The 63,126-nt window shown below is 44.3% G+C and overlaps 2 protein-coding genes across 4 annotated transcripts; one reads left to right on the top strand and one right to left on the bottom strand.

Annotated features, from left to right (window-relative positions):
* The first annotated feature begins 13,229 nt into the window (after positions 1-13,229).
* MTIF3 (mitochondrial translational initiation factor 3) lies at positions 13,230-19,003 on the top strand. Of its 3 annotated transcripts, none has more exons than XM_028726387.2 (4): positions 13,230-13,482; positions 16,049-16,564; positions 17,291-17,445; positions 18,419-19,003. In XM_028726387.2, exons 2-4 carry the CDS (start codon positions 16,084-16,086, stop codon positions 18,626-18,628), a joined length of 846 nt encoding a protein of 281 aa, XP_028582220.2. In that variant the 5' UTR covers positions 13,230-13,482; positions 16,049-16,083; the 3' UTR covers positions 18,629-19,003. The 3 variants fall into 3 exon arrangements, with proteins under 3 accessions (XP_028582220.2, XP_077783231.1, XP_077783230.1); XM_077927105.1 differs by lacking the exon at positions 13,230-13,482 and adding an exon at positions 13,523-13,732; XM_077927104.1 differs by lacking the exon at positions 13,230-13,482 and adding an exon at positions 13,848-14,393.
* Positions 18,624-28,509, bottom strand: GTF3A (general transcription factor IIIA). The gene is made up of 9 exons (XM_028726386.2): positions 28,265-28,509; positions 26,547-26,647; positions 24,463-24,559; positions 23,869-23,957; positions 23,296-23,369; positions 22,138-22,221; positions 20,693-20,922; positions 20,541-20,600; positions 18,624-18,927 (listed from the first exon to the last, which is right to left on the bottom strand). The coding sequence occupies exons 1-9, from the start codon at positions 28,457-28,459 to the stop codon at positions 18,769-18,771; spliced, it is 1,089 nt and encodes a 362-aa protein (XP_028582219.2). The 5' UTR covers positions 28,460-28,509; the 3' UTR covers positions 18,624-18,768.
* Positions 28,510-63,126: the final 34,617 nt, after the last annotated feature.

The following is a 63,126-nucleotide window of genomic DNA, read 5'->3' as shown; positions in this document are numbered from 1 at the left end:
AATGGGTGACCATTGTCGTCGTGCCCTGCTCTGCGAGCTTCTGAGGATATCTGGCTAGCCCCAGCTAAGAGAAAGAACGCCATTTTGTGTAATCCTCCATGGCAGAAATTTTGTTTTATGTCTTTCCCCTCACAACAATCATTCTGTGACTGGTGCCCACAGCAGTTCCTCAAAATTCCAAAAGATTGGCGAGACCTGCTTCCAATATAAGTGTATTCCCTTTGCCCCTTCCCAGACTTAAGAATTTGGAAATTCATCATTTAGATCAGGTATGGGGAATTTTTTGACCCTCCAAATGTTGCTGAACTATAATTTCCATTGGCTAGGAATGGTGGAAGTTGTAGTTCAGCAATATCTGGAGGGCCAAAAATTTCCCCTACCTGATTTAGCAAGTGAGCCAAACCCAGAAATTAGTGTGGAAAACAAAATATCCAAGGCTCACTGGCCAACCAGAGTTGGAGAAAAGCCTGCTTACAGACCCAAATATGAAAAATGGGACATCTGCCTTTCCCTTTTATACTTACTATAATAATAATCTGCAGCAGCAGCAGTTACTGGAGTATGTGAGCCCAGCCAGCGCTCCTCTGATCAGTTCAGCCAGTGTTAAAGTTAATGAAAGCCAATTAGTATGTGAAAGCTCTATCAAACATTTCAGAGCATTTTATTAGTACTATTAGTCAGAGGCTTTCTGTGTCAGGGGATTTGGCTTTTTTTCTTAATTAAACCTTTATGAGAGAATATCAAATTTGATGATCCATGTGGTAATTTATTATAAAATAAAGAGACTGCGGTCCGAGCTGAGCTCTAGGTGCCTAAGTGAGTCCTATGACACAGGGGCCGCAGCCTCTTACACCAGGCCTGAATTTAGCCCCACAGGTTGGCAACGGTTTTAATTTATTCATTAATCTGGGGAAAGCCTGCATGTTTTTTCTGTGGCGTACAAGTACAGCTCTTGTGCTGTCTAAAAAGCAAAGAAATGCTGAAACAGGGCAACAATACCCTTACTTCAATAATTTTACGATGTGGTTTCTGCTGGGTATTTGTTTCTTTTTATTAAAAAGAGGACAAGATGGAGAAGAGTGAGAGCCTCCTCTCAGGAAGCAGCAGGAACCCAGCACCTCTGGAAGGTGGGAGCCCCACCTGTTCAGCCCCACTGGTTGCTCCTGCCAATGGACCATCTAGTCCTGCATCCTTGTTCTCACAGTGACCAACCAGATGCTGAAGACTGACCCTCTGTAAGGGGTTAACAAGGAGGGTGCAAATAGGCGTCATAAATCCTTGTGCAATATGCAGTACATGTGTCCTAACCCTAATTCAGCCACCCAAACTGAGTCTGAATCTGTCAACCCACTGCACTCTCCTGAAATGCCTGTCCATTGAAACCGATGGGAGCGACAGTAAAAGTTATTTGATATTTAGAAGCTGCTAAACTCAAAAAATATTCAGCTCCCAGAAATCCTGGCTTGAAATCCAGAGTGAGATTTATAACAGAGCATGCTCTTGTGTGTCCCTGCCTATGTACTTTTATTAAAAGAATTGTTATTTTATAAAGTATATAAAACAAGACAATTATATAATATAACAGATTAAAATTAAAAGATGAAAAAATATTCCTGCAATTGCAGTTGTGTGGATGACCTTCAGAGTCCCTTCCATCTCTTCAGTTCTATGATTCTATGAAAACCATAACATGGGCAAATAGAGAATCAGCACAGTTACATATAGGCTAAGTAACAAACTCCAAGTCATGAAAGACAAAAGCTAGAATAAAAGTTGTCTATTCCCCAAAGACCAGAAGCCTTTCTTATAGGTATACTAGGGACAGGTGCGCCAAAGAAGATGCCCAAACTATTTATGTATGTGACAACAGCATCTAGAATAGTACATGCACAGAAATGGAAAGAAGAGAAGGTTCCAACGAAGGAGAATGAGTGGCTTTTGAAAGTCATGGACTATGGCAGAAATGGCAAAGCTGACAGTGAAATTAAGAGATCAAAATGACAAACTTTTAATAGAAGAATGGAGGCCTTTTGTGCTCCAGAATGGAGGCATTTGATTACAGTCAAATGAAATTGTGGGCAGGATTCGAGATAAAAGCCGCAGACGAAAAATGACAAAGTAATTGTAATAGAGAAACTTTTTTAAACGGATAAAAATATAACGCAGTAGAAAATGTTTGAGTAAAAACACTGTAGAAATGAGGTTGGGAAGTCAACTTACGAACCAATGTATTTGATTTGAAGGTTATTGTGAAAATGAAAAAAAATAATATTTTAAAATCTACCTACCTACCTATGAAGGGAAAGGGCTCGTTGCTTTAGCACTGAATGCCTGTTTCGCCTGTGGAAGGTGACAGATACAACCCCAGATTCTCTAGTTAGAACAATCTCTGGAAAGAGCTTTTGTTTGAGATGCTGGTGAGATGCAACCCATCAGGAAAGGCTACACTGGGAACACGAACCAATGCTTTGACTCAGCATAAAGTGGCTCTATGGTGGCTCAGAAGGTGTGTTTTGTAAGCTTTGGCTGGCCATGGCTTCCCAGGACATTTGGCTGGCCCACAGGAACACGAACACATGCGTGTTCCATGCTGCTCCCAACATGGAAGTCTCTTTTAGGGCAAGAAATCCATGACTTGAGCTCTTGTCACTGCACAGGTAGGTGCTTCTCATAACCCCCATCCAATCTGCTGAAAATACCTGGCTGTGGTGGACCTCTTGAAGGATACGAGGTTTTCACATTGTCTGGCAATGAATAATACATTGGGAAGCAAAGGCAGCCATTAGCTCTCTTCTAATCAGTATCATGTAGCATTTTACCAATTAACCACTTCTATCAGACACTTACCATATGAAGTGGCTCTGGGCAGAACTCCCACCAGGATGGACTGGGCCATCTGCATTTAGAAAATTGCCCATACATTTATTAAAGTGAAATTCACCCACTAATTAGTCCTGTCAGTCTTTCCTCCAAGGGTCCTCATTAGCACATTGAGCTAATTACTGCCACCAGAGGCATAAGTGTGTGGAATTGGAAAAGTGTGTGTATTGGGGGGGGGGGGGCGGGACTTTCAGAAAGCTGAACTCAATATAAATGTTACAATTTCTTTCCTATCAATTGTAACCCAACAAATGGAGAAAACCCAAAATCCAATGGTGAAACTGAGTCAAGTTCTAGCCTCCCACATTGCTGAAGTTAGAAAAAGAATAAAACTTCAGCAGTGTGGGAGGGCAGAACTTGACTTTGTCACTTGAAGCAATTAAGTCTACATGATTGTTATAACTGATATTTCTTTCTCCTTTTTTAATAGAAAAAGAATAAAATATCAGTTACAGCCATCATGTAGACTTAATTGCTTCAAGTGACAAAAAGCTGGAGAGCAGTGTGCTGCTTGAATAACATGAAAAGTTCAAAAATCTGATTGGGTGTGCTCCCGAGCCCTCGGGTAAGTCTAAAGTAGACCTTTGGGGCCAGCTATTATGTATGCCTTTATTTTATTTTATTTTTACTAGAGGCTGCTTTCATATAAATATGATCAAGGCAGTTCACAGTTTAAAATAATGGCTTACAGTTTAATAGATAAGGAATAAAAGGAAGAGGGGGAAATAAACATATTGAAAAACCAACTCAAGATTGTCTCACCCCGTATATAAACAATGGATCACTGCACTCTGCCAGGGATTGGGTCCCTTAAAGACAGGGTCTCATCAGGAAGTCTGTTCCATACATGTAGGAATAGGGCTTTTAGTGTGGCAGAACCTGCCCCTTGGACTGCCTCCCATTACAAATCAGACAGGCATGGTTTCTATTATCTTTTCAGCACCTGTTGAAGGCCTTTCTTTCCCAACAAGCCTTTTAAGTGGAGGTTTTTATCCCAGTCAGCAGCTGTCTCAGACTTTTATGTATGAAATTGTTTTTTAAAACTTTTTTATATATTTTATTGAATTTTTTTTCAAATATAAAGAAGTAAAATGATACAAAAAAGGGGAGGAAGAGAACAAAACACACAACTGTGTAAAGGGGGGGGGGGGACGTTATATGAACATATACAAAAAAACAACAACCCCTAACCCATACATTCTTTAATTGCTTTTATATATGAAATTGTTTAATATACGTTTCCAGTGTTGATCGTGTATTTTGTTGTTGTTTGTTGAATGCCTCATAGGAAGTGATTCATGAATGGAATGGAGCAATAAACATATAAATAAAACACTTTCAGACTGTCAGGCCCAACATCAGCACATGCCATCCATCATAGTGGTTGAGTCAGAGAACTGCCAATTTAATACGCCCCCCCCCCCTAAAATGTAGTCACATTCTTTGGGGCACTGTGGGAAATAAAGAAGGCTGCCCTCAGTAGGAGACTAGGTAAACCTACAAGGTAGCAGAGGAGCTCTCCAGAGGCTACTGTTGGTTTTTCAAACCTACAGCCTGTTTGGAGTACCATACTGTTTAATGATAAAGTTACAGAATATCCCGGTAGAATAGCCACCATGAGAAATGGTTGCAGAAAGGGGGGGGGGGGCAAATGGAAGTTAGTCCTCACCAGGTCCACTGACAGAACCTGACTTTCCTACCTCTCCTTCAGGTACAACCCCATAAAAACCAGGGCCTTTTTCAGCTGGAACTCAAGTTCCAGCCCCTCTCAGGTGGGCGCCATTGCCATTCTTAAGAGAACAAGGGAGGCAGTCATGGTGAATTATTTTCCTAGAAAAACAGCACTGCGTAAAACTGTATATGCTTCTCTCTCCTAAGTGCCAACTCTGCAGCAGAACCACACTGCCCAAGCTCATACCTTTCAAAAGATTTCAGCACACCAGTACAGGCTGTGGTTGTGTCAGTCCCTGCCTTCATCCTCCCAAAATTTCCTGTCCATTTTCATGACTCCACCTATTCTCCTTGGCTGCCCCTTATGCTTGGATTCCCTGTTGGCTGCTACTGCTCTGCCTTCATTCAAATCTCACCTCAGAGCAAGCAATAAGGCAGCAGGCAAACTAACAACACTTCATATTTCTTGGGACTTGTTTTTATCCCAGGCTTTTAAATCTGAATCTCTCAATCAGTTTAGCTGGAAACCGTTTTTACCTCAGCATGTTACATTGGCTAGGGTGAAAAATGCCCCATGTACAGAGATTCTGTTGGAAATTTGGGGAATATTTTGGGCGCTTTTTGTGTAGTGGGGGACCTCTAGATCAGTGTTGGGTCTCCAGCTGTTTTCAGACTATAATTACCATCATCCCTGACCGCTGGTCTTGCTAGTTGTAGTCCAAAAAACAGCTGGAGACCCGCGTTTCGGAAACCCTGCTCTAGATTGTAGGTGCCTGAAATTTGGGGACACTGTTTACTACCATGCCAGTGAAAATATCCTTGAAAGACTATGTTCTGGGTTGGAATGGGGGGCAAGGGCCACATTGCCTTCTGGGCCACCTTCAGGGAGCTGCCAACCAGCAGAAGGTGGGGCCAGGAGCAAAAGTAGGTGGTCAAATGTTTACTTTTGTACATGTTTACTTCTCGATTCTCCAGCCAAGCAAGCAAAAGGGCCAAGGGCCCATTCCAGCCAGGAAAAAGCAGGGCTTGTAAGAGGTACAGCCTGGGCAGAGGGTGGGGAAGGGGTGGGACATGGAGGAGTCCCAAGTGTCAGGTAGAAAGGCTCAGGGGGCTGCATTTGGTTCTCTATGGGAGAATATTTATGGGACTGCCTCTCCTGGTATGCCCCGCAGAGGACCTTAAGGTCCATGCGTAACCATAGTTTAGAGGCCCTAGGCCCTAAGGAAGTTAGACTATCCTCCACCAGGGCCAGGGCCTTTTCAGTGATGGCTCCGACCTGGTGGAATACCCTGTCCCATGAGACTAGGGCACTTCAGGATTTAACCTCCTTCTGTTGGGCCTGTAAGACAGAGCTATTCCGCCTGGCCTTTAATTTGAATTCAGCCTGATCTTTTATTTCCCTTCTCTTCCCTCTCCCTCCCCTTTTATGAAGATCACCCACTCTGAGACCCCACAGCTAATTCTCCCCTGGCCTCCTCGCTGGCCCAAGTAGGACCAATTCAGCCAGATAGCCCAGGGAATTATCTGATTGATTTTTGATTCTTGAATTTTATTGTTATTCATGTTTTTATACCGTATTTTATGCTGCTTTTATAATTGTTCTAAAGTGTTTTAAATTTGTTGTTAGCTGCCCTGAGCCCAGTTTTTGAACCAGGAAGGGCAGGGTATAAATAAATTATTATTATTATTATTATTATCATCATCATCATCATCATTATTATTATTACCACTGTTCTCAATTTGCTCCTCATGTGTTAGTTCTACAATGAAAAGTGCAATTTGGATGGGTTTTAATCCCACTGACTGGGATTAAAGTTTCTTTGCGTCACTGACCAAGTCTCAGGTCTGCGTCATGTGCAGCTTTCAGAGTAACATGTTTAAAGGAAGGGGGCATAAAGACAAGCGTCCCATGTGAGATGCCCCAACACCTAGGCCCAATTCTGTGTGTTCCCCCTGCTTTCTTTCTTCTGTGACAGCTTGATTATAACTGGGCATGCTCGTTGCGAGCCGAATACCCGTTTCTGACACAGCCACATTATACCGCATATTTCATTTGTGTAACCACTCTCATGCTCGTAATTACTTGATGCCTTCAGAGCCGCAACAGTAGCACCGTTAAATGTAGGACAGAAATTAGAAAATGCCGTTCTGTCTCTCTAACAGACTCTTCCCCGAGTTTTATGGCTGGTACGGAAAAGGTCTGTTGTTTGGGGGCAGCCACACTGGGATATGCACTTCAGGAAAGGCTATGGCCGTGATCATTATATGCAAATTTGCCACAGCATTTATCCCACTCTTCATTAACATAATATCATCTGGTACCTAAGGCAGCTATTACCTGATCCTGGACATTTCTCATAATAGATGTGTGAGAGCAAGGAGGGAGGGGGCGAGAGGAGTTTGTTAGAAAATGTAACAGGCATTCCCCCTTCCCCTTTCTAAATAAATGAGCCAAATACACCCGGGTGTATCCTGATCCAATGTGATAAGAGTGTTGGATGGACTAGGGAGACCTGGGCTTGAATCACCAGCAAGCCATGAAGCTCACTGGATGACTCTGGGCCAGTTAACTCTCTCGCAGCCTAGCCTACCTCATAGGGGTGTTGTGAAGATAAAATGGAATTGTTGTTGTTTAGTCGTGTCCGACTCTTCGTGACCCCATGGAGCAGAGCACGCCAGGCACTCCTGTCTTTCACTGCCTCCCAGAGTTTGGTCAAACTCATGTTCGTAGCTTCGAGAACACTGTCCAACCATCTCGTCCTCTGTCGTCCCCCTCCCCTTGGGCCCTCAATATTTCCCAACATCAGGGTCTTTTCCAGGGAGTCTTCTCTTCTCATGAGGTGCCTCAGCTTCACGATCTGTCCTTCCAGTGAGCACTCAGGGCTGATTTCCTTAAGAATGGAGAGGTTTGATCTCTTTGCAGTCCATGGGACTCTCAAGAGTCTCCTCCAGCACCATAATTCAAAAGCATCAATTCTTCGGCGATCAGCCTTCTTTATGGTCCAGCTCTCACTTCCATACATCACTACCTCCCTCTTATACATCACCTTGAACCCTTGGAGGGCATGTGAGACACAAACCCATGTAATTTGTAGTCAACAGGTTTACACCAGGGAGTAAGATCATGTTGATATGTACAGAGGCAGAATTAGCTCCAGGTGGGTCTCAGGAAAGGTACCTTACTGTAAGTGCATCGGTTCTCTTTGCCTGGAGGAGGAGACCACATTCCCCAGCACCAACTTTGACCCTGTTGGATGCCCCATGCAGTGTGAAAATGGCTGAGCTGTTAGGCTTTCACCAGTTAGGACATGCCTTACAGATGTCCTGCAAGAGTAAGTCTTCTCTCCCTAACCGGTCAGAGTTCTTTCAGAGTGTCAACAAACATGTAGATAGAAGTGATTTGCCTATAGAGTGTATACTTGCTGTCAAAAGGCTTTTGACAAAATACCTCACTAAAGGCTCCTGAGTAAGCTTCTCAGTCATGGAATAAGATGAGAGGTCCCCTTATGGATCAGTAACTCGTGGGAATAAATGGAAAGTTCTCCTAATGCAGGGGTGTCGAAAGTAGCTCCAAGGATCTGCTCTAACTGATCCTACAAGGTTCAGTACTGGAACATGCACTTTTAAAATTGTTCCTAAATGGTTTAGAGTGAGCAGTAATGTAGTCAAGTTTGATGATACCATACTTAATTTCACATATGCGCTTATGGGGTCTGAACTGGCAGTGACAGACAAAACCTTAGAGTAGATGACGACCCAGAGTGATGTGAAAAAGGCAAATTTCATGCTAGGCATCATGAGGAAAGGGGTTGAAAACAAATCTGTCAATATCAGAATGCTATTATACACACCTATGGGGCAGCCACACCTGGAATACTTGGTTTGGTTATGGTCACCTCGTCTCAAAAAGGTTATTGTGGGGTTGGAAAAGGTTCTGAAAGTGGATACCAAAATGATGAATGGGATGGAGCAACTTCCCCATGAGGAAAAGTTGCAGCATTTGGGACTTTTCAGTTCAGCGAAAGGGTGAGCAAGAGGAGACTTTGTAGAAGTGTATAAAATTATGTAATACGTGGAGAAAGTGGACACAGATATTTTTTCCCTCCCTCTCTCATAAACCCTAACACTTGTGGACATCCAGTGAAGCTCAATATTGTGAGTTTTAAACGAATAATGATAACAGTTTATTATTTATACCTCACCCATCTGGCTGGGTTTCCCCAGCCGCCCTGGGCGGCTCCCAACAGAATATTAAAAACACGATAAAACAACAAACGTTAAAAACTTCCCTACACAGGACTGCCTTCAAAGTTCAAAAACTGAACTTTTCAACACAGCGTATAATTCAACTATGGAACTGACTGAGGAAACCATGGAAGTAGTGATGGCAACCAACTTGGATGACCTTAAAAGAGGATGAGACAAATTTATAGAGAATAATGCTATCCATGGCGACTAGTCACGATGGCTATTTTCTTCATCCATTGTCGGAGGCAGTGTGTCTCTGAAGGCCAGTTGGAAGGAGCCACAGATAAGGAGAGGGCTGCTGCAGCACTCAGGTCCTGCTTGCAGATTTGGATGCTGGTCTAGATGGGTCACTGGCTTGAGCTAGCAGGCTCTTATTCGGTCCTAATTCCCCACTGGTTCCTGTTCTTAGGCAAACATCAGCAGGGGGAGGATGCTTTTAATTGAGATCAAGCTAGGGAAGGAAGGGTTAAACCTCATGGTGCACTGCGGCCTCCATGGCACGCTCCCTAATTACGCATCTCGGGTTGTCTGAGGTGGAGGGTGCTGTTGTTAAAGTGGCAAGGGAAAGGCATTCTAGGCATGGCTTTCCTTAAATAATATTTCTTCATATAAAGATGGGGAGTGGGGTGGTGGTAAAATGGGATGCCCAATGCAGGAGGAGTGGGGTGGTACGTCAGCAGCAAGAATTGTTACTCTAACCTGCAAAAGGTTTTTCTTATGTTTTATTTTAGGTATTTACTATTACATTTATATCCCACCGTTCCTCCAAGGAGCTCCAGGGTTTCCTCCTCCTCCTTTTGTCCTCATGAAAACCATGCTATAATCAGAGCGTGTGTGAGAGGCCCAAAATCACCTGGTGAGCTTCATGGCTGGGTAGGGACCCGAACCCTTGTTTCCCGGGTCCTAGTCCAGCCCTCTAACCACTATACAACACTGGCTCTAATGCAACTAAATCAAAGGATTTTACTTTAATAACTCCTTTTAAAACAATGTGCTAAACTGTACTTTCTAGAACAGCCTACCCAGAATTTTTACATTTTGGAAAGACAAAAAGGAGCCAGTCGAGGAATATTCGGGTGGCACGTTTTGTAGCACCACAACCTCTCAGCTACATTGTGCTTTGTTTCTATGCTAAGTAGCTCTGCACAAAATAAACCACCATATAGATTAGGGTTACCAGATGTCCCCGGTTTCCGGGGACAGTCCCCGGATTTGCAAATCTGCCCCCGGACAAATTCCGTCCCCAGATTTGCAAATCTGTCCCTGGGAAACGTGGCAGCGGCAGCCTCAGCAACCTGGAGCCAGCCTGGTAGCGCAGTTGGCTCTGGCTGGTTTCAGGAGCTGCTCACTGCCGCCGCCACTGCCAAAGGGGAACCGGGGACATCTGGCGGTACAGATCTCCTGCCCCCTTCCCCCTTTGTTCTGACAGATCGGGGGAGGCTCAGGAGTCTCGGCTGGGCAGGTGTTGCCCAGTTTTTTTAAAAACAAAAACTCTGCACATTTATGTTTCACAGGGTGCGAAAGAAGGGCTTTGCACCTTGCCTGGCAGAGAAGCCATGCTCCTTGCACCCCCTCCTGGGCAACGGCCACCCGCCTGTGACTCCAGAGCCTCCCCCAATCTGTCAAAACAAAGGGGGAAGGGGGCAGGAGATCGGGGAAGGCTCGGGAGTCACGGACAGGCGGCGCGCCGTTGCCCAGTTTTTTAAAAACTCTGCACATTTATGTTTCACAGGGTTTGCACCTTTATACAATATGCATGTGTGCTTGGGCCCAGGGTCTTTTGCTTCACCATCCCCACCACTACTGACTCCCTGTTGCTGCTCAGCTTCAAAAAAAAAAGTCTCTCCAGATTCACTGAAAAAAATCTGGTAACCATAATATAGATGATTTCACTGAGCTCCCTCTCCATGGAAGGGAAAAGAGAGTGGGATATGTATGTGGAGAGACCCCCCTACACAAAGACCAGGCTGTTAAAATGCGGCCCATAGAACAGCCTGCCGCCGGCAGCTCCCTCTTCTGCCAATAATGTGTCCATCTTCTTAACATCTACAAATTAATTTTGACTTAGCCAAGCAGGGGACCTACTTTCAACCCTCAATTTCAAAATCATGGAAGCTTTATAAAGTCGTTTTCCACCTGCATCTCTTTCTGAGCATTCCAGCCCCTTTATCCTGCATAAAGGATGCTGGTCGGCGGGTGGGGAGTTGGGGGGAGCCAGCATATAAAAACTTTGTTAAGCTGTCACTATCAATAGAGATTCAGGGGAGGAAAATGATTGACAAAGAAGAAACAAATTGCATCTTCAAATAAGTTTCCTTCAAACTCCTTGTTAAAAGCTATAACCTCTGATGTTAACTAAATTTAACCCGTTCTGACCCTCGGAATGCCCCCTTAACCCTGTCTTTCTCCTGCTTCCTGTGGAATGCTGAAGAAAACTGGTCCAGTCGCTCGGAAAGCGTTCGCTGCTCCACACAAAGGATCAGTCTAGTTGTTAGTCTGTCAGGAGGTAGAGAATAGACGGAGAGGTCAGCACCTGTGCTGAGAAGCAGGTGACAGTGAACTGCGCAGACCATTCTAGGGGCAAGCTGTAATAGTGTCTACCCTTCCGAGAAAAAGAGAGAGAAGAAAATCCACACTGTAGTTTAGGGTATTCAAGGCAGTGAAGTTCGCGTTGGCTTTGTGAATGCGGACTTTAAACAAATTAATCTATTGCTGTTCAACTGACTGTAAAATTAGTAGATTTACTGTTGCAAAAAAGGAGAGCATTCACTTCCACTCTAATAAGGTCACGGATGTGTCCCAGGCTGGCAACAAAGCAGCCTTCAGAATCTTTGCAGCTGAACCCATCAGCTTGCAAAAGCTACAGAACAATGTCTTAGATGTACAGCGGAAAGGCCCGCGCCATACAGTTGCCATGTTTAACTAGACATTTAATACACTTGTTACACTGGCAATGGGTTTTTTTTTTTTTTTTTTTTTGATGTGGTGTTTTCTCTCTCTCATTTTTCACTCAGTTGCTACCTAAAAACACACAGAGCTTGTTTTTAGAATTGCCGTTCAATGAAACTTCCTTTAAAAGCTTGTCTTGGGCAACATTATGGTGGAATGTGCTTCTTCAGAATAGTTTTTCAAAAGTTCCAAAAAGATGTATTCTCTGCCCCCCCCCCAACTTTAATTCATCTTGCTGCACACGTTTTCATTATTTGCATAAACCACCAGATCAGATACAATAAACAGTTAATTTGTTCAGCTCCCACCCCCCTTGCCCCAATTGTCCGGATTAATTTGCACATTAACTTTTAAAAGCGCAAAACTTGAAACAGACAGCTGTAGGCATTGTGACTTCCTGCATGTATGTGCAAAATTTTTGTTGGTATAACAAGAGAACTGTCCTTTAATTTGTGGTGTAGATTTATGCACCAATTTGAAGAGACTCTGAATGTGTACTTCAAAGTAACTCTTCAGTTATTTTGACCTACCCATAAGCAGTAAGCACCAAGAGAAGGTTTTTATAATTCGGTAACTGGTGTGTGCACCATAACCCTGCCAAAACTCCTACGAGTCTCTCAGAGTCTCTCCAGAACCTCAGGAGCCTTTCCCAATTCAACCTGAAGATACCCAGAATTGAACTTGCTTGAAAAAGCTTTTTTTAGAAAAAAGAAAACATAACAGACAAATCCAAGGGCAAAGGTAACCTGGTGTTTAAAAGCTAACGTGTTCTTCAATCCAATCTTAGCTGAATGTTTATTAAATCAATTGGTACATCATGGATATCTACACTAATCTAACAGGCTGTGCCTGCTTAAAACATATACTTAATTATTTGAGAGCTAGCGTGGTGCAGCACTCAAGAGTGCTGCCCTAGGAACTGCACTAACAGGGTTAAAAATCTCCTCAGCTGTGAAGCTCATTGTGTGCCTTTGGGCGAGTCACCCTGTTGTTGCATAGAATAAGGAGGGAGAACTATGTACGCCACCTTGAGCTCCTTTCAGGAAAGGTGAGAAATAAACATAGCAATAAATGTACTGTCACTGACAATAGATGTAAGAATGCAAGCCCTGCAAACCCTTATTCATTAGTTATTTATTTACTTAATTTCTGTGCCGCCCTTCACAGCACAGAAAGGTTTATATGAGTCATCTTGTGGGCAAAACATCTGCACCTACCTCATGATTCCCAAAATCAGATGTAGTTGAGTTAGATAGCTAGATGGCACCCTCTGCGTACACACGATGCTATAACAACAGGATTGGGGGAACCTTTGGCCTGCCACGTGCTTTTGCTGGACTGCAACTCCCATCAGCCCTAGCTACCAGGGCCAGTGATCTGGGGTGATGGAAGTTGTAGTCCAGGCAAACTGGAAAAGCGCCAGTCCGTCCTTAAACTGAGAAACCTCGCCTCCAATGTAACATTGCAAAAGGAGCACTCGCGAGTGGCGCGCTCTGCCCCAGCCGCGCGCTAGGACGCAGCGCCCGGATCGAGGCACCTGCTTGGAGCTAGACCCTTCAGCCTTCTCTTTCCTTCTCTTGCTCAGCCAGCCAGGCACTCTCGGAAGAGCGGCTGGGCCTTTCCCCGCCCCGCTTCCTCCGCAAGCCCTTCCTCTTCCCCTCCGACGGGTTGTTTGGCTTCCTGTCCCCCGTTCCTGGGCGCTGGAGCTGCTGACGGCCCCCGGGGGACTCACAGGTAAGCCGAGGGGCTCTCCCTGCAGGAGGCTTTTGAACCCGCGGCCGGAGTGAACGATCACCCCTCGCTTGCTGCTCCGGAGAAGGGCTGCGTCTGCCTGCCAGAGCCTCGAGGCGCGGCTTCGGATCGAGCCCCCGCTTCAAATGGGGACGCGCGAGAACAGGGCGCTTCTGGAGAGAGCGCAGTGCCAGAAGTCGAAACCACATCTGGGATGACGGGCAGGTCTCCCAAGTTCCAGCAGCCTTGCGTGGTACAGCGGGTTGTATGTGTATACTGCATATAAAGCCTTTTGCTGTACCCCATTAAGTTCCACCCCAAATCTCTGGTGAAATGCACACTTTTTCAAGCACCTGATACATGAGGATTTGCAGAGGGCCTAATGCGCTGATAGAAAGCAGGAGTGTTGACATTCACCAGTTGCTGCGATCTATTATGCTCATTTGAATGAGTCTCTCTTTAATGTCCCAATGGATGTTGTTGGATTCCAACCATGGGACTTGCAGTCCAGCCACGTTCTGAGGCCCACAGCAAGTTCGCCACCACCCCGCTAAAGCAAAGTTACAGAGCAAACATCACACTGCAATGCATTTTAATAAGAATTGTATGATGCACTGTTTCATGAAGTCCTTTCTTGTGTTTCCCTAAACAGCCCGCTTCACTGGATGACTCCAGAGCAGAAACTGTAAATTGCTTCTTTTCATCCTCTCCAGTGTTTTCCACTTTATAAATCTCCTGCTTTCTTTCTTTCCCACTCTCCATTGCCAGGCAATACCATGGCAGATTACTACATTTGATAGAAACAAGCACGCATAATATTGGGCAACAAAGCACCACACATAGGCAGCATGAAAAACTTTGATTTATGACCACAACCATCCTCCCTTCAGTGGAAAATATCTGACAAAATGCAGGTGTGCGGACAGTTGGAAATGTGCAAATTTGCAAAAATGTGAAAATGATAAAAATACTGGTTTGTATCCAATGTAGGGCCTTCTCAGAGAAGACTCATTAAAATGAATGGGCATGACTTAATGGGTCCATTTGTTTCAGTAGGCCTACTCTGATTTGGGCCCACTCGTTTGCCAGGCAAATGTTTCATGCATGGATATTCCGAAAGGGGTGTGTGCATTTGTAGCCCTTGCGTCTCTACAGAGCAAAATTTCCTCCCAACACATGCTCTGGCATTGTCAAAAGGGGTGCAAGATTCTTACACACGCATGCATACATATGCACACATATATGTGTATCAAATCCGCCGTTCATGCTTTTGCAAAAAAAATGCACATTATTTGTCCAAAACCTTAAGCAAATATGTTAATGCAACCTAATTACAGAGCAATCCTAGGCATGTCTGTTCAGAAGGAAACCCCACTGAGTTCAATCAGGCTTACTCTGAGGTGAGGAGGAATGGGATTGCACCCCTAGGCTGCAAAACGCTTGCCAGGAAGTGTGTCCCAATTGAACTCAATGGGATGCACCTCCAATACATGCAAAGGGTTATATATTCATTAAGGCAGGGGTCAGCAAACTTTTTAAGCAGGGGGCCGGTTCACTGTCCCTCAGACCTTGTGGCGGGCCAGACTGCAGGTGTGCGCACACTCTCGCTACTCCAGGATCCAACTGATAATAAAGTGTTGTATTAAGGTATCATTCTGCTGCCTCCCACAGAAGTTCCAAGGGGGTGTGCAATTTAAAAATAAATCCTGTCATACATTAATTAGAATGCAATGCAGTAAATCTGAAAACAGGCAGGAATTTTTAAAAATAACATACTGTAATGAAGCAGCAGCAAAGGCCTGGGTATGTCGGTATTTCTGGGCACCTTAAAACTTGTATACAATATTTTATGTATGCTACAACAGCAGCAAGAATACTCATCGCAAAGTATTGGAAGACAGAAGATCTACCCACCATGGAAGAATGGCAGATGAAGGTTATAGATTATATGGGACTGGCAGAAATGACCGGCAGAATCCGAGACCAGGGAAAAGAGACGGCGGAAGAAGATTGGAAGAAATTTAAGGACTATCTTAAGAAACATTGTAAAATTACTGAATGTTAGAACGATGTTGATTCAGAAACTAAGTGGTTTCTAGCTGTAATGACTATGTAATTAAGAAAAGAAAGGGTAAAAATTAAATAGAAATTAGGGGAAGGATTTGCTGAATTTAATTAATTAGAGATTGGAATACAGAAAGGGGAGGTATGAGGAGGTCGGGAAAGTAAGTTTTATGAATATAAGAGATTGAAGTTATACTTGTATGTGTTTTGCATGTATTTTTGCTTTTTCTGTTTTGTTTTGTTTTTTTGCTTTTTCTATTTTCTATAAATCTTTAAAAACTTTAATAAATATCTTTAAAAAAACTTGTATACAATATAATTTTACAGGTGTTTACATAGGAAAGGATATCTTGATAATTTAAGCAAGCAACTTCAGTGCAATTAAAAAAATATTCTTTTATTTATTTCACAAGACATATATACCCCTTAGCTGTAATAAAACCTCAAAGGTTATGAAACTCTATTTATTTCACAAGGTTTTCTCATTTTTAAATATTGTTTTTAGGTTTCTGGGCATCCCCCCACCCCCATGTATCCAGAATGGCTGCCTTGTGCCTAAAGAAACTATTGGATGAGGCCAGAAGGAAGGAAGTGAATCACATCACCAAGTATTTCGCCAGTATCTTGGTGCAACCAGTAAAAAGGACTACAGCCTCGGAAACTTGGATAATGAGAGATTCTCACAAAGGACTTCTGCCTGTCCCTACACAAGCATTCTGTACTCATGAAGATGCCAAGGGGAACTTAAAAGCAAAGCAAAAAAACCCCAGTTTCAAAAATACGATTGAAAGCGTTGGGAGGAAAATCCCCCATCGGATTATTCAGCTGATTGATGAGAATGGCGAAAACCAGGGAAACATCCACAGGGCAGATGTGATTCGAATCATGGATGAAAGGGCAGTGAAGCTTGTTCTTCTGCAAGAGAAGGCAGACCCTCCAGTGTACAGACTAATGTCCGGGCAGCAGATCCTCGAAGAGCGGCTCAGACTTAGAGATAAGCAGAAAGCTAGCGCTAAAAATGGTATGTATAGCACTTATTCAGTCCATAATTCTAAAAAGATTTTTTAAAGATGGATTAGGCTCTGGTCCATTGTTTTTTCTCTGCATATATTTTTTAAGAGCCAGTTTCTATATGCATATTTATTAGCCTAGATTTCATACAGGGATAGCACCATTTTTCAATTGGAGATTGCAGGCTCTCGTATATTACTGCTTTAGTTCACAACTGCAGAAAGTGGAGGGGAGAGAATAAGTAGATGTTCCCAGAACCACCACTAGCTTTGGGGATTTTAATGCCCTACAAAGTTCTTTATCATAACTACAGCACTGTTGGCAGAAGGCACACTTCTTAAGACTATAAAAAAGAGCTCTCCTTCATTGCCACTTGAGCATAGATCCAAATCGCTACATCACACAAAGTCATGCTCTAAAAAGAATAAAAGCATATGCTTTGCCAGTTTATTAGCCATATTAAAACAACAATAACTTGGGAGCAAGGAAGAGCAGTGTATCTTGTTCTATACAGGGAGAGCAGGAAAAACCATTTTCTGTACATTTCTTGCCCTCTTAAGGATATTTGGGCCTCTGTAAATAAGGAGCTACTTCATATACTTCTGCCATGTGAAATTCATGCTGCGATTCCCCCCCCCCCAAAAAAAACCCCAATACATAATTAAATCTGAGCTAGTTTGGAACACTGCTGCTTTAAAACAAATCCTAACAATCTCTTTTCTTGTCATTTCAACAGGCCCCGTTCAGCAGAAGGAGCTAACCTTTTCCACAGCAATTGAGCAGCACGATTTAGACACAAAGATAAAACAGATTCAGCAGTGGATTGACAAGAAGCATCATGTCCGGGTTACACTGCAGCAAAAGAGGGGTGGTGATGGACAGAAAAATATGGTAAGTTACAATCAAAGTTTTCATGGAGGGCCTCTCACAGTCAAGTTGGCCAGTATTGCGAACTGACCTTTAGAATGACTTACGTTTCTGCCAACACTATTTGGAGAATTTTTTGTTTTTTAGATACTTTAAAAAGATTTCAAACAGCCAGTTCCCTCTTTCGTGCCCATAACCTTGATGAGTGCTTAGGGGAACCTGAAACTCTGCAGATGTTCTTATGACTCCCAGTAGCCATCGCCCCAGCTAGCTTGGCCAGCCATCATGAATGATGGGAGTTGTAGTCCATAATTAGAAATCTGAAGGCCTTTACATCTCTAGCCACAATGCACCTGGAGGGCCACAGGTTTCCAATCCCTGCTTTAAAGCATGTCTAACGCCACACATTCCAGCATAAGGAATACAGGCTTACGTTTTAATGTTGGCTACAATCCTTAGCAGCATAGTTATATGAAAGTAATTCCTCCTGTTGAAATCAGATTGAAGGTAAACTAATTTTGACCTCTACAAAGAGATTTGGGGTCAGGAGCTGGAGATCCCTGCCTCAGAGCCAGTACAGGGTACTACTTATCTTTCCCCAGTGCAGTTGTCAATCAAACGAGGAAAATAAGCATGCAGAGTGAGGTGGCATCTGTCCCAATAGAACTTGCCAGAACGATAATGAGAATATCGTAATGGGAGATGGGCAAGTCTCCAGCCCCAATCGAGGTGCTCAGCAGTGCACTAAACTAACACACAAGATGGAGGAGGCTGTACTTCGTCAGGCATTTCTAACTGACCCAAGTCAGAATCTGTAAAATGATTGAATTTCTGCTTGCCACCAACAGCATTCGTTGCACATTAATTTAGTAGACGTTCCTACAGCAACAGCCTATCTGATTTTTTTTACACTTCATTCAAGTCCTTTCACTAAACCTTTTTTTTTTAAAGGCTCAAGTAATACATTCATAATGCCAGTACATCTTTTCCTTTTCAGCTGGCATTCTTTGGTCAGATTTTGGATACGATGCCTGGGAAAGCGACTTACCTCTCTGAGCCCCGCACTGTCAAAGAAGGAAGGAGCACGTGTGTATTGAGGCATATGTCAAACAAAGAAATCCAGGAATACAAAAGAACGGAGAAGAACAAAGGAGAAGAGGAGGAGAAGAGAAAGGACAGCACTGAATCAGAAACCCTCAAGCAGTGATTTAATTTTTTTTAATAAAAAAAATCGAATGTCTCTCCTGTTTTCTTTACAGACTCCATAGACTTGCCAGTAACGGCTACTTCATAAAGCCATTTTCAACTTCATATGCATGAATATATTGTCCACGTTCATCTGATACTCTAGCCAAGGGACAGTGTTTCCACAGTAGGCAACGCAGTGCTCGCTTCAGGTGTGATCAGAGCCTCATCTACAGAGGAAACATTCCTTCGACATGCTTTAGGCGGGATGAATCCACTCAGACGTGAGGCCAAACTCCGCTTAGGACGTGGCTTTTTAACCTTTGAAAGGAAACACATAGATTTGTGGTTCACAGAAGGGGATAAGCATATAAACAATAAAGCTTTAAAAAATGTACGTATACGTTTTGTGGTCAGCAATCTTGGCAGCTAACCAGTGGGAAATGATGGTAAAGTGTTGTTGTCTGCTCTTGTCTGTTTTCCTAAGTGGCAAGAAGTTTCAGGGTTTGGTTTCCATTTGCAGAAAAGAGCCCCGGATCCAGAGATAAGTTCCTCCTGACTTCCCTGATAGGTTTCCTGGGGCCTGGGGACTTTATTGAATGGGATTGGCGCTGGGGGTGAGGAAATCCCTGAAGTTTTGGTGGAGGCCCTTTTCACAAGTGGAAATCTTACTCATAGAAGTTGCCTCTGCCCAGTTTTCAGGGATCCCCTCAACCTTTGCCCCATATTCCCTTCAATAAGTTTCTCCCTCTCTTTGGGAGATTTTTCAGGACGGGGTGGGGTCGGGAGAATATGTTTCTGTCAGCCTCTTTTATAGCTGGCTTATTTCTGGATCCAACTTAACAGTATTTTTGTGATATTTGCTCTGATATTTAAATGCAGAAGTAGGTGTAAGCAGGAGGCGGCAAAGAGCAGGCACTCCTACAAGCCAGCAGGTTCAATACAAAACATCAGATCAACCTTGCACCTCCAAGGTCCTTCAAGCCAATGTAGATACGCACCCCAGCCCTGTGCATATAGGTCACCTTCACAAAGAAGCTCTGATGGATATTTCATTTAAAGTTATCACCTAATCATCAGCTCCCATTTGCCAACCACTATGAGCTATTGCCTTGCCAACAAAAGTTCGTATTGTTAAAGCTATGGTTTTCCCAGTAGTGATGTATGGAAGTGATAGCTGGACCATCAAGAAGGCTGATCGCCAAAGAATTTATGCTTTTGAATTATGGTGCTGGAGGAGACTTGAGAGTCCCATGGACTGCAAGATGATCAAACCTATCCATTCTTAAGGAAATCAGCCCTGAGTGCTCACTGGAAGGACAGATCCTGAAGCTGAGGCTCCAGTACTTTGGCCACCTCATGAGAAGAAAAGACTTCCTTGGAAAAGACCCTGATGTTGGGAAAGATGGAGGGCACAAGGAGAAGGGGATGACAGAGGACGAGATGGTTGGACAGTGTTCTCAAAGCTACCAGCATGAGTTTGACCAAACTGTGGGAGGCAGTGGAAGACAGGAGTGCCTGGCGTGCTCTGGTCCATGGGGTCACAAAGTTGGACACGATTAAATGACTAAACAACAACAACATGAGCTATTAGCAGCACACAAAGAAATGGCTAATAGCAAAGAGTTCAAGAAACTAGTTCCATCATGTAGACCAGTTTCCCAAACTTGGGTGACCTGCTCCCCCCCCCCCTTTGGACTACAACTCCCAATATCCCTAGCTTGCAGGACCAGTGGTCAAGGATGATGGGAATTGTAGTCCAAAAACTACAGTTCAAAGACCCAGGTTTGGTAAACACTGATGTAGACCCCCCGTGTTCAGATTACCCCATTCAATATTAAACCTGTTACATCCTCCTCTCAGGCCCTGCAATTCAAAGCGAGTTCACACTCCTAAAACTGCATGAGGAGGGCAAACTGAAACCTTTGACTTACTTTTGAATTCAGCTTTCTCTTGTCAGGGTCATGTACAACACCATGCCTTACAAGACTTTGCTGCAAAGAACAAAAATTAAAAGTTTATACATAGGCGACCAAGAGAGGAGGAAGAAAAATGTGCACATTAAAGTTAACTTGAGAACGCCTACTTTCATGGCAAAGACTCTCCCACAGCCAGGGTGGTCGCAAGTGAACGATCTTCTTGCCTCATGAAATGAGACAATGTGGCTTTGAAGATTGAACAGAGTTGTGTACGTTCTGCCACAGCCTTCCCTTGGGCATTTAAGCACCTCTCTCTCGGCAGCGTGGATCTTCTGGTGGCACTTGAGGTAATCTTTGCGGCGGAATATTTTGCCACACACATTGCAGGTTATCGGTTCTGGAAATGAATGAGAAAATGAAAAGGGGGGGGGGGACCCAATGCAAAACCTGAAATAAAAGAATTTCTAAACAGGATTTAAACAGTGACGCCTCGTTTTTTCAAAGGCAAGGAACAATTTATGTGCGTACTATTTTCAGCAGCAGAATATAATATCAGAGCATCACCTGCACCAGTACAATCCAGCAAGCACTCACAGCCTTCTGCTACAGCAGGCGTGGGGAACCAGTTCTGTCTAGCAGGCCAGATGGTAAAGTGGTAAAACTTCTGCAGGCTATGTTTGTTGGGTGGCTGCATCTACCCATCAATCACCTGATATATCATACGACCTAAGCTGAACCCAATTCCACTGGAAAGCAGCAAGGCTTGCACTCATTGCTGAATTTAAAGGACACCAAATGCAAGCCTCCCTACAAAAGGGCAGCTGCAACTGACATTGTATGACAGGTTGGAGTGATCTTTGTCCCCTGCTGAAGCTGCCAAACTACAACTCACATCAACCCCAGCAAGCATGGCCAAAGATGATGGGAGTTGTATTTCAGCAACATCGGTAGGCCAACAATTCCCCATGTCTGTCATATATCAGGTAACTGGCAGGTGGGTGTAGCTGGCTAAAAACAACTGTGCAGGCTGAATTGGGCCACCTGGCAGGTCTGACCTGTAAGCAAAAGGTTCCTCATCCCTGTTCAACTGCTTTCTACTTTCTACTCACATCCATCAGCTGTACACCATACTCCTCGCATCGTACATATGAGATACTATAGCAGAATGGCCAGAAGTCCAGAGCTGTGGACCTAATAGTACCTGGTTCAAATCTTATCATTGCAATGAACACACTTGGTGACTTTGAACAAGCTACATCCCCCAAGTTTCAAATCCCCCATCTGTGAAAAGGAATAATATTGACCTGTATTAGGATTATTATTATGACTGTCAAGAGAATACATGACAGGCTTTTAACCCACTGAAGAGAGTTATGCAATTGCTGTTTGCGTATAGATATACAATTATAGCCATGCTTACAAATGCACATCTGAAACTAGTTGCATGCACAGCATATTGTATTGCTATAAAGTAAACAAAGTCAAGAAAGGATTATTAGTAGAAGAAATGATTGCTATTTCTTGAAGGAAAGAAAAAAGAGTACATAATGGGCTTCCAACGTTAGAAATCGTTCAAGCTGAATCAATGTGTAAAAGTTCTGATAGTACTTACCGACATGACTTTGTCTCATATGTTTCAGAAGCTCTGACCAGGTTTTCCCAACAAATGAACAGCCATCCTTTTTGCATGCATAGCCTATTAAGAAAAACAGTTTAAACAGCCATATATATATATATATATATATATGTGTGTGTGTGTGTGTGTGTGTGTGTGTGTGTAAGTAAATAAATGCAAAGCCACATGCTGTAGGGCATGGATGGGGAGCTTGCAGCCCCTCAAACATTGGTTGGATTCCCAACTCCCATCAGCCCCAGCCAATGGGCAGAGACAGATTGACTGTCTTATTTACAAACCACACTCTCGTATATATCACAAGGCAGCATACAACATAAAAAGCACAGTATTAAGTAAAAACATTAACCATTTCAAACACAACAGTAAAAGGTTTTTGGCAAAGCACCTCAAGTTTGAAAGGCCTGTCTGAATAACTCAGCCTTTAGAAAATCATCTAAAACCAGCAGGAATGATGACTCCTGCTGAACCTCTACTAGCAAGGAGTTCCACAGGACAAGGCCTGCCACACTACAGCCTCAGCCCGTAGTAAAAGCCAGCTGAAACTCAGAGGTATGTGGGACCAATGAAAAGTGCCCTATCAGAAGATCTCAGTGGTCGAGACCGAACATAAGGAGTAAGGCAGTCCTTAACAGGATGGTGAGAGCTGTCATCCACAGCTGGAAGGCCACAGGTTCTCTTTCCCCTCCTGTAGGGCATCTCTTACCACGCTTTGCCTAGATCTTGCTGTCCAAGGAGAGAGTAAACAAATTACCTCAATCTGAAGCTGAGTTTCTAGTACAGTAAGGGCTAGCCCCACTGCTCTTAACAGTGACTTGTATAGTATTCCTCAATGAAATGTTAACCCAGCATGGCGTCAATGGGGAAGAGGCTTTTTACAAACCACCTTTAAGAGGAGCATCATCCCCAAAGCCAGCCCTAATGTAGGCTCAAAAAAGACTTTTTGCACTCCTGCCCTACATATCATTTGCTATTGAAATGACACACATGAAATGCACTGTGACTGATGTCAATCTGATTTAAAACCAGCAGACCTGCTTCCATAACTTACGGTTTTGAGCCTTATATTTGAAGGCAACCCATTAAAGCTACAACAGCGCTGGGTTTTACACAGCCGAAGCAAGAGGAATAACTTACCTTCGTGAATCTTCTCATGACGCTTCAGATGGGCACGCATGGAAAAGCGCATTTCGCATCCTTCGTGGCTGCATCTACGTGACAGAAACAAAACACACAACACTCAAAACAAGAAATAAAAATCCCAGTTCATAAACAGTGTAAGTGAAAGTGGACTTTTCCTTTACTTCCATCACTCACCCACCCCAAATTAACATGCTCCAAGAAAGAAGAGTTCTCCGGTTGGAAGCGCAATGTGCCACATTCTTAGGTTACATCTTCCACTTTCAAGTCCTGAATGGCAGCTAACTGATCATGACGGCTTTTGTTTTATTTTCACAGTGCCATCATATATGATGCTTAACAGAGCTGCGTAAGGAGAGGGCCTTGTTTGAGATGGCATCCTATTTTAAGTGCCTGGTGAATACCTTTTTATTCTCCCAGGGCTTTTATTTTTGGCCTTTAATTTTGGTCTTCAGGCTCTGTTAAATAAAAACATCACCTTCCTCAGGGCAACCATTTAAAATTCCTGCCTACAAGCACCCTCAAAACCTCCCTACTTATTTTCATGAAAAAACAGGAATATTCACCTACTTGAACGGTGGTTCACCAGTATGTTCAGACTGATGAATTTTCAACTGCTGGTGTTTTTTAAAGGATTTCCCACATCCTTCAAAGTCACACTGTTTGGAAAAATCAAGATAGTTACTGTTAGAGGCAGGCTAACGTAAAGTACTAGCATATGCTCAATTTTACATCATGCCATAAAGATCACCATGGCAAAGCTGAGGAAAGGACCCAGGACTTTTGGGGTTTAATGCACTTGATCCAGTAATGCACACTAGTATCTTACCTGCACACACCATGCAGCAAAGCTTTGGTTAGAGTCCTCAGTCAGCACAGACTGGGCTCCACTGCTAGCTACAAGCAAATAGCACCCTGCAAGCAAACAGGGTATGTCCCCCTGCCATATCTGTCAAGGGGTAAAAGCTGACCATGTGTATACAGATAATTGTACTGCTTAATCACAACCTAGATGCACAGGCTAAGCTCTAACATTGGTAAAGGAGTTAATAAGTCAAGCACATTTAATGAATTATTTCCTAACACTGAGCAAAGGATTATTTATCATTATTCATTTATATACCTATTAGAAGCCTATTTGGGCAAATAAAGAAGGCCACTTACTATGTATTCCTTACAATGCTGTAAATGTTTGCGACCAATGTGTTTGTTCAAGTTTGATTTTGTTGTAAATCTCTCCTTGCAGCCCTCCACCTTGCACCTACAAATACACAAGCGTATGTTCTCTATGAAGAATATGAAAGAATACAAGCAGGTGCAACTGGCCTTTCCAGATGTCAGCTAATTAAAGAAACCGTAGTCAAATCATTGAATTGGCCAAATTAATTGGTTAAAGGTGTATACATTGGCTAATGAATAAAACAATAATTGTTAAGAGGGTAAAAGGGAATACTTTATTGGTTCTCAGGGGCTGCAGGCATACGTTGCAACACACACTTCGAATCTTAGAAGAATCATTCCTTCTTGGTTGAGAAAGATCTCCTAAGATGATGCACCACACATTTCTTTATAATTGAATCTTAAAAATAAACACACCAGTGCACATTTTTAGTCAGTACAGGGTTTCCCCCTAATTGTTTTTCGCTAATAAATATATTACAGTTAAAATAAGTATGTTATGAAGAATCTCAGTAAAAAGAAACACCGCACACAGAGGAAGGGGGGGGGAATAACATAATATATCACAGTGGTGGGTAAACTGTTCCCACCTCTGGAAAGAGTCATATGCCACTCCCCTCTCAAGCTAGTCATTGGGCTGAGAGGGGGAAAATGGGTGCCAGGAAGAGGGAAATGGGGATTATCATTAGGAGAAAGAAAAGGGGGTGGCTCAACCTAGGCCTCGTCTGCATTATACATTTAAAGCACTATAATACCACTTGAATAGCCATGGCTTCCCACAAAGAATCAGTTTATTAAGGGAGCAGAGTGTTGCTATTCAAAGGTGTATGATGCTACTTTAAATGCATATAGGGTCCTACTCTCTAGCCCCTGATGGCTTTGGCTCTGCCGAGAGCCAGCATGCTAGGGAAAGGCTGTAGCTCAGTGGTAGAGCATCTGCTTTGCAGGCAGAAGGGCTCAGGTTCCATATCTGGCATTTCCAAGTACACCTGGCAGAGAACCCTTCCTGAAATCCTGAACAGCCATTGCCAGTCACTATAGTCGATACTGAGCTGGCTGGATCAAAGGCCTGACTCAGTATACAGTGGTGCCTCGCAAGACGAAATTAATTCGTTCCGCAAGTTTTTTCTTCTTGCGAGTTTTTCTTCTTGCGATGCACGGTTTCCCATAGGAATGCATTGAAAATCAATTAATGCGTTCCTAGGGAAACCGACTTCAGACTAGGTCCGGGGACAGTCTGTCCCCCGACCTCTTCTGAAGGCTGGGGGGGGGGGACAAGGGCTTTTCTTCCCACCCCCAGCATTTTAAAAAACCCCGGGACAGCGGAGGGCTGTCCTATGTGCTGCCGCTGCTTGCGGAGAGTTGCCGGCATGCCGAAGCCTGCGCGCGCTGAGATCAGCGCGCCCAGGCTTCGCGGACCTCTCCTGCCTTCAAAAGCCGTCCGGGATAGCGGGAAGCGCTTCCCTGCTATCCCGGACTGCTTTTAAAATGCTGGCGGTGGGGAGCAAAGCCTTTCGGCCCCCGCCAGCCTTCCTGGACCTCTTCTGAAGGCCGGAGGGGGGGGAAAGGCTTTGCTCCCCACCGCTAGCATTTAAAAGAGGTCCCCGGAGATTTCCCTATGGGCTTTCGTCTTGCGAAGCAAGCCCATAGGGAAATTCGTTTTGCGAAGCGCCTCCAAAACGGAAAACCCTTTCGTCTAGCGGGTTTTCCGTCTTGCGAGGCGTTCGTCTTGCGGGGTACCACTGTAATGCAGCATTCTATGAAGCCCCTGACAGATTGCCTTGGAGGGAAATGCAGACCTCAAAAGAGAAAAAGTTGCCCACCACTGACTTAAAAGCTGAAACTGGTGTCCCAACTACAATATCCTATGTTCCAGAACCATATTTGTTTTAAAAGTTTTTAATTTCATATGTTAATCCTATTAGTTATGCAAACATACAACTGCCAGCTTCACCCAATCTTATTCCTGTGGCAGCAAACCTGCAAACTGCAGATCTTAACATCTGTTGGGATTTTTGTTGTTCTAACAATTCCAGCACCTTCCCCACCCACAGCCATAGTATACTTACACAAATTGCTTTTCTCCAGTGTGTGTAAGAAAATGGCGCTTAAGATGGTAGAGTCTAGTGAAGCCTTTACCACAGCCTTCATAATCACAAACGAAAGGCAGCTGATAAGGAGAAAGACAGCTGATTTTATATCACAAATTTGCTTTACTCATCATCTTACACATCCTACCAATTTCCCAAAACAGTTGCTCTTGCACACCAATTACCATATTTAGCTAATTGGGGGATTTCTTTTTTAAAAAAATAACTAGAAACGTTTCCAGAGATTTTCTCTATGGATATTACCCTAATTTACATAGGACAATTTTCTGATGATCAAATGTAGCATGTCTATTTGACTTACCGTATTTTTTGCACCATAACACTCACTTTTTTCCTCCTAGAAAGTAAGGGGAAATGTCTGTGCGTGTTATGGAGGAAATGCCTACGGGTGGCATGCCTACGGATTTTCCTCCTCTAAAAACTACGTGCGTATTATGGTCGGGTGCGTGTTATAGAGCGAAAAATACGGTACATTTGACAAAGGTTTTAAAAAAGTACCCTGTGTTAACTTTCTGTTCAATACACCACAAGTATTTGACCTACTGCTTCCCGTTACAGAAACTCCGCAGGACCAATTTCACCCCTTTAGTAGTTAGAAGGTTGGCCAATATTCTTGAGAGATTTTCATTTGCATTTACTCAGGAGTAACCCCCTCCCCTTCATAGTTAAACTTTTATCAATACTTAATTGTTTTCTTAATGGTTGTGTCTTCTATGTTTTAGTGGTTATTTTGTTTTTTTATCTATAAGCCTCCTTGAGTCCCCTCAGGGAAAAAGGAAACGTATAAATACATAGGTAAAGGTAAAGGGACCCATGACCATTAGGTCAAGTCGTGACCGACTCTGGGGTTGCGGCGCTCAACTCGCTTTATTGGCCGAGGGAGCCGGCGTACAGCTTCTGGGTCATGTGGCCAGCATGACTAAGCCACTTCTGGCAAACCAGAGCAGCACACGGAAACGCCGTTTACCTTCCCGCCGGAGCAGTACCTATTTATCTACTTGCACTCTGACGTGCTTTCAAACTGCTAGGTTGGCAGGAGCAACGGGAGCTCACCCCGTCATGGGGTTTCAAACCACCCACCTTCTGATCGGCAAGCCCTAGGCTCTGTGGTTTAACCCACAGCGCCACCCACACCCCTTGTATAAATACATACATATATATATATATGTGTGTGTGTGTGTGTGTGTGTGTGTGTGTGTGTGTGTATACACACACACACACACACACACACATATATACATATATATATGCACGTATGTATTTATACATATATATTAATATACTCTGTGTGTGTGTGTGTGTGTGTGTATATATATATATATACACACACACACACACACACACACAGTATATTAATAATACTCTCACATGAGCGCCGTACACACCACTGCAGGTTTTGACAGCCACTCAAAAAAACCCTCATGCTCCTATCCGGAAACGCGTCATCTCCCCGCCCCGAAAAAGCGCGTCACCCCCGACCGGCCAATGACGACCCGCTTCCCCTTGATTGGCTATGCGAGGGAGGCCGAACTCCAATAGCAGCCGCCGAGTTCGCGCTCGCGCGCCCCAAGGTTCGATTCCCTCTTGCTGCCCGTCAGCACACCTGGCCCCTCGGTTGGTCTCTTGCGGACACGCTCTCGCCCAATGGCCGCTCCCCTTAGTCCCGCCCAACTGACCTCTCCCGTGTGCCGACACAGGTGCGCGTCCAGCTTCCAGGCCCTGTTGTAAATGGCGTCGCAGTCCGGGAAGGAGCAAATGAAGGCTTTCCTCAGGAGTGCCGGAGGCGGGCGGTGGCGGGAAGCGCTGAGCTTGCGCCTGTCGGAGGCGGCGGCAGCATCTTCCTCTTCGACGGCAGACTCTTCTCCAGCCATGCTTGGAGCGGCGGCGTACCACGTGGTAGCGATTGAGCCCCGCCCCTCCAAGCCTCGCCATCCTTAATTTGTCCCTTCCCGCCCACCGTCCTGCCACGGGGCGGGGCAAGGCGGAGAGAGAGCGCGCGCTGGAGTTTGCCTGAGAAGAGACGGCGGCATCCGCGATTGCGCAATGCGGTCGCCCTTTGGGTGGGCGGAGCTTGTCGAATAAAAAACACACAACTCGGGTTATTTTCCAAAAATCTTGTATTGTGCATTTATGAAATGTATATACATATCTAATAAATGTGCATTACATTTGAAGGCAAAGTTACAGGTAGGTAGCCGTGTTGGTCTGCCGTAGTCGAAATAAAATAAATTAAATTAATAAATTCCTTCCAGTAGCACCTTAGAGACCAACTAAGTTAGTTATTGGTATGAGCTTTCGTGTGCGCATCTGAAGAAGTGCATGCACACGAAAGCTCATACCAATAACTAACTTAGTTGGTCTCTAAGGTGCTACTGGAAGGAATTTTTTAAAAATTATTTTATTTTGATTTGAAGGCAAAGAGAGCGTAAAGGACATGACAAAAGGAAAAGGGCATGGGAGGGAGGAGTAAACTGGAGCACTTGTTCTGAAATCCAAATTTATTTTAATAGCTAGAATTTTAAAAGGTTCTGTTATAAGAATTTTAAGGTCCTAAATATAAAATAAATGTTCATAAACACAAGGCAAACACATAACTATATAAACCATGTGTCTGAAATAGTACAGGAGAGCAATCCTGAAGCTATTTTGACTCCCAAATTGACCTCAATGTATTTCTCTGCAAGGAGGGAGGAAATGGGGAAAGCCTTCCCTTTGTCTTTTTGCTTACAAATCCTGTCTTAAGGTCGTATTTGTGTATGAATAGAGTGAGCCTGTGACCTGGATTTAGGAACTAAAAGTATTTACCATCACAAAAGAATGCCCAGGTAAAGCAATCAGTGAGCATTATCAGGTATCCTGGCAGACAGGAGTCTGATGTAGACCTCCTCCTGTGATGTATGTATGTTTTTGGGGGTGGTCTTGAGCTACAGGGTGGGCAGTTTCAAAAGTCTATATAGGGGCTTGCGCACTATTGTTCTGGGTTCTCTCCTCCCTCCTGTGTGTGGTGAGTGGGGACCCTGTTGCAACAGTTAATAAAGATCAGGCTTACTAGCCGCTTTGCTTCTCCGTATACAGTGGTGCCTCGCAAGACGAAATTAATCCGTTCCGCGATTCTCTTCGTCTAGCGGTTTTTTCGTCTTGCGAAGCAACCCCATTAGCGGATTAGCGCTATTAGCTGTTTAGCGGCTATTAAAGGCTTAGCGGCTGAGCTGCTAAAAGGCTATTAGCGGCTTAGAAAAAGGGGGGGAAGCGGGGGGGAAATGGCAAGACTCGCAAGACATTTTCGTCTTGCGAAGCAAGCCCATAGGGAAATTCGTCTTGCGAAGCACCTCCAAAACGGAAAACCCTTTCGTCTAGTGTGGGAAAATGATTGCTTGTACATAAGAGCATGAGCAAAGTTCTTATTATTGCAGGGTGATTTCATAGCTAAAAGCATCCTTGGAGCATGAACAGCGCGTGAATAGCTCGTGCTGTCCTAAATGATTGGTCAACGTAACATAGCCTGATCGTCTGCGTGGTCTAGTGCGATGGCCCTTATCTGCTGTCTGAGAACAAGGTTGCATTCTTGTGGTTGTTACTTTTTCGAGTACGAGGCAGAACAAACGTTGGGCTGGAGGTAGAGAGGATGTATTTTTTGCTGTGCACAATAAAGGCTGGCTATTAGGCTCTTTGAATCCAATCTTGGTGTGAGACTGATTTCTTCAGATGTCGAGCAGGCCCTCGACATTTGGTGCCCCGTGTGAGGCTCGAACTCACGACCTTCAGATTATGAGACTGAGACGGGTTTTCCGTCTTGCGAGGCATTCGTCTTGCGGGGCACCACTGTACTCTGGTTGGCCTCTGTTATTTTCTCCTACCAATAGGGAACCCACTTAAGGACGCTATATGGGCTCTCAGATACCCCATAAAGGGAAAAGGAGCAGGATTTTCCTTTTAACGGTTCGTTTTCTTTTAACAGTTCGTAGCATAGAGTAAATGAGCAGGAAAGGAAGGAGTGTCTTTACAGGGGACTCCCAACTCTTGCTAGCCTCAGATAGATAACATGGTAAATGGTCAAGCAACTGCATATAGCAAATATGGAGGGCCATAGAGTAGCCACCCTTGCAGGCCATAATACAGCCCATAAACTCTCCAATCATGCTCCAAGGCACATGCCATTTGAGTCTTACTATGCTGAAGGTTGGTAACTCACTCTATGTGCACACTGAATTATGAAACAAATTGAGATGAGTTGGTGCCCCCTCCCATTAACATGGTTGATCACGTGGTGCCTAATTTTTTTTAGCAGCTGTGTTGCTTCAGTTTTCTACAAAGTTTAATACTCAATCTTTTCTGCCACTTTGCTTTTTTGAGAAATGACACCAAGCTGAGTGGGGGAATGTTGAAGGGAAGTGGGTGGAATCTTTTGTTGAGCAGATCTAAGTTTTAATCATAGTGAATTATTTTTCAGGGAACTTTGGTAAAAGTTACAGCTATTTTTAGATTCCCCATTATAGTCACTGAGGAAGGGAATAGAGGTTTGGAATGGATTTAACAGTTCAGGTTTGTTGGGGTGATAAAGAGCAGCTCTAAAACAGATTGGACTTCCCAGTGTTACAGCTAAGAGGCAACTATGGCAATTCTGTGTATAGCTTAAGAAAGGAAAAGTGGCCATCCAGCAATAATTGGTAAAAACATAACCATCCTAGCTCTCCTTTGTTAATCAACTCCTATAATCAGACAGGAAATCAGATTTCCAGATTATTTATAATTCAGCAACTTCACACTGGAATTTCCCTTAGAAACTCTTTTGTAGGGAAATGGATAGTTCCAGAATACAGTGAGTTGTTCTTAATTCTCTTTAATGTAGGGATCCATCACCATCCAGATGTTTGTGTGATTCCTGGTCCCATCAGCCCCAGCCAGCATGGCCAATGGTCAGCCTTCCATATGTTGAGTGGACCTGTAATGTAGTAAACTCCACTTCCCTAGAGAAGGTGGTTGGCTGTTAAATGACCTTGACCTTATTGTGCAGTCTTTTCATCCTGTGGAGCTGAGGAGGTAGGCAACGCCTTTGAATGAAAGGGTAGAAAGGCTGTGTTCTCTACCTAGGAGGGTCCTGAATAATGTCCCAGCTCAGGCATAGGCAAACTCGGCTCTCCAGATGTTTTGAGACTACAATGCCCATCATCCCTGATCACTGGTCCTGTTAGCTAGGGATGATGAGAGTTGTAGTCCCAAAACATCTGGAGGGCTGAGTTTGCCTATGCATGTCCTTGCTTTTCTTCCCTCAAGGATGGAGTTGGAGCTTTGTCCTCCCACGTTTTCTGTTGCACAGCGTACAATTCCTAGAGTGTGGGTCGCAGCATCCTATAGATTCCCCATCATTGCTTTAATGATACCAACCTTGTCCAGATGTGGCAAGCATCTTTGTTTGCTGTGTTGAAGTTAATTCACTAACATACACCTACTTAAGGGAATATTGTTTTCTCCTATTTTTTTTTTTACCATTAAGCTAGTTCAAGCTAAGTGAGCAGGAAGCTAGTATTCCAACCCAAAGCTCAGCAGGCATGGAAAAAGTGGGGAGATTTTCCAATCATCCTCTGCTGCAATTCCTTGCATGCTCCCAGCTTGTTTCATCTGACAACAAACTTCATAGTCCTATGCTAAACTAAGGCAGTAAAAGGCACCACCCACAGATAAATTATCAGTATTTGCATGCCTTTAATTTCTCTATGCCCCCTTTGGCATATATTCCTACTCCAAGTGACAGATAACATGCCTAAGAATCTGGTGTGTGCCATGCCTTACTGGTCTGTTGCCAGCAGGATAATTTCAGTGTCCTTAAAAGCCCTTTCTGGGATTTCTGTTTACCCCTAAACCACGTTGGATAAATTGCAGAGTTAATCAGTTGAGCTTTTCCTTCTGCTCATTCATCCAAGAAAGTTGAATCAAACAGATGTTTCTGCTGTTAGGGCTCTGGGCATTTCATTGATTGTTTTCCCCTGCTTTTAAGAAGAGCACATGACCAAGAAATACGTTAGACATCTGAAAAGTTGCAATTTAATTGTTTCCTAATGGATTCTATCTATCTAGAAAACTTAGTATTATTATTTCATTTATAAAAAAAGTTAAATACAGAGATTTGTATTGCATTTAATCAAAATATAACCAGACAGCAGTAGAAATGCCCACATAATCTGCCTACTAACTCTTTCCCAGCACAGCCCATTCAATAGAAGAAAAGGGGAAAGGAGAGGGGAATTGTAGGCTTCTAGAATAAATAGCCAGATACAGCAAGAAAAAGAAACAGTAGGAAAAGAGACAGGCTTAGAGTCACAGACACCCATGGACAGCTGCTGGGGCCCCAGGCCCCTCATGACTGCCCTAGGCCCGTGTACTGATTGGTTGAGTCTAAACCCCATTTACACTTCCCACAATGCCCTGATGTAGCATCACACCAGGGCATTCTTAGAAGCTGAAATGACAGCTCAGACTTAGCCAGCCAACACAGATTGCAGCACTGCTGTTAAGTTGTTTCTGCAATTGGTCCACCAGTACTAGGTAAGCCCACTGAACCCCACCATTGAACTACAGGGGGGCAGGCTCCCTGGAACCAACACCGCAAAAGGGGAAAAAAATTAACAACAGGGAAGTCCAGCAGCTGATGAAACCCAGATAATATAAGGTCATTGCTAAGAAAAACATTTTAATTTTCATCTGAAGATCACACAAAAATCAATGAGCCAAAGACCTGGGAGGAGAGGGATGTTTTTGCCTGGCATCTAAAGATATGTCATGAAAGCAGCAGGCAAGCCTCCCTGGGGAGAGCATTCCAAAGTTAAGTTGTGTCATAGGAGTGTGCAGCTGTTAAAAGATGTTCCACCAATTATGAAGAAGAAGAAGAGTTTGGATTTGATATCCTGCCTTTCACTCCCTTTAAGGAGTCTCAAAGCGGCTAACATTCTCCTTTCCCTCCTCCCCCACAACAAACACTCTGTGAGGTGAGTGGGGCTGAGAGACTTCAGAGAAGTGTGACTGGCCCAAGGTCACCCAGCAGCTGCTTGTGGAGGAGCGGAGACGCGAACCCGGTTCCCCAGATTGCAAGACTATCGCTCTTAACCACTACACCACACTGGCTCTCATGAGTCATCTTTTCCTTAGTGCAAGGATCCAGAACATTGCTAATTCAGTAGCTGCAGGCCGGGGGGGGGGGGCAACAGAAGCTGGAGCCAAAGACAGTGATAGGCAGAACCAACCATTTTGTCCCTGAAATATACTCAAAGCCCTGCAGTGATTTCATGCTCTTTATTGCAGCTTGTAAAACAGTGATTGAATTTTCCCCAAACCTCAGGCTTTTATATACATTATTTACACATCGAGTCCCGTCTGATTGGCTGATTCTGCTTCCCTCCTGGAGCCTGATTGGTCCTCTCCTGCAGGCCAACCAGTTGTTGCCTTCTACAATCCTACCAGCCTAATAGGCTGATTAACTTCCTCCTGGAGCCTGATTGGTCTTCTCCTGCAAGCCAATCAGTTGTTGCATTCTAGGATCCTACCTGCCTATTGTTCTAGAATCCAAGCTTAGTACATAACAGTCCCCATCCTCCTCCTTGCTGAGCTGTACAAGTAGGAGATCACTGAGACTAAGGAGGAGGTAGCTGACAACAATAGACACCCCCTGGTCCAGCTGAAAATAAGAATGTCCCCAGGTGAGAGCATGCTGAGCTTGGTGGGACAGCATCCTATTTGCCCTAATGGATCAGCCTCCCCAGCACTAACCAGCTCTTCCCGACCCGACTCACAAAAACCTAATGGAAATGTCAGGCCTCTTTGAGTGTGTCCCAAAGTGTGTGGCAGAAGCAAACCACACACACTCCCCAACAAACCACCACTTTGTTCCCATGTCAGCAGAATAAGGGCTGCCTATTCTATTGCCCTATCTCTTCCTGTCCAGAAAGAAAACACACCATCCTTCAACCTGGATGTTTTCTTTCCCAAAGTAAATAATCAATACATGAAATACGCTGCTGCTTTGTCTGCTCTGTACATAAAACAAGTAGTGCTTTCTTTGCCCCGGGGTGAGACTGGTTAAAAAAAAAAAAATTCTCATGGGAAGCAGAGAAGCTGCATTGAACAGACTGAAAAATTAAAATTCCTGAATTTTTGCATGGAAGGAAAGTAAAGCAAGAAATTCCAGCATGACAGGCTACCACTGCATCAGTGGAACTATTATTTTATTATTTAGCTACTACATTTATAATCCACCTTTCCTCCAACCAGCTCAAGGCGGTAAACAATTTCCCCCATAAATCTATATGTGTAGTTGGTGGGTGCTAGTCATCAGGATGTTCATTTGAATACTTTATAAAGGGGTGCCATATTTCAGCAAAATTGTCTGTATCCGTTGCATCATTCAGGGCATGTAATCTCTTACTTAGTTTCTCAGATAAAGTGATTGTCCATTCATTCTGTTTCCATTGTGTGATGTGTGGATGATCAAGTCCCTTCCAGGTTTTTTGCTATGAGCAATCTTGCAGCTACCAAAAGAAAAGTGAAAAGTTCCTTGTGCAGTCATTTAAGTGGAGCGTTTTTAAAAGTCGTTAAGAAACCCAGGCATGGGTTGCATTGTACATCCTGATTCGTAATTTTGCTTATTTCTGTTGATTTTTGTAGTTGTTGTTTAGTCGTGTCTGACTCTTTGTGACCCTGTGGACCAGAGCACGCCAGGCACTCCTGTCTTCCACTGCCTCCTGCAGTTTGGTCAAACTCATGCTGGTAGCTTTGAGAACACTATCCAACCATCTTGTCCTCTGTCGTCCCCTTCTCCTTGTGCCCTCCATCTTTCCCAACTGTTTATTAACTTAAAAGAGTTTTCCCTAATACGGGTTGATGCTGAATTTAGTGGTGGCGGAGGTTTCCCCATAGACTATTCCAATCTGCTTCTTCAATTTAGATACCAAGGTCCTTTGTTTCGTAGCCGTACATTGTCCAATGGCTAGGTCAGTAAGTATTTTGTATAAAATTGACAATATGGGGTGAGGGGGTTCAGTCCTATGCAAAATCAGATTTTCAAATGGTGTCAGTGGTCTAGTCGCCTGAGTTTTAATTGTTGGATTTGAGATGAAGTGTTTTACCTGATAGATTGCTAGCCAATTCACATCACACTCTTCCATTCTTTCCATGAGTTGCCTGGCTGTGAGAGAAGTGTCATTTTCATAAAAGTGAATTGGTATAGTATATGTCTCTTTCTTTCCCATTCATAATCAGCTTTATTCAGATGTGTAGAAGGAGGGGTGCAATGCAAAGAGAATCAGTTGTGATATAGGAGCTGTTAAATCTGATATCCGGATTCACCAAATCTTTAATTCTGTTTTTGCAAATGAGTTTGGTATCATTTCTAGGATAGTTTTGTTATGAATCGAAAACAGGATACCTGGTATTCTATGTTGCTCAGATTGATCAAAACTCTAATGGCATCCAAATCTTCTATTTTTTCTTCTAATCTACGAAACACCAGATTTTCCCACATCTAAGGATTGCCAAAAAGTGTCTATTGCTTTCACTCTAAGCATACTTATTCAGAAGCAAGCTCCCTTGAGATCGGTGCCTTTTCACTTCTGTGTATATGTGCTTAAGATGGAGGATAAATGTTCCAGTGGAAAGTGTCTGTGTAACTTGGGCATGTTTTGCTTGTAAATAAAAAAAGCATTTGTAAAACACCATAAAGAGTTGTTCCATATGCGAAGCAAGTGAGAGGCACCCCCCCCCCCACTCTGCATCTGCGAAAGGAAACACATCTGTCTTCTGTCCAGTTCCTTTCCTAAATGTCTCCCTGAATCAGGTTTTATGGGAGGTATCATAAATATCCCTTTCTGCTCGAATCCTCGGGTTAACAATGCCCCCTGTGACTACCAACACAAGATGTTGCATTCAGGAAAGAGGTGCACTCAAGTAAGAAGAGATCTTTGTGACAGTATCTCCCAGTATGGTCCCCATGCCCAGCTAATCACATTAGCATGAGAGTGAAGAGGTGGCCATTAGACAGCCACATAAAGAGCAGGAGAAAAGCAAGACTAATCTTGTTAAAAGGGAAGCAAAGATAGACGCTACTTTTACATAGCGGCTTATAATGACCCAATTTTCCCAGGATTGGCATCACCTGTACATCTCTGGAGAAGACAGGCTGGCTGGGGGAGCTTGCTTTTCCTCAGCCATTATCCAAAGTTCCAAACATGCATGAACCAATCTCCTAAAAAAAGGCTTAGTTTTAAAACAAGCCTCTTTTTGTCATGTCCCCCTGGATTCTTGGGTCAGCTACTTCCTTGCCAATTGGCTTAAAATACCCCAAAACCAGTATGTTTAGCATTAGTGACCAACATATATGTTGTCCTGCTACACATAGATAATAAGAACCTTTTAACTTCATGTGCTGAACAGTGTGGAGCTGACTAAAGCCCCCCAAATACTGTCCGTTCCATTAAGAGATGGTCGTTTCTTATTCCCTAATAATAAGAATAATAATAAGAATAATAATTACTATTTATTATTTGTACCCCGCCCATCTGGCGTAAAAATACATTAAAATGTCACACATTAAAAGCTTCCCTAAACAGGGCTGCCTTCGGATGACTTCTAAATGTCAGGTAGTTGTTTATCTCTTTGACATCTGATGGGAGGGTGTTCCACAGGGCAGGCACCACTAGCTTTCCTTCTCGCAGTGAGGGAACCACCAGAAGGCCCTCAGCGCTGGACCTCAGTGTCTGGGCAGAATGATGGGGATGAAGACGCTCCTTCAGGTATACTGGGCCAAGGCTGTTTAGGGCTTTATAGGTCAGCACCAACACTTTGAATTGTGCTCGGAAATGTACTGGGAGCCAATGTAGGTCTTTCAGGGCCGGTGTTATATGGTCTCGGCGGCTGCTCCCAGCCACCAGTCTAGCTGCTGCATAAGGATACAGGGTGACTTCTCCATTCAGTAGCATTCTAAAAACAAAAGAAGAGCCCTGCTGGATCAGGCCAATTCCTCATCTTGTCCAGCATCCTGTTTTCTTAGTGGCCAACCAGATGCCTATGGAAAGACCACAGACAGGACCCGACCACAAAAGCCACTGGTATTATTCAGAGGCATACTGCGTTTCACTGTTGGGCCATGTCCCTGTAAACCTGGAATCACAACTAGGTGCCATAAACTTTACAACTTGCCAGTCCCATCTTCCTCTTTTGAAGTAGATTTCCAGAGTCAAGGGAGCATGCATGTTCCTGTTTATGTTTTATGGCAGGTAAATGGTAGGCAGTGTGCTTATACATTAAAAAAACAGAAGCCACCCTTCTAAATATAGAAAGAATTTTCATTATGTGGAATATTTACCAACTGTAAATTCTTCAGTTTCTCGTGATTCCTCCTTTGCATGCGCTCTCTCTCTCTCTCTCTCTCTCTCTCTCTCTCACACACACACACACACACACACACAGACACTTGACCAAAAAAGCACCCTGTCACTCATTTGCATGACAGGAAAATGCAGTGCACACATTTCCCTGTAAACAGAAAAGAGATTGAACTCTATTAAAGTTGCAACTGTTCTTTTTCACTTTTGGCATAGATAGGTGCAGGTCCGATTGCCCTCTGCAAACCCAAGATATTTTTCATTGTGGTTTTTTAAAATTCCCTTCTTCCTGGTTAGCTTGTTTGCAGAGCTATCTCTAACATTCTTGCCTTTTCACCGGAACACAAAAGGCAGCAATCCTCTAGCGAGATAAAACTGGACATAAGAAAAGATATAATAAAGAAATGGGAGGACTCAAGGCCACTTCTAAATTTTCCTAAGCTCATGCAAGCTGATTTAGATTTAAGATTAGATAGGTTTGTTTTATTGTCAAACTCTTTATAAGCAGAAAAAAATAAAGTACATTTATTTTGTTAAAGTACATTTCTGCACCAGCCTCCACCACCTAGGGGCCCTCCAGATGATTCGGACTACAGTTCCCATCAGGCACAGACTGTGTGTTGTGTGGGCTGATGGGAGTTGTAGTCCACATCTGGAAGGACCCTGGTTGGCAAAGACTGCACTAAACATTCTTTCTGAAGACGGAACTTACATAAAGATGCCATTATTAAATGACTATTTTCGGTGTCAGCACTCTACCATTAAGATCAGTTTTTTCTTAATATATTCCCTGTTGTCTCGGGCCTGTTTAGCACTTTCTGCCACGCAGTACGCACATACCACACAAAAACTGGGGGAGTTTAGTGAGCAGTTCTCTCTCTCTCTTAAATATATTTATTTGGTTTTTATAAACATACAAGCAATAAACATAAGCAAAGCTGACTGTTCTGATAGAAAATTCCAAGAAATCAATATAATTGATATAAGGTTATTACAATCAGGTGGTGCAAGAAATTAACAATGGGTCGGCGCATCTGGCTGTTACCCAGAAGGTTGGTGGTTCAATCCTGCCCAGGGATAGCTGTGGGCAGGGTTCCTGCTTTGCAGGGAGTTAGACCAGATGACCCTGAAGGTCCCTTCCAGTTCTACAATTCTATGATTCTATCTGGGAACAAAACAGAATATAGTAAACCTAACAAACAAAGATGGATCCAAGAGCATCCCAATACTCCAAACCTGTTCTTTCAGAGGGAGGGCAAGCCTAAGACCAGGTAACTAACTGACCAATCTCCCGGACAGTATGTGGGAGGAAATGTATGTAAACCTATGAAGCTTTCTTAGTTTATCAGGCCAATTCTAGATCGTGGAACTTCCAGCCTGTGGGCCTGTTCTCTCCCAGCCCCTGAGGTCTATTCTCTGATGTCTCACCCGTCCTCCTCAAACTCCATGCTAGTTTCAAGAAGAGCACGTTGGATCAGGCCAGGGACCCATCTGCTCCATCATCCTCTTCTCCCAGGGACCACCCAGAAGCCAATAGGAAACCCCAAAGGAGGACCTGAGTGCAAATCTCCCCTCCTGCAGTTTCCAGCAGCTGGCATTCAGAAGCATGCTGCCTCTGATTGTGAAATACAGGAGCTTTCTGAAACCTAAGAAACTGCCTTATACTTAGATTAAGTGTGCCTCCAGAATGCATAATCAAAGTGAATCAAAGTGCTGTACTGCCCTAGTGCACCAAACCCACTCTCTTTCTTTTTTAATGGACTTTAAGGGTTACCTTCTTGTTGTTTTTTAAAAAGTCATCCTCTCCAGAACACTTAGTAACTAATTTAATTTTAAGGAATAAAGTTTACATACATGGACACACTGAAAGGATGTCACCACATTCATTAGATTCGGACACACCAGCTATAAATGGTCTGGGCTGGTGTCAGTGCAACGCTAGTGCTATAGGGAGAATGACCCCTATTGTTAGAAAGAAGAGGGTTTGTCTGTATGACCCCCAATAAAAATCTGTGCTCAGCAGTTCCGCCTAGCCTCTGAATCTGTAACAGCTGGGAACTTCTGTTTACATCTGAGCAGTGGACAGCTGAGATGAGCTTCCAAATTAAGAACGTCAGTGTAAACAGCTGCCCGCTAAAAGTCAGAGTGATTGTTTAACGATGCTTGAATTGGTTGATGACCAAATCTTCAGGGGGGTGGAATGGATTTTGTTCCTTATATTTCCATTTTGACAAACTAATCTTAGTCTGTTGGACTTCTCGCCCCCAAATCCTAACTAGCAGCCTCATAATTAGCATTACTTAGAAATTCTAAGAAACAAAAGTATCAGTGCCCTTCTAATCAATGGTTAGAATCAGGGCAGTTTTGAAACATTCGGTCAGCCATCTTGATTCAAAATTGTGTCTGATGGTATCGAAACCATCCTTGATCTCAGGAATTTGATTGCGATGTCTTAAGAGGTGTCCAAATGCACAGAGAACAAATAGGTTTCCAAAATTTATAGCAGATGTTAATAGGGCTTTCTGTATGTCATGACCAACAACTTTCGCATTGTGTACTGTACAACAGAGGACTCTGAATTGGAGGTAAAGACTCTCACAGCGCTCTTGGTCTTCCTCCTCCCAGCACCACAGGATCCAAAGACCACAGAAAAAAGTGAGGGTCCTTTAACAGCTGGGTAGCTCCACAGTGGGGGTGGGGCTTAGTTGACTACAAGTTCAGTCAACATATATAAGCAAGTGCTTGCAGAGACAGCAGGGTCTGAGGCCTAAGGTCTAAGTGCTTCCAGGAGGAGAGCTTCTGCTGAGGCACCAGAATGGGTGGAGTTGCAATGGAAGGGCCCTGATTTGCTGCCTGTCTAGTGCTGAGGCCACATCTATCATGCCCCTTGGTCTGTGGCTCAGCTACCTTGTGGACAGCTCCCCTGCCATTTAGCACTTGTGTCCTGGTCCGGGCTCCAGTTCCCATGTTTGGTATTGGCTAGACAGCTCCCCTTTCAAGTCCATGACTCCAGTCTCTCCAACTCAAGTTCTGGTAGGAATGAGAGAGCAGCATCTTTGTCAATCCAAGTCTATAGGCAAGTTTAACCAAAATGGCCCAAGGGCCTGACGGTATAAGGCAACTTCCTGTGTGATGCTGGACTAGGTGGGCCCTTGGCCTGATCCAGAAGGCTCTTCTTATGTTCTTAAAATTCCAGTGTGGTTGGCTTTCGCACATGGAAAGAGACTATCTTGTCCATCTCAAGCAACAAAATGTCCTGGGAAAGCCCAAAGAGGGAGAGCATTGGAAGACATTACACTGGTACCTCAAGTTACATACACTTCAGGTTACAGACTCTGCTAACCCAGAAATAGTGCTTCAGGTTAAGAACTTTGCTTCAGGATGAGAACAGAAATTGTGCTCCAGTGGTGCGGCAGCAACAGGAGGCCCCATTAGCTAAAGTGGTACCTCAGGTTAAGAACAGTTTCAGGTTAAGAACGGACCTCCGGAACAAATTAAGTACTTAACCCGAGGTACCACTGTAATTGGTTCCAGTGCTTTTTTTCTTGAAAAAAAATGTTTAGGGGTAATCTCATTTTCCTACTCATATTGAAATACTGCCCCCTCAATGAGGGCAAACTTAGATTCACAAAATGTTTAGGGGTATGCGTACCTCTGCATCCCTCCAGAAAAAAAAACACTGATTGGTTCAGAGAAGCCAGAGAAGCCATGGCAGGGGGGAAATGCTTAACCCTTTCCCAAACAATCCCTTCCTAGGCTACATTTTTCCTTCTCAGTTCAGAACATGCCTTTGCTACGTGACCATGCCTTTGCAAATACTTTGCTGTGCGACAGCCTTGTGTGTTGTTGCTTTGCTTTATACAGCTACGTGGTTATTCCGTTGCTGGAACAACCACACCAATCCACCGTGTTGAAAAGGCCTTTAGACCACAGGACAGCTCATCTTAATGCCAGCAAAGCCACAGACTGAACAATAATGCAACAACCTCATCCCTTGGTTAAAGTCTGGCAACCCTAAGCCTGGGATTTTAAGACAAGGCTTCTCAGGTTCAAATTCAAAACTATCTGGTTGGCCATTGAAAGGTGAATGGCTGGAATTTGCCCTTGGATCCAAATCGCGTCCTCATCACTTGAGTACATGCCAGATACGTAGGTAGGGACAATGCCTCTGCTTCACCAAGACACGAGGGTGTCGGCTTGGCACACTCGAGACATTTCACAGAAGCAAAACTTTGTAATCGCTCTTGCTTCCTTCGCTCTTTCTATAGCAAGGCTTCCCATCAGCCCCATCAGAATGATTGATGGAGGAGGTAAATGGTCCAGTGGCGCCGTCTTGGAGGTGGCTGTCTGTTAATGAAGGGGAAAGACGAGGGAGAAGGTGTCCTTTGACACCACTCAGGGCTCTCCTATCAGCTCTGGAGAGCAAGGCAGCATGAATGGCTTGTTTAGGGTGGGTTATTTGCCGACAAGAGTCTATGCAAACAAGAAGCCTTGGGAGAATGTCAAGGGAACAGCTGCTCCCATCTGGCAAAGGTGAATGCAGTTTGCAGAGCAAACTTCCCCCTAATTCAAGCAAATACTGTTACAAGTGCTGTACCTGGAAAAGAAAACATGTTTACTGGGAAATCAGTGTGACTAGAAGGGGGGGGGGGGGTCAGGCCTGCTTAGATTTCGCACTCAAAGGGGACAATAATTTTTTTGCAAAGCAAGCCCTTTCCCGGACTAGTCTAGCAGTGCCTTCCACCCTGAGAGTGAATAATTCTCAGGATGCTGTTCATCAGGGGAGATGTCCCCTGGAAGCCACACTTTATCTTAGAGAAACCATCCCATTGGGACTGGTAGGGCAGAAGGCAGGGAGGCCAACACTAGGTGGCGCCAGAGCCAATGATGGGCAGAGACAACTAAGTCTAGTCTTGTCCCCAATCTCTTCAGGTACAGCACTTGTACCTACAGGACTGCCTCTCCTGGTATGTCACAAGAGGCTAGGGCCCTGCAGGACTTGACATCTTTCCGCAGGGCCTGCAAGACAGAGCTGTTCCACCAGGCCTTTGGCCAAGGCACAGTCTGACCCCCTCTCTCCTTCTGTAATCCTCATAGAACTCTAGCCCAATGGTTGCCATTAATTTGATTCTGAATTGATTTTAGAATATATTTCAATTAATTGACTATGATTTTATGTAAACTGTGCTATTTTTACTGTTGTTAGCCGCTCTGAGCCCGGCTTTGGCTGGGGAGGGCGGGATATAAATAATTTATTATTATTATTATTATTATTATTATTATTGTTGTTGTTGTTGTTGTTGTTGTTGTTGTTGTTGTTGTTGTTATTCCCTGATGAGTTCTACAAGGGCAAAACTGAGACTTTGAAGCAAGAAAGCAGGCTGTTGGGTGCTGGCTAAGTACAGGTTGGTGGGGCCATGCCCCATTTGCCCCAAATGCACCAGCCTCCACTGCTGGACACTCTGCAGATGCCCAGAACTACCCTTTTACATCATGTTTCTCACTGTTAGAATTTCCATGCCTTTGTGCTAGAATCAGATTCAGGCTCCCTAGTGAGCACGGGTTGAAATGAAGACCCACTGTTTTTCCCCAGTAGCAGCATGATTGTTGTCTCAGGGCACCACTTTGCTAATGCTAAGCCAATCTGGGTCTGGCCATTGCCTGGGTGACACTATGGGCATGTGAATGTACAATAGGTTAGAGATGGGGGGCGGGGCGGGAATTGGACTAAGTTGCCGCTTAAAGGTGAATTTACCTAATCTGCACTTTCTGAAGCAATATGCAAACCAAGATACAGCTGCTCTTTGAAATTCACACTTCTCCAGGTTTCGCATATACTAAAGTATGCCAAAAAAGGGCAGATATTTCTTGAAATAACATGCACAAAAGCATTACATTAGAGGAAATGGGTCTGCAAAAATGTGTCGATTAGGCAAAATGACATGCAAAAATGTGTAGAGTAGCATAAATTTGCCCTAAAATGCTAATGAATTTTCATGAGGAATGCCTTTAAAAACATGTGCACAAACAAACTGATGCGGAAATGTTGAGAACTGAGCTTAAGAGTGGGCAAGAGGAACTGAAATATACAGATACACCCATCTCTACAGTTAGAGTTACCGTTCTTGTTACTCTTGCTTCCTTCTAAAAGCTGGGCAGAGCCTACTAGGCAGAAATGACTCTGTGATGGTTTTCCCATCAGCAATATCCACTCTAGATACAGCTTCACTGCTTCATTTCTTCAGTATGGGTGTTTATTTAAGGCATAAGAACAAAACCCCCACCCCAAATGTGTGAACCCTATGGGGTGTGAGAAACTATGGACACCAATATAATATTACTTGTTATATTTATGAGACTTCTTTTATAATATACCATCTACTTCTGTCCTCCACGACTATCCTATTTTACTTTTTTTCTCTGTATTCATGAGGGCTGGAAACTTAACAACTTTCAAGATAGTATTTGATTCTTTCAAAAGTATTGTGTGGCGAATGAACTGTGCCATTTGTCCTGAGCTCAGGGATTAAAATGATTTCTGTAAGCCCCACAAGAATGTCTTCCAGGTTCCTTAGATGAATGCAAACAGCAATACCACACATGGGCAAATGGTTTCTGCACCAAGTGGTATACGGCGGCTTTCTGGACCTGAACAAAATCCACAGCTTTGGAAAAGATCCAGTCCCAGGGAATCACTTGTAAGGCTGTGGGAAAGCAAAGCTGGGTTTGGGTGCAAAGAGATGCATGAATAGCATGCTGAACTCTTGGTATTTTACAGGCCAAAATAGGGCCACTCTCATCACACGCACAAACACAAACACCACTCCATATTACAAATGAATAAAAGCTCTTCCCTGCCTGATGAATGCTACATTAATATATTCAGCAATAGCCTCTTCTGTGTTTGCTTCAGAAGCAGATGTGCTATGAAACCAGCTTTTTTAAAAAAATATGCCAAAATTAATTGGGAGAATGTTTTTATTTCACAGTGGATCTTGTATGATAGCTCAGTCAGAAGAGCATGAGACTCTTAATCTCAGGGTCGTGGATTTGAGCCCCACATTGGGTGAAAGATTCCTGCATTGTAAGGGGTTGGACTAGATGACCCTCGTGGTCCCAACTCTACCATTCTATGATTCTATGGGTGTACTTATTGTGGGATAGGTGCCATGCCAAAGAACATTCGCCAGCATTCGTTAGTCCTCCTTAGCAGAGGCATCTGTTTTCCTCCTCTGGCGAAGAAGACGCTGGACTGGATGGGTCTTTGGTCTGAGCCACAGGGACTATTTTTACATTATTCAGCCCTGAGTGCTCACTGGAAGGACAGATCCTGAAGTTGAGGCTCCAATACTTTGGCCACCTCATGAGAAGAGAGGACTCCCTGGAAAAGACCCTGATGTTGGGCACAAGGAGAAGGGGACGACAGAGGACGAGATGGTTGGATAGTGTTCTCGAAGCTACCAGCATGAGTTTGACCAAACTGCGGGAGGCAGTGGAAGACAGGAGTGCCTGGCGTGCTCTGGTCCATGGGGTCACGAAGAGTTGGACACAACTAAACAACAACATGAACTGGATAGGTGGAGATGGTGCAAATGTTAAAATATTATGACACGGTGTCTTAGCATCCCTCTGTTTGTAGGTGTTCTTAATGTTCTCCATTGTTTTCAAAGGCTTTGTACGTGCTTTCCTTTGATTTTTCACTGTATTGTTTTAACATACCGGAGGTTGCTGGCCTGGGCTCCTTTGGGAGGAAAAGTGGCATAGAGATTTCATAATAAATTAATAAAGCATTATGTGCAGAATCACAAGCATGTCTGCTAGAACCAAGATGCCTTTGCTTCCCACTGAGAGCTTCTAGATCAGGAATGGGGAAGCTGTGAGTCTCTAGATGTTGTTGGACTCCAAATCCCATCAGCGCCAGTCAACAGGGTGAATGGTGCCCTGCACCTCTGTTTCCACAGGCCAAGAAACTAAACAGACAAACTTAAAAAGGTGTGTGTTGTGCGGGGAGAATCAGAATTCTTTGTGCTCCCATTTCTTACAGTCCATTAATGCATCCCGAGTAGTCTAATATACCGTACTCTTCATCTGAGTATGCGCTTCTTTGTGCCTGGCAACTAAAGTGTGCCATTTGCTTGTTTGTCTGTTTAATACATTTCCATTCCAACCTTTCCTGCAAGGAGCTCAGGTCTGATTCGCTGCCTATCGCTTATCAAGTGCTCATTTTTTGGTGATACCATCCGAGCTGCGGTAACTCACTTGTTGCTCAGAAAACTCACAACGAATGCAATTCCAAAACTTCAGATTGGCAACATTGACCTTCGATACCACGTGCGTGACCTCTCATGACTCTCAGTGGATGGTTGTTAAAAAAAGAGAGAGAGAGAATTTTTGAAGGTTTGCTTTCCTCTTTGGACAGAACACTATCCAGGCCGAAACAGATGTGACATTAAAACGGTGCGGGTTCATTTAACGCAGTGGTTCTCAACCTGTGGGTCCCCAGATGTTGTTGGACTACAACACTCATCATCCCTGAGCTCTGGCCTTGCTAGCTAGGGGTGATGGGAGTTGTAGTTCAACAACATCTGGGGACCCACAGGTTGAGAAAGGCTGAACGGTACTGGATGTTTCTTTTATTTTAACAAGAGCAGGCGTGGGGATGTTGAGCTGAGCCACAATAAGGGGAAACTGGGTTTAATCTATTCCCCTGTGTCACAGCCCACCCCCTGGAGGTGGGGACTCATATTAGTTGCAGGGTGAAAGCATCAGTCAGTGATGCTGGAAAAGAGAGCAGGGAGAGACTATCATGCGGAAAACTCTTAATGCGAGACTCAGCAAGACTTGCAAGAAGTCTGATGAAAAGGCACCACCTTGTGGTTCTGTCTGGATCAGCACTCTTGCACACACGCATCCTGCACCCCAATAAGGCACAGCCCACAATGTTCGGCAGATGTTCAGTAGATCTCCCTGACCTTCTGGAGAGGGTTAGGGGGGCTGCAGGAAGAGGGAGAGGGACGGAACCAGCTGTTGCACAATCTGCTTCCCGCTTGCGCGGTGTCGGGTACAAACCTTGTTTCTACAAGAATTCCAATACCGGTTCGATAACCAAGGCCTTTCATGGGGAATTTCACTCTAGAAATTGTAGCTCTGTGAAAGGGTCTCCCAACAGCTCTTAGCGCCCTTAGCAAGCTCCCAGAAGCCACGGCAGTTTGAAGTGGTACCACAGTGCTTTAAATGTATGCTGCAAAGGTGGCCTGAGTGTGAGACTGTCATAATGGGGATCATGTTAGACCTGGACTGGGCTAGGCCTGGGTTCAAGAAAGCTCCTTTGAGAGGCCTCAGGCAATGCACATCTCAACCAGACCTACTTTGCAAAGTCATTGTGAGTGCAGCCCCAGTCAGCCACCCTCACCCTGTCATGGGGGAAGCGTGAGATACAAACGCAGCAGATAGAAAAGCCATCCTCAAAGGCAATATTGCAACGTGTGCAAAGATGGGTTCTCTTACTCTTGAAAGAAAACCCCTGCTGCTTTCCTCAGAGGAGCTCATCCTGCACGGCCAGGTAAAAGCGTATTTTGCCTCTGAGGGAAGTTGCGCCCAAGAGGCTGGCATTCCACCATGCCTCCATGCCATCGTCCAAGACAGCTGAATCCAGACTTTTGTCCTGATAAATGGAGCTGGGCCTAATCTTGGCTATCTTCTCTAAACTTGTTGCATTGGGAGATAGCGGCTGAAAGGTGTGTTTATATTGAGAATCAATGCTAGACACTCAGGGACTGGACTACACGGCGTTTTGTGATCAACCTGTTTACAGAAAGGCTGTGCAAACACGATTAGTCAGCTCTGCGGCCATTAATAATTAAGCCGCACAGCTTTCAATTGATTTTGTGGTGTGTGTGCTTTTCTTGTTGGAAAAAAAAATAGCAATATTTCATTCGTCTGCAAAGATATATATTTTGGCAAAGGCTGAATCCGAGATATGGAATGATTCCAATCAGGTCGGGGGGAAACTATGGTCACTAAACTCCTCTCCCAGCTTCCCCCCGGATGTGAAAAATATCTATATCTATATATCTATATTTATATAATTAAATTTATATAACACCCTTCATCAAGAGATTCCCAGGGTGGTTCACAGAATAAAATACAAGATCAAACACAAGTAAAAAATTAAACCAAAGCAACAATAAACCAAAGCAACAAAGCAATGAACTACTTGAGAGGAGTTTTCCGTCTTGGTCAGACAAGACAGGCAGACACACCACAGATAATGCACATCAGGGCCACTGGCTGACTTCTAGACTGGGAACCAGCTAAAGAATGAGATCCACAGTCTTGATCATGGGTGGCAGAACCTCAGGCTCAGGGGTCAAATGTGGCCCTCTGGGCTTCTTTATCTGATCCTGGACACTCTCCCCAAGCCACACACCTTCTCCACCGGCCACATTCGGCACTGGTTTTGCTTCACACCCCAGGTGTTTTGGCCTGGCTGGAATATGTCCTTGAACCCTGAGAATGCCTCTTGCTTGTCTGGATGGAAAACAGAGAGGGTTGTGTTTATGTGTGTGGAAACTAGCCTATTGTAGAAAGGCAAATTTTCCTGTACCCAATTTCGCTCCTGCCAATGGCATGGAGTCACCCAGAAGTGAATGTAGCACTTGGAAAATGACTAAGTTGTGCCCGGGATGGCCAAGCCTTTGGATAAAAGCAGCACATGTACAGACCCACAAAGTGTCCCTATTTTCCAGGGATGTCCCTGATTTAGAGTAGCCATCCTGGTTTCTGATTTGACTCTGGAATGTCCCACTTTTCCTTAGAATGTCCCTATTTTCATTGGAGAAATGTTGGAGGGTATGGAGTTATCCGAGCCGTCTGAAGGCAATCCTGTATAGGGAAGGTTTTTTTTTAATGTTTAATGTTCTATTACAGGCTTCCTCAACCTTGGCCCTCCAGATGCTTTTGGCCTACAACTCCCATGATCCCTAGCTAGCAGGGCCAGTGGTCAGGGATGATGGCAATTGTAGTCTCAAAACACCTGGAGGGCCGAGGTGGAGGAAGCCTGTTCTATTATGTTTTTATATACTGGGTAACCCAGTAAAATGTGTGGGGTATAAATAGTAAAATTATCATTATGGAACGGGACATCCCTATTTTCACTGGAGAAATGTTGGAGGGTATGCATCTAGCCCGAAGCAGCCTTGAAATGATTATTTGCATCTACTGCTCATGCGTTTTATAAGGTTTATAAGGTAACAGGTGCTGGAGGAGACTCTTGAGAGTCCCATGGACTGCAAGAAGATCAAACCTATCCAATCTTAAGGAAACCAGCCCTGAGTGCTCACTGGAAGGACAGATCCTGAAGCTGAGGCTCCAATACTTTGGCCACCTCAAGAGAAGAGAAGACTCCCTGGAAAAGACCCTGATGTTGGGAAAGATGGGGGGCACAAGGAGAAGGGGACGACAGAGGACGAGATGGTTGGACAGTGTTCTCAAAGCTACCAGCATGAGTTTGACCAAACTGCGGGAGGCAGTGGAAGACAGGAGTGCCTGGCGTGCTCTGGTCCATGGGGTCACGAAGAGTCGGACATGACTAAACGACTAAACAACAACAACAACAACAACAAGGTAACAGGTAATAGCAGCCTCTGGCTGCTATTTGTAAGGGCTGATAATTGTAAGATCACAGCAGGCAAGGAGGGAGGTATTCTCCCCTGATACGATCCTGACCAAAATCAATTCTCTGAAAACTGCTGTTTGCACTGCGAGAAAAGCTTCACACACAGAGAAAGTGTGGGTGGCATTGGATGAAATATTCCGAGGCCAAGTCCTTCCTCTTTTAGGAAGGAAAGGAGAAAAAAACAAAACAGAAGGGGCACCAAAACACCCACACACTCACCCACAATGCCCTGCAGTCCTCCTGACCGTGAACAACTTTTTAAACATTAACTCCCGAAGTCTCTCACAAAGAAGGCAAGGTGTTTCTCGTTTAGCATGTCAGCAAACTAGGAAAATCTAGCAAGTGGTATTCTGTCCCTTACACAACAGTGACATCTAGTGGTTGTCTTTAGAATGTGTTTGCCTGTATAGAACACTCTTTGCACAGCAACCATAGCTGGGACTCTGGAGGCCTCCAGGGGGAAGCAAGCAGATCCTGGAAATTTAGGTTTGTGAAATTAAAGTAGATTAAAGTGCTCTATCATCCTAGTGCAACAAACCCATTTTTTAGGCGCGGGGAGACTTTTCTGCAGATCAGGATGCATGTTTGATAAGCAGGCTGTCTGGATGAGCTCCATGTTATACAGGCAAACACAAAATATTAACATAAATGCAGGGCAGGATGAAACTTGCAGGGGAGATTTGCCAGGTGTTGATTTCGCCCTGTAGATGTCCTCTGGCCCCACATCAGCACCTTAGGACTTAGGGCACTGTGGGCTGTTCCCCTGCACAGGGTGCCAAGCCGAGGGGGCGCAAAATCGAGAAGATCTGTAATTGAAAAGATCTATTGGGGAGGCCCCTAACTTTTGGGCTTGCACAGGCCACTGTATTATGAAAGATTGCCACCCCTGCCCACATTTCCCTGCAGCAAACACATGGATGGAAACCCAGTTTGCTTCCTTGTGCAGAGTTCATCCCCTCCAAAAGGTTTGGATTTCTCTAAGAAGAAAGCAATTGCAGTTTTAGCATCCTCCCATCGAATAGATAGGAAGAGTTTTCAATGCAAACGGATGACCACTTGCACCATGAAGATGGGCAAAGCCCTGTTACCATGGCAACAATAATACCCCAAATAACTGCCGCATAGACGCACCCTCGTCCTTAAACCTTTCCTTAGAACAAATTAGGAACAAGTTCCTGGAAGCCACAAGATGGCGCTTAAAGACAGGAATGTTTGGAAAGCCATTGGCAAAGTGAGAACCTCAGAATTGTATTGACTTTTATTTATTTGGGGGGGCAGCTGCCCCTCTCCCAGCCCCCTTGGCTACGCCCATGGTGGGAACCGTTTTCAATCCATGGATGTTTATAAGCTTCTTGGCAAAAATGCCCTCCATCTAAAATTGTTAAGGTGGACAAAACTGTATGTTGATGGGTTTCTTTTGATGAACAGAGCCGATTAATATTGCTTTCTTGCACAGCCACAAAATTGCCTTACAGCACGTAAGAAAAATGCAGATAAATCCACCAGAAATTGTCCACTGATAAATTGAAGGCACATTGGGAGTCCCAATCATGATAACCATCCGTCCAATGACTAGCGAGCACAAATGGTGAAAGCCAAAAGGGTGGCAGACATAACAAAGCACTTATTCACACAGCACATGCTTTAACTGTAGAAACTCTATTTTTTTTAATTAAAAAAAATAATCAGGAGGAATTCAATTACATACTGGGAATTTAGGCTTGCCTAATTAAAGTGGATTAAAGCCTTCTGTTGCCCTGGTGAAACAAACACTTTTTTTTTAATGAACTTTTTGCAGTTAAGTAAGTGATGGAGGAAATCGGCTTCTGCTTCTGCCCCCTCCTCCTCCCAGTCCTCTCCCTCTTCTCCCTCTGACCACTCATCCTTGTCCCACCACCACTCCCCCAGTTCTGTGGCTTCTTCCTTTGGTGGTTCCTCAGCTGGTGAATCCCACCATTCCTCTGTGTCCAACCAGGCCATGACACCCTGTGGGATAAGTTAGGCTGAGAGTCAGTCTGCGCTGCTCACTTCCTGAAGATGTACCCCCTGGGAAAGTCCACTGATTTTTGTTCCTTTGCTATCTGACCCCTCAACCCCAAGTTCAGTGGCCTGGCACTTTGAAGAGTCCCATTGCATCCACAGTTGGGCCTCCTTGAGAGCCACACCCCTCACTTGCCAGTTCAGTTCACCTAAAGTTGTACAGTGGTACCTCAGGTTACAGACGCTTCAGGTTACAGACTCTGCTAACCCAGAAATAGTACCTCGGGTTAAGAACTTTACCTCAGGATGAGAACAGAAATTGTGCGGTGGTGATGCGGCAGCAGTGGGAGGCCCCATTAGCTAAAGTGGTACCTCAGGTTAAGAACAGTTTCAGGTTAAGAACGGACCTCCAGAACGAATTAAGTTCTTCACCCGAGATACCACTGTAATGGGGAATAATTGGCTCTCCAGGTATCACCAAACTTCAAGTCCCATCATCCCTGCCCACTGGCCATGTTTGTTGGGGTGATGGAAGCTGGAGTTCAGGAACATGGGGGTAGCCAAAGACTCCCCACTCCTGACTTGCAGCACAAGTCTCTACTTATTATTATTATTATTATTATTATTATTATTATTATTAATTGAATTTATATACTGCCCTATACTCGGAGGTCTCAGGATGAGGTCTCACAGAATGAAATCAAAATATAAAAATATAAAATATAAAACCACATTTAATATAAAATATAAAACCACAAAATACACAATCAAAATAAAAACAACAACCCAATAACCGCCCCACCACCAAAAAAACCCCACATTCTAAAAGAGTGTTGGATGTCAATAAGATCAACCAAAGGCCTGGTTAAAAAGGAACGTTTTTGCCTGGTGCCTAAAGTGTATATTGAAGGCGCCAGGCGAACTTCCATGGGAGAGCATTCCCTAGACAGGGAGCCACTGCAGAGAAGGCCCATTCTCATGTTGCCACCCTCTGGACCTCTCGAGGAGGAGGCACACAAAGAAGGGCCTCAGAAGATGATCTCAGGGTCTGGGTAGGTTCATATGGGAAGATGCGGTCCTTGAGGTATTGTGGTCCTGAGCCATTTAAGGCTGTATAGGTCAAAACCAGCACTTTGAATCGGGCCCAGAAACTAACTGGTAGCCAGTGCAGTTTGAGCAGGATCAGTGTAATATGCTCAAACCAGTTCACCTGCACTGCAGGGGGCACCACAGAAATGATGTACAATGGAAGGTGAGGCAGCAAGAGCAACTTTTGTCATCACACGGAGTGGCGCTGAAATTTGAAACCTCTAAGTCCACCACTGGTCCCAGTGAATGAAAAGGGATTGTTTCTGAGAAGGCATGCCTAGGAATCACAGATCGTTTTGTAACGATAAATTCCCAGCATCTGCCTATTAAATCAACTTGCCAATTACAGTACAGAGAAGGAATCGTGCGCAGAGGTTATATATACACACACACATATCTGCAGTTTATAAGACTCAGTGAAGCATTCTGAACTGTTGACGCATCCTCGTTTACTATAATTGCCATTTTGTTTCTTGTTCTCGAGCCACAATTGCCTTCTCTATATCTGATTGCTTGTATTTTCTTGGAGCCTCCCATCTATGGTGCTCGAGAGATCCTTGTGGAACCTGGCTGGCTTCCTCTGACCTCTCTAGCTCTCTTCATGCGTTCTTGCGCCTGAAGGGGACTCGGTGTGGTGAAGAGGAAGGAGGCCGTTCGCTGGCCTCTCTCCTGATGCTGCACCCACAGGCCCGGCTCTGTCCTCAAGCCCCATGCAGTTCAGTGGTGCAGATAGGTAACTTCAGGCTTAATGGTCTCACAGGGGGTCCTCTTTAATTCGAAATGTGGTAACCCCGGCCTGCTGCATTGGGGGGGGGGGCTTTCTTGCGCCTTGTGCTGAGTGGTCCCTGGATTTCGGCCTCAAAGTTCTGCCCTGATGGTGCCACATCAAGGCCTGAGAGAGGGTCTGATCTGGCTGTACTCCTAGAGGAAACAAGCTTTAAGCAGGCTCAATCAGAATACCTCAGCACTGTGAATCTATAGGACAAGTGAATTTCCTCTGATAAAAGCTGCATCACAGCAGGCTTAACCATTCTCGACCAGGATAGAATGCAGTGGTACCTCAGGTTACATACGCTTCAGGTTACATATGCTTCAGGTTACAGACTCCGCTAACCCAGAAATAGTGCTTCAGGTTAAGAACTTTGCTTCAGGTTGAGAACAGAAATCGTGCTCCAGTGGCGCGGCGGCAGCGGGAGGCCCCATTAGCTAAAGTGGTGCTTCAGGTTAAGAACAGTTTCAGGTTAAGTACAGATCTCCGGAACGAATTAATTACTTAACCCGAGGTACCACTGTATTCTTAAGTACTTAACCCGAGGTACCACACACACACACACACACACACACACACACACACACACTTATCTTCTTGGTCATTACAGTATCTGGCAACTTTAAATATAGGCATGATCCATGCTTATAAATGAAGAATTATAGTCCCACCCCCACCCCCGAGTTGCCAGCTTGAGAAATCATTACACATGGCTTGTGATTAAGGGCACGATCCATCTGAAGTAGAAAAGGAGACTGAGCTAAACAGACTTGCATAGTTTTTAGAAGTTCTGTTTACTTGTACTAATGAGTCCTGCTGGGAAAACGAAGCGAAACAGATCTTGGTGCTTTGTCAGTATGGCAGCATCTGAAGATTTGAGAACGTAAGGAGGTCCCTGCTAGATCAGGTCAATAACCCATCTAGTCCAGCATCCTGTTCTGGGAAGCTCCAAACCAGGTCCAGAGCACAAGATCGTGTTCTCTTCCTGTGGTTTCTGGTGACTGGCATTCAGAAGCATATTGCCTCTGAACACAGGGGCAAAGTATAGCTATCATGACTAGTAGCCATGGATAGACTTCTCTTCCACCATTTTCTTCTAATCTTCTTTTTTATTTTTATTAAAGATTGCTTAGTTTACAAAAATATGTGCATTGTCTGTTCTTCAACTTGTGTTTTCTACAGATCAGTTTCATTTGTTATGAGTTTCATTGCATACAATGTTAGGCCAACCAAGTTGGTGACCTTCACTGCCTCCTGACAAGGGCAAGGAAGCTGTGACTCTCCAGATGTTGTTGGACAACAACTCCCCACATCACTGGGACAGGGATGCCCAGGTTGCTGTTCACCCTTGGCTTCTGCCATCCATCAGTGGTCCATGGTCCAGTATATCTGAAGGAGCATCTCCACCCCCATAGTTCTCCCCCAGACACTGAGGTCCAGCGCCGAGGGCCTTCTGGCGGTTCCCTCACTGCGAGAAGCCAAGTTACAGGGAACCAGGCAGAGGGCCTTCTCGGTGGTGGCCCCTGAGTTGTAGAACGCCCTCCCACCAGATGTCAAAGAGAACAACAATTACCAGACTTTTAGAAGACATCTGAAGGCAGCCCTGTTTAGGGAAGCTTTTAATGTTTGATGCATTACTGTATTTTAATATTTTCTTGGAAGCCGCCCAGAGTGGCTGGAGAATTATTATTATTATTATTATTATTATTATTATTATTAACGCTCATGCCGTAATCAATCCGCTCATCTTTAAGGCAAGGGTAGGGAACCTTTTTCAGCCTGAGAGATGCATTCCTCGTGGGGAGCCTACTTCGAGGAGGGTTGCATGTCAGTGCTGGGCAGGGCAAGAGACAAAGAGTGGGCAGAGCAAATGATCATAGACTCACAGAACCGTGAAGTTGAATACAGCCCCCTGCAATGCAGGAATCTCAGTTAAAGCATCCATGGCAGATGGCCATCCAACCTCTGCTTAAAAACCTCTAAGGAAGGAGAGACCACAACCTCCCAAAGGAGACCGTTCCACTGTCAGGGCCACTGCGAAGCACTGGGCCCGTAATTGGATCAGGGGTCCCATATACAGTCCTGGTGTTACCTGTTAAATTCTGTCACATACTGATGCCAGCTATGCCAGATGTTGTTGTTGTTGTTTAGTCGTTTAGTCGTGTCCGACTCTTCGTGACCACATGAACCAGAGCACGCCAGGCACTCCTGTCTTCCACTGCCTCCTGCAGTTTGGTCAAACTCATGCTGGTAGCTTCAAGAACACTGTCCAACCACCTTGCCCTCTGTCATCCCCTTCTCCTTGAGCCCTCCATCTTTCCCAACATCAGGGTCTTTTCCAGGGAGTCTTCTCTTCTCATGAGGTGGCCAAAATACTGGAGCCTCAGCTTCAGGATCTGTCCTTCCAGTGAGCACTCAGGGCTGATTTCCTTCAGAATGGATAGGTTTGATCTTCTTGCAGTCCATGGGACTCTCAAGAGTCTCCTCCAGCACCATAATTCAAAAGCATCAATTCTTCGGCGATCAGCCTTCTTTATGGTCCAGCTCTCACTTCCATATATCACTACTGGGAAAACCATAGCTTTAACTATACGGACCTTTGTTGGCAAGGTGATGTCTCTGCTTTTTAAGATGCTGTCTAGGTTTGGCTATGCCACATACAGACATCAAATACAGACTATCTGGTGACTGTTTGAATACTTAGAGGATACCTGATTAATGTGCGTCATCAAAATATGGAAAATATTTTATTTTATTTTTAATGTTTCCAGTGCTAGTTCTTTTGCTACATACAAAAGGACTGAATAATGAGGTGGAAAGTGGGGGCTGCAAATGTGAGAACTCCCCCTCAGTGGCCCACCCACTTAGGCAAATTGCTAAGGGGCTTAAATCCAGTCCCTAAACCAAGTGCAAATTTTTTTCTTTCCCATTGTCTAAACACACACACATACATACACACACACACACATTACATGCACACAAATAAGCATACAATTTGCAAAATGGCTAGAAACACAATAGGGGAAATTGAGCAAGTTGGAATAAGGCGAAAGTAGGCTCATTTATTTGCCATATTTGAGTGAATTCAGCTCCTTAATGCGCTCTAGTGCTGTTTTTCAAAGAATGTGGAAACTCTCCAGAGAGTTCCAAGAATGAAAGTTCAAGCAGATGCTGATTTTGTTCTTTTAATCAATTGTGATGATTAATTCCACAACGTCTTTGATTATCAACCCAACACTGAAGCGAAGGATGGAAGGAGATAAGTAACTATACAATCTTTAGAAGACATTTCTCCATACCCATACCCTCCAACATTTCTCTGATGAAAATAGGCACGTCCTGAGGAAACCAGGACATAAAATCGGAAACCGAAACAGCTTCTGTAAATCCAGGACTGTCCCTGGAAAATAGGGACACTTGGAGGGTCTGTCATTCCCTGTGAAGGATTGACTGCTAAACCACTCAGAGGCCAGTTTCAAAGAATGGCTTGTGTTTCAGATCATGTGTTGGTTTAGGAAGTGTGATTCAGGCAGATACATACTGAATGAATTTGTCTGCAGTCCCTCGTCTCCCCCATATCACTCTCCCCATCCTACTCCCATCACATTAAATGGGATGAGAATAGGACGCTGCCTCTGTCAGAAGACTACTAATTCTCTTAAACCCAGCATTCATTCTAAGTCACAGGTGCTCTTCTGGGTCTCAGCAAAGTTCTTCCCCAGTGCCTGCTGCTGAAATAATTTAATCAGCGATGCCAGGGGACCGTCTGCACACAAAGCACCTTGAACTAATACCCCTCCCCAATCCATAAACCCCAGTCTTAACCCTGAACTTGCTTATCTAGCCAGATAGAAGCCTCAATCAGTGGCTTCTCAGGGTGCGAGGGAGCATCTAATAAGTTGCACAGTCCCTAAGCCACAGCATAAAAGCCATCAAATGTGTGAGACATTTTGCAAGCCCCCCGGACTCTTCCCAGAACTGGAGCACCTCATAGGTGAGATTTATATGTGTGATCTCGAGGCTGTGCTCCCATCTGGTCTATTTAGAAAGAAAGGCAAGGAGCTGTTTTCTGTGAAATATGTTCTCATTTCTCGTCGTGATTATTGCTTCATTTTTCAGGAGAAAAGCTGGAGCTGGGATTGGAGGCGGCCACAAAGGGATTCGGGGCTGAAACCTGCTTTCTGGCTTCCCTTCCTGCAATTGCTAATAAGCTCGCAAATTTCCTGTCTGCCTCGCCGCTCATTACATTAGAGGTAGTCTCAGGGAGGATGTATATAAAAGCACCGTGCTGTGCTTTGGAGCAGTCAGTTACTCCAGAGTCTCTGGACGATGATTATTATGCACATACACAGAATAATCACATTGTTCTTCTGCTTTATAATAAAAATTACTATAGCACATTTCAGTGTCTGGAGTGTTTCACAGACATTTTGGCAGAACTTACCGCAGCTCCGTGAGGTAGCAAGAGCAGTGTTATTTACTGCTGGTGTGGGCTGGTGTTGTGATGGATTGGCTTTCCTACTTACTGAGGTTCTGGCTGAGGTGAAATTTGAATTCAGGACTTTCAGGAAAAATCAACAGCTAAGTGCCCTACGGTATAAACAGAAGACCCCAGGTACAAATTCTTGCTAATAAGGAAGGTGGTGGGGGAAAGGACTCTTCCTGATGCTGCCAGAGTAGAGATTATTGGGATAGATGGGCAGTTACTCTGACCTGCTATAAGTCAACCTCTTGATTCACAGCTCATAGTCTTCCAGCCAAGCTAGACAATGTTCTACTCAAAGCAGACCTGTTGAAAATAATGGATATGTCTAACTTAGGTCTATTAATCTCATTGGGCCTACTATTAGTAGAATTTAGATGGTGTGATGGCTGAAGTGTAGGTGGGTTCCCATGAGGCAAGACACAGTGAAAATAGCAAGAACCTTTATTGAACTAAACAAACTAGACAGCAGGGGCAAAGCAACTGCTTATATACATTTCTGAAGGCCTCGGCCACTCCCAACATGATTGGCTGTCTAAACTTCCAAGCTGCAAATCATGATTCAGAGTTTAAGGTCCAATGGCAAAGGCCCAAATCCTGAAATGTTCTGTGATTGGATATCATTTCTCGAATCAGAACACAGGAGCTCAGATTCCTTAGTCCAGACTCAAGTTCAGGCAAACACAGACCGCTGAATACATAACAATGGCCGCCTCCCACCCACCCTGGGTCCCACGCCCAGGGGAGTTCCTGGCTCTCACAGACAATAATACCCAACTACTCAGTTCATCCTTCCCCTCAAATAACTCACTGCCACCAGAGAGGGGATTAATTATTCCCATAAGGCTGACCTTAGTCCATCGACCTCCAAGATCCCTGGTGTCCTTTGGAATCCAGAGGTACAGACCGAGAAAAATCTCTGGCCTGTACATTGCAGCCCTGATTCATATTTAAGGGTCTGTGCATGGTGTGGGATGCTATATAAATGTGAGCTTCCTCCCATACCTTACATCTGTGCTCTGTGGTTACTGAGCAAAGGCCACCATAGCTAAACTGAGTGGAGGAAAGCTGCTGTAAATCTCTGACTTCCACTCATTTCACCAGGATTTTCTTGGGAACTGAGATCAGTGGAAGGCCCTTATAATTTATGTCATCTCTTCCGATCTAGCCAGGCCATTCCCAGGATTTCCCTTTATCTAACTGCAGCCCAGACTTCCGCTGTAATCTAAGGTTCAAGATAATCTCCCCTTTGAGGGATATGCTAAGATCTTGCAGCCCTTGTGTATCCAATTTTCCTCATCTCTTCTCCTGACAACAGAAAGCTTTCTGCTCTGCTTGTGAGCAGAAAAGCACTAGGAAGACTCAGAAGTCAATGCTACCGGCTTCAGTGGGAGCAAACAGATAAAAAGCTTTGCCAAGAAGCCCAATGGTGCTGTCATCCTTGGCTCCCAAACTGAAGGATTCACCATTGCTGAGAAATGTCTGTTTATTTGGCCATTATATATAACCAGTCTGTGACATGCAGCACCCCAGGCCAAGTCGTGCATTTGATAAAAATTCTTCCCACATTTACTGCAGAACAAACTGATATCAAATAGGATGGAAGGTCACTGGCTACCTAAATAGCAGCTGCCTGTTTTGAGATGGGATACAGTTTACAAGCTCTAAAAGAGGGTGGCGAGCATATAGCAGCAAAATCCCCAATAAAAAGCTTCAGATTGTGACCTATTAAATTCATCTCTCTCTCTCTCCCTCTCTCTCCCCTCCTTTTCCCTTCATTGTTCCTGCGGTGAATCGAAACCATTTTGGGGCAATACATTTCTTAGTGATCTAATTCTATGATCCTATTATTCTACTGACCCTTATTGTCATGCAAGGGGGGGAAATCATTCAGCCTGTCAGCGATTTCATAGACTGCACTTGCCGTGACTCATGGCTTTGCGTAAGTGATGCATCTGTAAAAAGCTTTGATAAACAGTAGATCTGTGGTAAACATTTATCTCGCAGAAAGACTTGTCCGTGTGACGGCTCCTTATAAGGACTTCCCTCACCCTCACCCCCCCAGCCGCCCCAAGAGGAAAAACAGGGGGGAAAGGCACTTCCGCACGAAGACACAGACGGTTTAAAGAGATTTTTGTACGCTGTTTCCCGAAATTGCAGGCCCTGATCTAACACTAGTCATGTATAATTAGTCATATTTCAACAGCCAGTGGCTCCAGATGCAGCCAGCTGGGTCTCTGGAAAATGTAGGTGCATATCTAGATGACCATCTGCATTTACATCAGCTGCAGCCTGCTTTTTTTCATGTGGATCTCCCTTAATGGGAAGAAGCAGACTTCAGCAGCCCTTGGCCATTCTCACAGCTAAGTTGTCCAAATGCCTTGGAGTTGTTCTCCTGCTATTTGCACCATGTCTGCATGCTTTAAGGGCAAATGTGCTGGCGCAGTGGAGCCAGGAACCCAGGAGACCCAAGCTCCAGTGTTGCTTTCGCAGCAGGAAAAAGAACACCATCTGCTGGACGGATATTTTCCAGAGTTGTGAGCCTGGAGGGTTGGAGGAAATGCTAGTGGGAATGCAGGAAGGCCAGACATGATTGGAAGATGCTGATTTCCATTTCAAATGACCAGCAACCCATTGTTACGCCTTTTGAATTCCGTGGATAAACAAAGGATACCAGGGGACTTCCAAACGAATGAACTGTATATAACATGAGCAAGAATCGTGCTTGCAAAAGTTGGGAAGGCTAATGGCAAGCCTAATATGGTGGAATTGACTAAGGAATTTGTGGGAGGCAATCATTAAACTGACAATGACATTAAGGAAACAGGGGGGGTTATAAAGGAAGACTGAATGATGGAGGCCAGAATTTTGTAATAACAGGGGTACCTCGGGTTAAGAACTTAATTTGTTCTGGAGGTCCGTTCTTAACCTGAAACTGTTCTTAACCTGAAGCACCACTTTAACTAATGGGGCCTCCTGCTGCCGCCACGCCACCAGAGCACGATTTCTGTTCTCATCCTGAAGCAAAGTTCTTAACCCGAGGTACTATTTTTGGGTTAGCAGAGTCTGTAACCTGAAGCATCTGTAACCTGAAGCATATGTAACCCGAGGTACCACTGTATAAGAAAAGGACTTGGCCAAAGTAGTGGCAAGCTTTTTATTTTCCATTGAATACCTTGATCAAGCCCTCTCTCTCTCTCTCTCTCTCTCTCTCTCTCTCTCTCTCTCTCTCTGTGTGTGTGTGTGTGTGTGTGTGTGTTTCTTAATGGACCACATTTCTGTCTTATTGCTTGCTTTTGTGGCAGGCATACTTTGAATCTAGTTCAAAGTACTATGGTAACTACAATATTCTGGTGGTTTTGAAAGGAGGAGCTGGAGACCAATTGAGCTGCAGCAAATTCTAGTGCTTGCATGATTGTCCAAAGCCTGATCCAAATTTGAAGAATGGCAATGGAAGAGTCATTCTCCCTGTATCCTGTTCGCACCCCCCCCCCCATCATCATCATTAAAGAGCTGGAAATGTTGTACTCTCCCCTGCCTCCAAGTTTCATTCTGTTCTGCTCTGCTCTGCTCCGAAGGAATCAATAAAGGTATAACTTTATGCCCAAGGTGACAGATTTATAGTATTCCACCTCACTTTCTTCATAGCTGAAATTATGTAATGTGTTTTGCCTGTCCACAACCATAAAGGCTACCCCGCTGTGCGAGTATTTACTGGAGAAGCATAAAACTGGCTTAATGTTCGTTTTTATGACTTTCTGCTTTAAAGATAAATCTTTCCGGACTTATTCTTCCATGATTGGTGAAATGATTGCTGTTTCATTTTTGACTGGAAGAAACTTTACCCCTCTTTTTTGTTGTTGCTTCTGAAATACAAAGGTTCTTTTTCACACATCGAGAGAAATGTCATGATGTAACATCAAACCATGTGACATTCTTGGTTTATTGAAAAACAAAATATCTCCAAACTAATGTCTATAGCGCTTTTGATGTATGAAGTGCTTCACAAATCTCACAATAATGATTCCCATGCCCACTTCTGTTGGGAGTTAGAGCGCAACTCAACTTGCAGAAGATGACTTTATCATAGGTTAAGACAGCTAGAGTGAGGGACCTCCAGATTCTCCATACCTTTGACCTCTTAAGCTGACCCCTCTATCTCTTTGATGTTTAGACTGATCCTCTTGGGTTGGGTTGCATCCAGTTTACACCCTCCCTCCTCTTCCTGCTCCCACTTCACTCTCAGACCTCGAGATGAGAGGTCCCTATGAAACTATCCTTTGAGAACAAAGCAGCAAACATGGCTGCCTGTCAGGCGTGGAGAGTCCGCCCCTCTCTTTGGTAACTTCACAGATAAGAATTAACAAGGAGTTGATAGATTTATAAACCTTTTATTACAGCATCATGTCGCGAGCACATATACACAGCTCTCCACAAGGAGGCCAGTTGGCTACTCTAAACCTTCCTTCTGACTTCCGCAGCATATTGGACACCAGTGGGAAGTTCCTCCCTCTGACTCCTTTGCTCTCTGGTACATTCGGACCTCCGAGTCCGTGGTGAGGGGGGGTCCCTCACACTCTCAAGAGATGTCTCAACTAGCTGCCCCCTCCCTTCTGCTTCCCTTGTCATTATCCCGAAACTGGGTAACTCCTCCCTAAGCTGCTTGGCTTCTGTCTCTCTCTCTGCTTCTGAACACGCTGTGGACAAGGGGGGCGACTCTTTCCCCTCCAGCTCTCCATCGGAGAGAAGCTGGTCTGCCATAGAATGCATTCCCCAGTCCTCATCTTCAGACCATTCCCTGACACTGCCTTCTTCTTCTGTAGATTAGGTACGGTAGTTAAATTAGCATGATAAACTTTTCTATCCAAGTTATGTACTTCCAACAACAAATTTTCTTTTCTTAATCTATGAGCATTTCTGTGCAACGGGGAAAGTGTGCTGTCTAACCAGATTCACAAGGCGTACTATTAGGTAAGTAGGTACACTTTTTCAATATTCACCATCATGGCTCTGGATTTATTCCCTCCCATGGAAACCTTTGATCCTGAAACCTAAGGACTCCCTCACTCTCTTAATCTCATGAAAAGCCTTCGTCTGCAAGCTGCGTGGCACCCAAATAGTGGATCTCCAGGGATTCATCCAGACCTTCACTTGCCTGCCTTGCCTCTTCC

This window comes from Podarcis muralis, chromosome 4 (genome assembly GCF_964188315.1).
Source record: "Podarcis muralis chromosome 4, rPodMur119.hap1.1, whole genome shotgun sequence".
In the NCBI taxonomy this organism is placed as follows: domain Eukaryota; kingdom Metazoa; phylum Chordata; class Lepidosauria; order Squamata; family Lacertidae; genus Podarcis; species Podarcis muralis.
This window is presented reverse-complemented; position numbering and strand designations above follow the sequence as displayed.

Excerpts from the sequence above, each read along its gene's own strand:
- MTIF3 (XM_028726387.2), top strand. The coding sequence starts at position 16,084 with ATGGCTGCCTTGTGCCTAAAGAAACTATTGGATGAGGCCAGAAGGAAG. Across the intron at positions 16,565-17,290 it reads GAAAGCTAGCGCTAAAAATG|GCCCCGTTCAGCAGAAGGAG; the intron begins GTATGTATAGCA and ends TCATTTCAACAG. Across the intron at positions 17,446-18,418 it reads GTGATGGACAGAAAAATATG|CTGGCATTCTTTGGTCAGAT; the intron begins GTAAGTTACAAT and ends TTTCCTTTTCAG.
- GTF3A (XM_028726386.2), bottom strand. The coding sequence starts at position 28,459 with ATGGCTGGAGAAGAGTCTGCCGTCGAAGAGGAAGATGCTGCCGCCGCC. Across the intron at positions 24,560-26,546 it reads ACTGGAGAAAAGCAATTTGT|GTGCAAGGTGGAGGGCTGCA; the intron begins GTAAGTATACTA and ends GTGTATTTGTAG. Across the intron at positions 23,958-24,462 it reads AGCATTGTAAGGAATACATA|TGTGACTTTGAAGGATGTGG; the intron begins GTAAGTGGCCTT and ends TTTTCCAAACAG.